Source organism: Oryx dammah, unplaced genomic scaffold, assembly GCF_014754425.2.
Source record: "Oryx dammah isolate SB20612 unplaced genomic scaffold, SCBI_Odam_1.1 HiC_scaffold_10, whole genome shotgun sequence".
Taxonomy (NCBI): Eukaryota; Metazoa; Chordata; class Mammalia; order Artiodactyla; family Bovidae; genus Oryx; species Oryx dammah.
In genome coordinates, this window is record NW_024070194.1 from 11,119,641 (window position 1) to 11,190,299 (window position 70,659).

Genomic DNA, 70,659 nt, shown 5'->3' on the forward strand with positions numbered 1-70,659 from the left:
GGCAGGAGGAGAAGGGGGCGACAGAGAATGAGATGGTTGAATGGCATCACCAAATCAATGGACATGAGTTTGAGTAAACTCTGGGAGATGGTGAAGGACAGGGAAGCCTGGTGTGCTGCAGTCCATGGGGTCACAAAAGAGTCAGATGTGACTTAGCGACTGAACAACAATGGATTTTAATTCATTTATTCCTATGAGCTGGCAATAGTAGTCTCTTCTTTTGGCAGATGAGGACACTGAGACACAGGCCTCCCCCAGGTCACACTGCTAGTAAATAGCAAAGCAGGGAGTCAAACCTGGGCTGTCTAGTTCTAGAGTCTATGCTCTTGATCACTACACTGGTTATCTACTTTGTGAAGTGGTTGTAGGATTAAATAAATTGATATTTGTAAACCTCTGAGAACAATCCCTGGCACGTGATAAGCTCTTCATTACTTGTTGCTATTGTATTATTATTATTACTCTTCAGCTGCTCTCACGCTTATGCTTTCAGGTCTGGGAAGCTGCACTGCACACAGCACATACTCTCAAATGGCTAATTAATCTCATTTTAGGAAAAAGAAGCTAGTGTTCTCGGAAGTTCTTTGTCTCAAGAGAATTTAGAAAGCTGGCTCTGAGGGGTAACAAATGAATGGGTGGAAGAGTCTCTGGGGAAGGAGGAGTATGGGGGTCATATTCCCGGATTTTCATCCCAGCTCCATTTTCCGAAGGGGAAGAGGGATTTTTGTCCTTATTTAGCTTACATCCGAAGAGTCATGGCGTTGGTGCGTGATGGGAACATTTTATCTGCCAACTTAATATGGATAATTTTATTGTAACGAGAGCTTAAAGAGCAACAGGTTACATTCTGACACAGGAGATTCCTGCCTTTACCTTTCTTTGTCTGCTTCCAGGACACACATCACTTAAAATGTGTGGTTTCCTGTCAGTCTGGAGGTTCCTGCTTTTGTCTGTCCATGGAACCCCGCTGTTTACAAGATGCGCGATTTCCTGCCACTTGGCCCCTGCCCCCGTTTCTCTGCACTTACCTACCTGCTGTAACACTGGCACCTTGAGTTGCCAGTTGACCAATACATTTACTGAATGAAAAAAACATGTACAACCTAAAAGTTGAGAATCACAATTTATTCAGAGGACTTACTGAGGACTTAAGACTGACATACAGACTCTCGGATAGCTCCGGGGGGACTGTTCTGAAGAAGTAAGGGAGGAGCCAAGAAATCGTTCGTTTTTTGTTTTTGGCCACTCTTCATGGCTTGAGGAATCTTATTTCTCCACCGAAGATTGAAGCAGGGCCATGGCAGTGAAAGTGCCAAGTTCTAACCACTGGACTGCCAGGGAATTTCCTATACAGGAGTTTTTATAAAACAAAAAATAAAAACAAGGGGTCAGAACATCAAATGATTATTGCTAATTAAAGAAAACATCTCAAGTTAATGAATTTAGCACTTTTCTACGTACAGCAAGATCCTAGGGTCTAGGTGTATTGAAATTATTCATCTGATTTGCTCCTTAACTATCTAGGGCCAGTATCCTATTTTTCTCCACCCTGAATCTTCTCAGGGTACACTGTCAGGGGCGGCTGCAGTGGCTGACGGCCACAACATCCTCTGTTTACTGAAGTGACTCAGGTGACTTTCTTTGTCTACACCAGAGCCTAAGTAGCCTGGAGTCAGTGAGCAGGGAGGTCACTCTGGTACCAGATGGAATCTGGTTATCTGCACAAGTGTGTCTACTCCAGTTATCATCATGCCAACAGACACCCCTGGAGAGAGGACTCCGAGTGTCCTGGGTGCAGCCACAGCTGGGAGTGGTCCCTGGGCCCAGGACTGATAACATACAGATTACACTCTACCAGGAAACGTTTTCTGCACATGCCTCTTTGGACAGGGAGGCTTCAGTCATTTGGTCATTTCACAATCTGCCTCACCTCAGGCTCCAGACCCAGAGCTTGCCCCTGCTTGGGAAGACAGCATCAAAACTACTTACTAAATGCTCCAGGTACAGCATCAGGCTAGACACAAATCAAACACTGATTGATAACAAGTCAGTGATAAGTGGGCTTCCCTGGTGGCTTAGATGGTAAAGAATCTGCCTGCAGTGCAGGAGAGCTGGGTTTGATCTCTGAGTCAGAAAGAGCCTCTGAAAACTCACTCCAGTATTCTTGCCTGAAGAATTCCATGGCTGGAGGAACCTGGCGGGCTACAGTCCACAGGGTCACAAATGGTAAGTAGGATCACAGTCCCTTTGCCAGCCGTCTCCCGTACATCTATTATAAGGTGAGGTAAGGTGAAGTCGCTCAGTCGTGTCCGACTCTTTGCGACCCCATGGACTGTAACCTACTAGGCTTCTCCGTCCATGGGATTCTCCAGGCGATCCTACGGACTATTCAGGGAGCACCTCCTTATCACCTTGTCCTCCCACCCATACTTCTTCTGCCCATGATTTTACTGCTCTTGTAAGATCAGGGAATAGCAACCCACTCCATTATCCTTGCCTGGAAAATTCCATGGATAGAGGAGCCTGGTGAGCTATAGTCCACGGGGTCACAAAGAGTCAGACATAACTGAGCAACTTCACTAAGATCAGGGACAACCCCACATTCACATTTTTTTTTGGCTGCACAGCAAAGCATGCCTGTGTGATCTTAGTTCCCGGACCAGGGATCAAATGTGCACCCTCTGCAGTGGAAGCTCAGTCTTAACCAATGGCCACTGGGGAAGTTCCTGCATTCACTTTTTTAGCTTCAGAGGTTGACCATAATGTTTGGCTCTTGGCAGGTACTCACAGAAGGGCTTTTACACATTCTTAATTGAATGAATGAATGAAATATTAAAGCTAACATTTGGGCTGGAGAGTTGTTAGCAAGGCACAGAACAGAATTGGGAGAACTTGGAATGTTAGAGTTTGAATTGTGTCTTATAAGGACCATCAAAAGAGATTTGAAACAAAGGTATGGTTTTCAGATGAATTAGATTCTGCTCACAGAATTCCCTGACCGTGTCCAGTGGATAGGACTCTGTGCTCTCAAGGCCAAGGATCAGTGTTCAATCCCTGGTCAGGAAAGTAAGATCTCGAAAGCCTTGCGGTATGGCTAAAAAAGAAAAAAAAAGCTTCTGCCTCACCCCCAAGGGTATCACTGTAGATCACGGCAACAGGTGGCCAGAGGCATGAGAGGTCCAGGACCAGCACTGGAAATGGGAAACTTTCCCATTTCAAGGCAGGGAGGCAATTCAATTATCTGATTCAACAAATCAGACTTCAACAGTGAAATTTCCCCATCCGCTTTTCAAATTATTGAGATTTTATGGATAACTATTTGCAAAGCATCTATATTTGAGAATATAGATGCCCGCCAGTCCTCTAGCAAAGGACTGGCAAAATATTCAGGTCAGAAAATAATAGCTAGATTTTACTGGCGAAGCCACCATGGGCCAGGCAACATAGTAAAGGGTTTGCATTCATTCTGCATTTAATACTCACTTCTCACTATGAGAAGCAGGTATCAATCAACAGGTCCCCATTTTAAAGATGAGGAAATCGAGGCACACAGATGTTAAGCTGCCATGATCACACAGCTTGATGCAGATAACTTGAAGCAAAGCACCCATACTTTGAAATGCAAATTTGAAGAGTAGAGTTTGTGAAAATATGACAAAATGATTGGGCTAGGCTACACCAGGGGCTAGTCATCTGGAGACCATCCATCTTCTCCAGAAACTCACCAGCTGACAGGGAAGACAATGAGTAAACAGAAAATTAGATCTCTAAGGGTGAAAATAAAGGCAAAGGTTGTGGGTACCAAACGAACATGTCACTGAAGACTCTTCAAAGTTGGGTGATTTAGGAATTTGCAAGGTGGTCTGAAGGAACAGCCAGTGCATGTTAGGGACAGAACTATTAGGAAGTACTCAGGGACTGACCAGAGTTGAAGATATTTTTGACTCTTCTCTCACCTCACTTATCTGATCTACCTGCAAATCCTATTGGCTTTCCCCTTCTACTTCACCTTCAAAATATATGAAATGGCAAAGCACATGAAAAGATGCTCAATACTATTTCATTAAGGAAATGCAAATTAAAACTACAATGAGATTTACACACCTATTAGAATTGCTGACTGAGAAGACTAATCACGCCAAATGTTGATGAAAATGGGGAGTCATCAGACATCTCAAATACTGCTGGTGGAATATGAAATTGTACAATCACTTTAGAAACAGCTCAGGAGTTTCTTAAAAATATACACACCTGTTAATGCCATATGGAGCCAAGAAAAGTGAATGCACAGGTCCACACAGAGCCTTTTACACAGTTTTATTTGTAATAGCCCAAACTGGAGGCAACCTCAACATCCACCAACAGGTAACTGGGTAAACAAATTACAGATATAAAACAAATATATCCACTCTGACAACAAATAGAGATTACTTATTCAATATCAATCTCAAAATAACTATGCTGAAAGAAGATAAAGAGTACACACTGTCTGATTCCATTTACACACAATTCTAGAAACTGCAAACCAATCAGTAGTGACAGAATCAATCTAACGTAACAACGGTTGCAGAAAAGGGATAACAAAGGACACGAATAAGTTTCGGGGGAGTGATGGATATGTTCCTTCGGCATGACTCTAGTGGTCCCTCTTCAATCACTGGGAGAAGTGTGGAGTCACGACCACAGAACATAGCAATCAATCCTGCCTGGGTTTGTCCAGGTTCATGCCAGCCCTAGCTGTGTCCTCATTTATGCAACTGCAAAAGGTGAGAATTTGTTATTTTTAAAAAACTTTTTGTATTGGGGTATAGCTGATCAGCAAACAATGTTGGGGCAGTTTCAGGTTAACAGCTAATGGACTCACCCACACATATACAGGCATCCATTCTCCCCCAAACTCCCCTCCCATCCAAGCTGCTACATAACATTGAGCTGAGTTCCAAGTGCTATACAGTAGGTCCAAACGATGAGAATTTGGTCTCTTAGAAAGCATCTACTGCACATCTCTTGGATGCCTGATGAGGAGGATGAGATTGAGACGAGTGCCAGGACCTGGGCTGCTTTTATACACACACGAAGTCCAGCCCACACCTCTTGATCTCTTACCCTGCGCCTTCTGGGGCATCAGCTTTCGCAAACACTTAGTTCTTCCTTTTGTAACGTGGCCACTTGCAGTTCAGCGATCAAGCAGGAAGAAGTCACGGACTACGGAGCTAGAGCACACAGTCAGGGAGGGAACGGACGACGAACACCAAGGCCTAGTCCAGAGGCACCGGCTAGCCCTGCCAGGCTCCGGGGCCGCACTTGCGGGCAACATCGTTCTTCTCTGAGAAGACAGGGAAAATCAGGCCTTGGAGTCCACCTGGCAGTCCCTGGCCTCCCCGAGTGACAGGGAACTAGAAACCTGACTGGTCTTGAAGCACGCCACCTAGTAAACAAAGGCGGAAGTCGCCGCCAGGCAGCGTAAACCTCGCAGCCGGCGCCTGAGCTTCCGCCCGCCCACTTTCAGGCGCGCGCCCCAGTTCCGGCGCCACGCGAGGCATGGCGGGAGTCGCGCTGCCTGACGTCACTAAAGGGCGCGGGCTCTCAGGGTCGGCTGGGAGTCCCGTACTGCGTTGTGGGTCTCTCGCATCTTTTCCCCGCTTCCCGTTGTCGCCCGCCGATCCTCCGGTCCTGCCCCTTCCAGAGCCGTGCTCGCTGGGAGCCTGCTGTTTCAGATCGTGGGAGGACGATGACAGAAATGCTCAAGAGAGAGCAGGAGCAAGACAGGTGCATGGCCGGCCCCCGACGCCGTGGCGGTCACGGCCGGGAGCCCGGTTGACCTGCTTTTGTGGCTCAGCAAGCAGCCCTGAACGAGCCCCTAACGCTGCAAATTTCCTTCGTGCTGTTTGCCACCGTTTGCCACGTAAGAGATTAATTCCTTTCACCGTTTACATTGTGAGCTACAGGAACACAGCCGTAGGATGAAACGTTAGTAGGCTTCAGTTCAGTTCAGTCGCTCAGTCGTGTCCGACTCTTTGCGACCCCATGAATCGCAGCACGCCAGGCCTCCCTGTCCGTCACCAACTCCCAGAGTTTACCTAAACTCACGTCTATCGAGTCGGTGATGCCATCCAGCTGTCCCATCCTCTGTCGTCCCCTTCTCCTCCTGCCCCCAATCCCTCCCAGCATCAGAGTCTGTTCCAATGAGTCAACTCTTCACATGAGGTGGCCAAAGTATTGGAGTTTCAGCTTCAACATCAGTCCTTCCAATGAACACTCAGGACTGATCTCCTTTAGGATGGACTGGTTGGATCTCCTTGCAGTCCAAGGGACTCTCAAGAGTCTTCTCCAACACCACTGTTCGAAAGCATCAATTCTTCGGCACTCAGCTTTCTTCACAGTCCAACTTTCACATCCATACATGACCACAGGAAAAACCATAACCTTGACTAGACGGACTTTTGTTAGCAAAGTAATATCTCTGCTTTTTAATATGCTATCTAGATTGGTCATAACTTTCCTTCCAAGGAGTTAGTGTCTTTTAATTTCATGGCTTCAGTCACCATCTGCAGTGATTTTGGAGCCCCCAAAAATAAAGTCTGACACTGCTTCCACTGTTTCCCCATCTATTTTCCATGAAGTGATGGGACCAGATGCCATGATCTTTGTTTTCTGAATGTTGAGCTTTAAGCCAACTTTTTCACTCTCCTCTTTCACTTTCATCGAGGCTTTTTAGTTCCTCATTTTCTGCCATAAGGGTGGTGTCATCTGCATGTTAAAATTTGGTATGAGCAAGATTTATTATTCTTTTCAAAGTGTATATACTTCTTCCTGTCTCTTGAAGGCAGCGGAAGAAATTAATAGCCTTGGTTGCAGAAAGGGGAACTGAATGGCTGAAGAGGTTGAAACTCTCTCCAGCATCCTTCAGTTTCATTGAGGCATAAGTAGTGTTCTAGGACTTTTTACTGAAGAGTTTAAAAAGCTGTCTTACTTGATTTTATAAGTAAACAGTAACTTAGCAAAAGCCGCATAGTAGATCTATGATCTGTCATGCTGCTGCTGCTGCTGCTTAGTCGCTTCAGTCGTGTCCGACTCTGTGCGACCCCAGAGACGGCAGCCCACCAGGCTCCCCCATCCCTGGGATTCTCCTGGCAAGAACACTGGAGTGGGTTGCCATTTCCTTCTCCAATGCATGAAAGTGAAAAGTCAAAGCGAAGTCACTCAGTCGTGTCCGACTCTTAGCGACCCTGTAGACTGTAGCCTACCAGGCTCCTCCGTCCATGGGATTTTTCAGGCAAGAGTACTGGAGTGGGGTGCCATTGCCATCTCTTGATCTGTCATAAGATAGCACAAATTTTAATTTTCCGCCTTGCTCTTTGGGAGGGAGAGAACTTTTGTCACCCATGGGTAACTCTATGTTAAGTCCTTTTTGTTTTGACACAAACGTTTCTCTTATCAGAGATGTATTTGAGTTCACTAAATAAAATCTCCAACAATTTTTTATTGTTGTTGCTCTTACCTACTAGGCCAAGTTCCATCACTTTTTTGTGGTTGCTTTGTTGTTTTGTTTTTTAAGTGTGAAACTGAAACAACATTTATTCAAGTTAACTTTTTCATCCCAAATGCCCTATGTGCCAGAAAATAGTTTGTGTAAGTAAGTGAACAGCAATGGGGATAAAGGGCTCATGTTTGCTGGGTCATATGGTAGCCTCTTGAGAAACCTAGATGCAGGTCAAGAAGCAACAGTTATAACTGGACATGGAACAACAGACTGGTTCCAAATAGGAAAAGGAGTACGCCAAGTCTATATTGTCACCCTGCTTATTTAACTTATATACAGAGTACATCATGAGATGCTGGACTGGAAGAAACACAAGCTGGAATCAAGATTGCTGGGAGAAAGATCAATAACCTCAGATATGCAGATGATACCACCCTTATGGCAGAAAGTGAAGAGGAACTAAAAAGCCTCTTGATGAAAGTGAAAGAGGAGAGTGAAGAAGTTGGCTTAAAGCTCAACATTCAGAAAATGAAGATCATGGCATCTGGTCCCATCACTTCATGGAAAATAGATGGGGAAACAGTGGAAGCAGTGTCAGACTTTATTTTTTGGACTCCAAAATCACTGCAGACGGTGACTGAAGCCATGAAATTAAGACACTAACTCCTTGGAAGGAAAGTTATGACCAACCTAGATAGCATATTAAAAAGCAGAGATATTACTTTGCTAACAAAAGTCCATCTAGTCAAGGTTATGGTTTTTCCTGTGGTCATGTATGGATGTGAGAGTTGGACTGTGAAGAAAGCTGAGCACTGAAGAATTGATGCTTTCGAACAGTGGTGTTGGAGAAGACTCTTGAGAGTCCCTTGGACTGCAAGGAGATCCAACCAGTCCATCCTAAAGGAGATCAGTCCTGAGTGTTCATTGGAAGGACTGATGTTGAAGCTGAAACTCCAATATTTTGGCCACCTCATGTGAAGAGTTGACTCATTGGAAAGACTCTGATGCTGGGAGGGATTGGGGGAAGAGGAGAATGGGACGACAGAGGATGAGATGGCTGGATGGCATCACCAACTCGATGGACATGAATTTGGATAAACTCTGGGAGTTGGTGATGGACAGGGAGGCCTGGCATGCTGCAATTCATGGGGTCACAAAGAGTTGGACACGACTGAGCGACTGAACTGAACTGAACCGACAGTAGTTTTATTCCTAATTTTTAAATGTATCTCCATACTGTTTTCCACAGTGGCTATAACAGTTTGCATTCACATCAACAGTGCAAGGGAGTTCCCTTTTCTCCACATCCTTTCCAGCATTTGTAGATTTTTTTGATGGTGGCCATTCTAACTGCTGTGAAGATAGTACCTCATTGTAGCTTTGATTTGCTTTTTCTCTAATGAGCCTCTTTTTATGTTTAAGAGCTCATGTTTCAGTTTAAAAACACCCCTACTCATACTCATTCTCTTAACCAGTTGATTAAATTTAATTTCATTAATAGGGGACTTGACATTATACATAGCATCACCTGTGAAATAGTCTCACCAAAAAAGTTTCGTTCAAAGCTAGCCTCTGTGCCTAACTTCCAGCTTGCAGGAGATAAAGGGACAATAGACACTATGATGAAACCATCAGATTTCTAGAATGTATGACACCTAGTTTAGTCTCTTCAAAAATTCAATGTGGGGGCAACCCTGATGGTCCAGTGCTTAAGACTCTGCACTTCTACTGATTGGGGAAGTTCCGTACGCTGTTAGGCATAACCAAAAAAAAAGAAATCAATGTCACTTTTAGAAAAAGGGAAAGATAAAGGAACACAAAGAGGTAAGGAGAGATTTTAAGAGACTAGAGACAATAAAATCCAATATGTGAAATTTGACTGGATCCTAGCTTGAAAAGATATAAAACACATTTTGGGGACAAATGGGGAACATTTGAATAAGTATTAAATACTCAGTTCAGTCAGTTGAGTTCAGTCGCTCAGTCGTGTCCGAATCCTTGTGACCCCATGGACTGCAGCACGCCAGGCCTCCCTGTCCATCGCCAATTCCCAGAGTTTACTCAAACTCACGTCCATTGAGTCAGTGATGCCATCCAGCCATCTTATTCTCTGTCGTCCCTTTTTCTCCTACCTTCAATCTTTCCCAGCATCAGGGTCTTTCCAAATGAGTCAGTTGTTCATTTTAGGTAGCCAAAGTATTGGTTTCAGCTTTAGCATCAGTCCTTCCAATGAATATTCAGGACTGATATCCTTTAGGATGGACTGGTTGGATGTTCATCTGAGTAAGTACTAAATACTAGATATGATAATGGTATACTGTAGTTACACAGTGATGTATATTAAGGGGTAAAGTGTTAGACTGAAATTTAATTTCAGATGTTCAGTAAGAAAAATTATACACACATACATTTAGTATATATGGCAATATGTTAACTTTAGAAAAGTAGGTTTATTGTACTTCTCTTTGCACTTTTCTGTTTCAAATTTTTCATAAGAAGTTGAGGAAAAGCAAAAATTATTGCCACAAGTCATCCGTAGATTCAGGGGAAAAGCCAGCTCATGGCAAGACAGGCCGTGCCCCTTCCAAGGAAACTTCTTGAGTCAGGAGTGTGATGGGAGAAGCTCCAGGTTAGCAGGCAGGCAGGTAGTCACTGTTCCTCTGCCCCTTGGTCTACAAGGAAAATGAACTTGGATTAGATCCAAAAAGTTCCTTCTGAAACTGTAGATAGGAGCATATAGGTACAAAGCAGTGGTTACGAGAGAGAAAGGGCCAGGGGCAGCGGGGGAAACGCTGTGGGAAATACAGAAGTAGAAATGCACACACGAAACTTACACACCAAGGTCACCTCAAAAAGTGAAATTGGAGTTATCTGTTGCTGCATAACAGATCACTCCAAGTCAGTGGCTTAAACTGCTGTTTTATTATGTTTATAGATTGTGTGGGTCAGGAATTCAGAAAGGTCAGAGCAGGGACAGTTTGCTCCCTAGCGTCTGGGACTTCAGCTAGGACAACTAGAAGGCTCGGGTGACTTCATGTCGGGGGCAGGAAGCATTTGGAGGCCTCTTCACTCATGAGTTTAGCAGGTGATGCTCATATGGGCTGGCTGTTGGCCAGAACGTCTATTCGTGGCCTATCCACATAGCCATCCAGGTAACCTCATGCTTCTTGCCTGGAAGCTTGTGGCTCTAAAGATGAGTGTCCCAAGAGAACCAGGCAGAAGCTGTCTAGCCTTTTATGACCTAGCCTCAGAAGTCACAGTATCACTTCCATAGTGCCAGATTCAGAGGCATGGATCACAGACCTCCCCTCTCAGTGGCAGGAGCACCAGACCCAGAGTGTAAGAGCACATGGGTTGGGAGGTAATTTTTGAGCACATTTTTGGAATTCCAAATATATTTCCACAACACTCGATGCTGTTCCAAAGCTGCTTGTCCCCAGCAGGCCCCCAGATTCTGCCCTTTCATCAAAGTGGTCTCCCCCGTCCCCAACACAGTGCTCTGACTGGGTCACTCGAGGAAGCCCTGCACAAGGGCTTGAGTGTGTGAGAGAATGGAAGCCCACAAACACAGCTTTAACATGAATAAATAAATCTTTTGAAATTCAGGATGTGACTTGAGTCTTTCATCCCAAGGTTTTAAATTAAAAATTTTTTAAAGTTCATTCCTTGACAGCATATTCTGGCTTCAGTGATCAACTCCATGTGAAAAACTAAGGTATTGAGACTGGACATCTTTTCCAAGCCTCATTTAGGGACTTCTAGCTATTGACTGGTTATTTACCACTTCCATGAATTGCCATTGTCTCAGTTGGTTCTTAGAGTCCAAACAAGCTCACCCTTTAGAATCCCCATCTTCCATTAGCTTCACCACTGTTCCAGGCAATGAGGCTCAAGATGTTGCCAACCTGACCTTCAACACCCAGACCAAATCTATTTCAGAATGCCAGCTTTCTTATATCATCATCTTAGGAATCTGTTTTTTTGGCTGTACCACAAAGGCCTGTGGGATCTTAGCTTACTGACCAGGGATCAAACCTGTGCCTGCTGCATTCAAAGTGCCGAGTCTTAATCACTGGACTGCCGGGGAAGTCCCTACAACAGCATCTTAAATCCCTGCCCTTGTTATTTCCTCTTGGAGTTATATAACGCCCCCTAAGGGGCTTCCTTCCACGCTTCCTACCTTTACAGAACCCATCAGCTAAGCTACTCCCATTGAACCACATCCCTTACAAACATGGTGGTGGGTGGATCTGCAATCTTTGTCTTTCAGGCTTTCCCTAAAGCTGGTTCCTAGTTTATCCAGTACATTGTGCATTTCCATATTGACTGTCATGCTCAAGCAAGTACAATCTCTCCCATTGTCCTTGGGACAGATGATCACCTTTGTCCTACATTCTAACCTAAAATGATAAAACAGTGGTTCAGGAGCTCAGAGGAGGGGGACAAACTGTGGGCTAAGACAACCGCTTCCAAATGGTTGAGCCTGTGGGCAGCGGGGAGGTGAAGGAGCGAGTGATCTATGTAAGGAGGACACCTACCAACTACTTTACCTTCCACTAGTGCCACCTGGGAGGCCTAGTCATAGGTATAGTGGGGCAAACAGACTGTGGGTTAAGTTTATTTTCTATCCTTTTGAACTAGAAAAGCTGTAGAGTACTTGTAAGTTTGAGAATTATTTATGCTTTTGATAAAATTACATCTAGAACTGGAAAGATTTCAATGAAAGACTGATGCATCAATTATCAAAGTAGAGATTCAAACATTTAATTTAAAAAATGGAACATATCTTACATAAGAAATGTCGTCCCTCTCTGAGCACTACACAAGATGCACAGACCTTCCCACAGGTCAGAGAGGAAAGACTGCACAGACAGTTTTCATAAACAACAGGGATACTTCAAGAAGTCTCTGAAGCATCGGGAGGCAGAAAATGCTGCAAGGGGCTTGGTCCTCAGGCTGTCCTGGAAGGCCGCGTGTCGGTGTCACGCTCCTGGAGGAGGGAGTAAGGCAGAAAGCTAGTGTTTCAGTTCAAAACCTAGACCGTGAACTCTTGCTGGTTTTGGACTTTGATGAGCGATTCTGATTGGGACACGGGTAATCTCTGGCTTTAAGGCTACATCCAGGCCAAGGATCAAGTTTTCATGACCATATAGGGCTCTGACCACAACCCACCACCCACCATGATGAGTGGGGAGCAAATACAGTTGAAGGTACTGATGGAAACACCACACCAGACTTCTTACCTTGGCCCTGGGGGCCTGACCCTGCCTTGCCACCAGCCTAAGTATTGCTGGGAATTTACTTGCTCCCCCTAACCCGCCCCACGTGTCAGTGCTGAGCAGGTTATCAACACCTTGCCTCTGAGGTGCCTTCCTGGCACCTATCTGAAGAGCACCGTAAATGCCCGTATATTCTTGCCTTGCCCACTGCATGGAGCTCAGACAGCAGGGACTGCATTCACTGCCATAAGCCTGATATCCAGCACCATGCTAGCGCACATGAGGCCTCCAGTATGAAGACTGAGCAGGGCCAGTGCCCACCAGCAGTGGCTCAGATCCTAATCAGTCTTTCTATTCAGCATCTAGAATCTGTTTGTGTGTGGAAAATGGACTCTTCATACTGTTTTATAGCCCTCTCCCCCCATCCCACTGCTGTATCATGAATGTCTTCCCAAGTGCTTGAACATCCTACTCAACATTCTTAACCTTATGCATGTACCCAGGTATTAACTAGTTCCCTACCGATGGTTTTCTTCTATGAAAACAATGCTTCACTGAGCATTCTGACTGGTAAATCTACACGTATTCAGAATTATATCTTTTTTTTTTTTTTAATTTTTTGGCTGTGTGGTGTGGTACTTGGGATGTTAGTTCCCCAACCAGGTATTGAACCTGTGCCCCCTGCACTGGAAGTGTGGCGTCTTAACCACTGAACTGCCAGGAAGTCCCAGGATTGTATTATTAAGACAAATTCTGCGGATTAAAATTGCTGGGTCAGAGGTATCCATGTATTTCAGGGCTTCTGAATATCTTAAAAAAATATCTCCATAAAAATGGAACCAGCTTATTCTCCAATCAGTAGTATATCAATGAATATCCATTTACCAGCAGTGGTCGGGCATTTAATTTTAGAAATCCTGTCCAGGGACAGATAAGATGAAGGCCTGGCATAATAAATTTTAAGTCCTTAGTCCAGGGCAAAATGATTTCTGTCCTCACATCCTGCTGCTCTGTCCTCAGCTAAGTTCTCGTCTGCTACATAGGCAAGACTGCTGTTCCTCAAACGAGCCAAGCAGAGTCCCTGGGACATTCATCTCCCAGGTATCTCCATGGGCAGCCCCTGAACACCTTCAAGTCCTGGCTCCCATGCCAGCTCTGGACTGTGTGTGGCCCACCATGACCACCCCTGAATCTTGCCACATTCAGTACACTGAGGACCCTGCTCTGTTTTTATACCACGTCTCATCTCCTGGCATCCTCTGTGATTTAATACTTAAGACACTACGTTGTTTGTTTACTGTCTGTCTCCCCCAGCTAGAATACACATTCCAAAAGCGCAGGAATCGTCATCTGTTTTGTCCACCTAGTAGACAGCGGAATACCGACAGAATGAACGAATGGCATAGAACGAGAGAAGTCCAGTTTATGGACGATATCCCCACTTGACCACTTGAGTGGGCCTCCTGGGCTCTGTACCTGGTTCAACTTCTTGAACTCCACCACCTGGAAGAAGATGTGCTCAAGGATGTGTCTGGCATCTTGCCGGTCCTTTGGGAGTTTACTGGTGACTCCAAGGATGTCGCCACACTTCCTGACATAGAATTCCAGGTCTTCTTCAGTACCTGAGCGCGGATGGGGTGGTTAGATTCCCCCTTGATTCTGCCCTGCCCCAAGTACAGACTTACTGTGGTCTGGGTATCCCTGTAGGGTTCCTACATCTCTCAAGATCTCTCACCTCTCCCTTGAGTAATGTGACCAAAGCACTCAAACAGTGATAGACTGTAGAGATCTCTGATGTGACGTTTTTGTAAATTCGTAGGCCAGAAGTGCGACACTCCTAGACAGAATAAAGCGGCACCGGTTCTGGCTCACTATTCCCAGATCCGGCATTTCTACGTTACAAAGAGGAGGAGCACCCAGCAGGAAATGAAGTTACCATGCTCTGGATGCTGCAGGGACCATTATGAGAAGGATATATGGGTATTTTAAAGAGCACTTATTATAGCAATCTTATAAAAAAAGGAATGAAAGAAAAAAATCACCCATAATTCTCTGAAACGATTTCAGGCTGTATATCAAGAATGGACAGTCATTACTTCTTTCTTTTTCCCCTCTGACTTGCATTTTTAAAGCTATGGTACAAATGATATCTCACTCTAACCCCCACCAATACTATCTAGGATAAATACTGCTATGTATGCCTGCATATCTACATGTGTAAAAAAAACCCCTCCATGTGTAAGGATCAGACTACAATAGTTCTGTAAGTTGCCTTTATCATTTAATGGTATAACATGGACATTCCATGTCAAAGCCTATGCTCATCTTTCAACAGTTTGTTTCTTTTTTTTTTTTTAACAAGTCTTCCTACTGATAGGCTGTTAGACTGTTGTCAATTTTTTGAATGATACAATTAATAGCTCTATAGCTGTACCTTTTTTGTTTTTCATTTCTACAAGAAATTCTGAAGATAGACTGCTAGAATCAGAAATGCTGGGTCAAAGCATCTAATCCTTCACAGGTCTATTATTCCTACAGGGTACTTACTGGGTCTTACTAATATCTGATTGCCCAGCACCTACCACAATATCTGGAACGGAACAGAAATGCAATGTCTGACATTGAACTATGTTCATTTTTGCATACTCCTTTCTGGTCTCTGAGCATATACAGATGTTTGCATAGTTGAGATCCTACCACAAGTGCAGTTTTATATTTTGCTTTCTTCATTTAGGAATCTCCAATTCACTCAGTGTCACCCCCCGGGCTTTGTGAAGCTCTTTTATAATGACTATGTTTTATCCCACTGACTGAATATGGCATCCTTTACTACCATTCCCCTATGACTGAACACTAAGGCTATTCCTAACTGTATTTTATTTATTAAATAAACAATGTAGTAGCCTCATCTGTATGCCTTCATTTGTCTCCCTAGGTTAGATTCCCAGGAGGGGGGTCACTGCCTCAAAATGGACAGTTACTTTTATGTCTCTGAGCACACGTGTGCAAGCCCACGTGCTGTGCAGGAGGCAGGGTACGTCAGGAGGAGCCCTGGGCTGACAGTCAGGAGCACCGCTCACTAAGCAGCTGTGTAGCCCGGGGCCTTTCCTCACCCATGGGTCAGGGTGGGCACACTGGACTCTCTAGGATCCCTTGCAGTCTGAAGTCTCTGTAATTCTCTTGACCCTAACTGAATCTTCTTAGTTAAGTGCTCCTATGACCACTGGCCACGATTTGCTATGTCGCAGCCAAGGTCAGGATTCATCCTGGGGTCACTCAACAGGTCAGAGATAAAGATGCACAGGAATTAAAGCTGAGATTCTGGCCTCCTCTTGGCACCGCCCTCTAACTCACTGAGCTAACTGGCTCTTACAGTCAACATCATTTACATGAGATAAACAAAACTGTCATTTTACATACTCCCATTCCTATTTTCTTCTCCCTAAACAAACTGTAAACTTCTCTCATGGCAAATCTCAGAAATTCACAATTTAGTAAAACTCACAAAAGAAAAAAAAAATTTGACCAAACTCACACTTATTGGTAATCTGAGCAAGCCGGGCCTTCTCAGAGGAGAACGTCTCATCTAAGTCAAACAGCTCCAGCGGAGGAGGTGGTAATTCCCTGAAACTAGGAGGGAAAACCTAAAAGGCAATGAGGTCTTTTATGAAAGAGCGTATCCAGAGCCATAACTAACAGGAATGAGACACAAGGAAAACGAGAGGATGAAACGCCCAGCGCCTGTCACCCCTCCGCCCTAACCCATGAGGCTGTAGCAAGCAAGACGGCGGCCCACTGGAAACAACCCAGCAGAACCAGCTCCAACCACCCCACCGAACTGACCAGGCTGGGGTCCCAGAGCCCATTAACTTGTTCAAGGACACAAAGCTTGGCGCTTCTCAGGCTTTTCTGTTGACCTTTTGACTGTTTCTCATCTAATCGTCACAGAAATTGGGGGAACGGATGTAGATTAATATAGAAAGTGCTGAACTTAGAGCCGGAGTTTACAGGTATGAACCAGCAGTGTGCTGCTAAATGCTGAGCTGTCACTTAAAACAAGAGGCCTGATCTGTAGCATTTGTCATTTTCTGTTCTATAAACACCTCCACCATGGCCGATTTTCAAGCTACCAAGCTGTATCCAGTTAACTGCCTTGTAACATTCCAGAATGTAGGAGGATAAGACAAATTTTTAAAATATTCATTCATTCATTCATTCATTTATTTATCTGCACTGGGTGTTAGTTGTGGGATCTTTATTTGCAGCATGTGAGATCTAGTTCCCTGACCAGGAATCAAACCTGGGCCCCCTGCATTGGGAGCATGGAGTCTTAACCTCTAGACCACCAGGGAAAGTCCAGCATAAGACAGTTCCAAAGGCAAGTGGAGCTCATGTTGAACTAGAATGTTGAAAAATACCATGGGGTTGGCCCCTGGGCTATGAGAACTGTGCTGTGAATCTCAGTGCCTGCTGCCTGGAAAGCTCAAAGCTTTCTAGCACAAACCTCTTCCTCCTCTTCACCCAGCAATTCTCATATATGCCCTCCAACCCAACAGGATGGGAAATGTTTAATAGCCAGGGAGGTCCTCGCCCTTGATTCCTCAGTTGAGAACCACATCAAATGGAAGTCCCTGCAGAATATTAACAGGCTTGGTCTCTGTGCATATTTAGAGCCAGAGATACGTGACCCCATGAGGAGGCCTGTTCTACAAGAGGCCCGCTGGCAAGGGAAGGGCAGACATCGAGGCTCTGCAGCCAGACGCTCCACGCCCACCCACTCACTGCTGGCTGAAGGGCTGGCAGCGGCGTCTCAAACTGAGGCTGTATGAGCTGCAGAGGTTCATGTTTCACGTTGAGCTGTTCATAAGCCCTGTGTAGAGAAGAAGATAAAAATGTGGGAATCAGGATGAGACACCAAGGCAAAGCACATCTAATTGATCACACGGTGCTCTTTTCCACAGAATCAGGCAGCGTAGCATCTTGGCAAAGAAAATTAAAATCACACAAATGGAATGAGCCTTTCAGACATCTCCATTGTAGTAGACAGTGCAACTTTATTGAGAATTGAGAGGGAAAGTTCTGTCAAGTTTCCTATCAGGCTTCTCCTGAATAGGCTTCTAATTTTTACCCACCAGACACTGTGAACTCTGCAACTCATTGTGTTTCCTTGTTTTCACCCTTAAGAGACAGGAGTCAAACCGGAAGTCTGAACAGAGCCGCAGGATATGCACTTCTGCGTGTTCATTCACTCCATAAACATTTACTGAACACCTACTGTGTGCTAGACAGTTTTATCTGCCAAGAGTCCAGCAGCAGGGGAAAAAAAGAGACCAAGGCAGGCCCTCATGGGACTGACATTCGAGCGGAAGAGAGACACCCAATAAACAAAAGCTATGATGCTGGGGATTAATAAGCATTAGGAAGAAAAGCAGGTCAGGAGAGAGGGACAGAGACAGGGCAGGGGTGGGAGTGTAGCTGGTCAGAGCCGCCTAAGTGGAGGCAGGGGCGGGGCGTGCGGCCGCCCTCAGTGGTGCCCTGGGCAAAGGTCAGGAAGGGGAAGGGGGTAGGGGGCGAGACATTTTCAGAGAACGGCAGGGCAGCCAGCGAGGCTGCAGTGCGCAGAGCAGGAGGAAGGGGTTTATGGAGTCGCGTGCTGACCTTCCCTCGACCCCTGCCCCGAGATCATTTTTTTTTTACTGCACTTCCCCTTTCCCTCCCTTCTCGTGAACATTCAGTTGACCTTTTGCATCACGTACAGGCTGCCAACTGGCTGACCTCCTCTGGAAATGAGGCAAATTAAAATATACTCAACCAACTAAAACTGTATGCTCGTGCGTGGCCTTTCAAAATTCATCTAAACAAGCAAATGCCAACAAGTGTGGACAAAGTTCATGCCTGTTTCTCTGCACGGGTGCTTGCTGAATGGACACCGATCTGCGACTGCAGAAAGGAGCTTATCTGAGCTTACTGCTGTCACCTCCTCTACTAGTCCCGGGTGTTCGGGGAGCCTCTTTCCTAGCAGTGAGCAGAAGAGCCCCACGGAGAGAAGAGAAATAAGGATTCTCGAGCATCTACCGCATACCATGCACTGTGCCTGGCCCTGGGTGAGGCACTGATTTCCCTGAATCCTCAATCCTGGGCAGTGGGTGTAATCTCATAGGAAGAGGAAACAGAGATAGAGAGAAGAAGTAGCTTCCCAAGGTCACAAGATTAAGAAGCCTCGGAGGCAAGATTAGAACTCAGATCTGGCTAATCAGAACCCTGCTAATCAGAAGCCCCATGACTGTCTACCCAGAAGGCAAAATGAAAGGCAGCTCTAAGATAAAAAGTCCTACTATCCACACACAAAGAACCCTGCTACCAGTCCTTGCCTTGGTCATAAGCTAAGCTAAGTTACTTCAGTCGTGTCAGACTCTGTGCGACCCCATAGACGGCAGCCCACCAGGCTCCCCCGTCCCTGGGATTCTCCAGGCAAGAACACTGGAGTGGGTTGCCGTTTCCTTCTCCATGAAAATATTCCATAAATGAATTTTAGTAACTCTTAAACATTCCACAAAATTTCCTAAGAACCTCTGAGAGTATAATACCTGGCAATCCCCTCTAAAACAGAAATTCACCTATCTGCTACATTACTGCTGATGATCTGAAATGTACATGGTCATCCTAGCCATGATATTCTGTTTTCTGTCCCCAGACAGAGCTGACTACTGAAGCCCTGTACTACTAATAAAACAAGTTCCACTAAGTCTTCCCTTTCTCCACTAAGCTCACCACCTGCCCAAATCTTCCTCCTACGATGAGCCAACATGTACCAGTCGGGGTGGGCTTGGGGGGGCGGGTGTGACTGGTGGAGAAGTTCATCTTAAAACCAAGCAAAACCTAATTCAGAAAGATGATCAGGACTTCCCTAGTGGTCCAGTGTCTGAGACTCCAAGCTCCTCATGCAGGGGGCCCAGATTCCATCCTGGTGACTGAAAGATCGCACAGGCCTGCAACTAAAGATCTGTGTGCCACAACTAAGACCTGGTACCACCAAAAACATTTTCTAAAAAAGAGAAAGATGATCAGTGTGGGAAAAGGGGAAGAATAAATGCCACTACTATACACAAATCTGTGAAATGGGGCTGCTCCATATTCCAGAATACTCTGGTCTGACCTTTGGCACTGCATTTTCACCACCCTCGTCTCACTCCCCACCCCACCATGAACAGTGAGGGCAGGCAGGCCCTTACCTCACTTAGGCCCTTATCTCTTAGGCAGGCCCTTATCTCTTACCTCATACCCCACAGGCATTAATAAAGACCAGAAGGACATAGGTGAATGGATAAAGAAGCTGTGGTACATATATACAATGGAATACTACTCAGCTACAAAAAGGAACGCATGTGAATCCATTCTAATGAGGTGGGTGAAACTAGAGCCTATTATATAGAGTGAAGTAAGCCAGAAAGAGAAAGAGAAAGATTGTATACTAACGCATATATATGGAATCCACAGAGACGGCACTGTTGGATTTATTTTCAGGGCAGCAATGGAGAAACAGACAAGAGAACAGACCTATGGACGTGGTGGGAGAGGAGGGAGAAGGGGAGATGTATGGACAGAGTAACACAGACATTTATATCCCCATATGTAAAACAGATAGCCAATGGGAGTTTGCTGTATGACTCAGGGAACTCAAACAGGGGCTTGTGACAGGCTGAAGGGTGGGATGGGGAGGGAGGGTACATGGGTGTACCTATAGCTGATTCTTGTTGACGTATGACAGAAAACCACAAAATTCTGTAAGGCAATCATCCTTCAATTAAAATTTTTTTAAAAAGAAAGGAATAATCTAAAACAAAGACCAGAAGGACAAATGAAGTCACCTCAGAGCGATACCCACAGTTGACTTAAACATTTAACAACTAATAGAACTGTTACTCAAAAATAGAAGCTGCCTTCAAAAGCTGTTATGTGCAAATGAAAATAATGTACGTGCTCCATAGGAACGCCTGCCCTCTGCTGTGGTATGAAAGACAAACAGTGAAAAGAGCCGTCCAGGCCTCTGAAACACCCACCACCTGACCCTGCAGACAAGAAAACTGCAAACGGTTCCAGTGAACCCCTCACGCCACACTGAAGGGTGGTTATGACAGCCCAGTCCTCCCCACATCGGGAGAAAAGCAGGTCAAACCTGCAGAAGCCGGCTGGACTGCAAGCAGCTAGTGAAGCAGGCTGACAAACTTCTTCAGAGAGAAGCCCTGAGTGAGAGAGCAAACACTGGTCAAAACCAAGCCAGTGAAGAGCCAGATGTGCAGCCAGAATGTCTGGCCCGGCAGTCAGGTGCGGGGAGGCAAGGGGTGCCAGAGAGGCCTGGGCAGCTCTGGGGACGCTGGTGCTGGGTGTTGGTGCTGCTCTTTGTATTAGTTTTGGTCGCACCGCATGGCGTGTGGGATCTTAGTTCCCGACCAGGGATTGAACCCATGCCCTCTGCAGTGGAAGTGCAGTCTTAACCACTGGATGACTGTTTTGCTTTTTGAGAAACAATCTAATCTCCTATGCTAACAAATCCCCAGATAATTTCTTCCTGGGTTCAGCGTTAAGATTGGCTGGATTCAGATTCAGGCCCCACTGAAAACTAGCTGTGTGACCTTAGACAAACCTCTTAACTTCTCTGTGCCTCAGTGTCCTCAACAGTGTACAACAAGAAGAATGAACCACATTCTGATTTTACATGATAAAGCAATGTACATAGGAAACTTAACATGATACTTATTAGAAGTCAAGGCTAAATGCAGTTCAAACAGCAACTAAGGATAAACTTGCTTGCCTGGACACACCCTGCCTTTGCTCATAGTGACCTCCCTGCAGAAGGCTCTCTTCCAGCACCCCCAACCCTCTCCTGAAATCCTCTCACCCCGTAAAATGCAGCATCCAGCAGAGGGCCAAGCAGACCCAGGTCACCAAGAAATGTTTTTGGAAATCATCAACAGCTGGCTCAAAGAGCCCCTCTTTCTTAAAGCCTTCCTGGCAACCCCAGTCACAATGGAATTCTCTTTCCTCATTGCGCCACGGCCTCTAGTTTTACATTTCATACTTTGCCTTAGATTGATAACCTTGCATCACAGCTTCTGTCCGTCTCCTCCATAAAACCCTACACTTTAGGTACAATGCTCAGCACAGTCAGAGCTTTAGGAGTACTTGCTGACCTTGTACATAAGTACAGGGGACAGGACATTAGACAGGCATCTGTAGCTATGCCTTCAGCCTTTGGTTTATTATTAGAGAATGTATTGATAGATCCTGTGCCAGGCCCAAGATGCTCAAAAATGTTAGTCCCTGCCTCTATCCTTAGGGATCCAACATAGAAGGCAAAAAACAACAACACAGCAGGCAATGATTTGGGGTCCAGCACTGCCCTGAGGGTCACTCGGGCCTGGCTTGAAATCCCTGCTCCCAACGTGGGAGCATCCTTCCCCAAGAAACCTCAGACTCCTCGACCAAAAATGAGGCAGGTAACTCAGAGGACCACTGAAAGCATTAAAAGAAGGCATAACACGGCGTGCTTACAGGGTGACTAACCATCTTGATTCACTGAGCAGGTCCCTGGGACATGGGGCTCTCTATGCAGCAAAGTCTCGGGCAACCAGGCCAAGCTGGTTCCTCTAAATGCCTGATACAGAGCCTGGAACACAGCAGAGGCTGATAACTGCAGGCAGTTTCCTTTGCATCAAGTACCCACCCCAATCCCCCAGCTGTCCTGGCTGACCTCATCACAGGTCTGAGAACACGTTTTGTACACCACACTTATTGTGACCCTATCTCCTGTCCCCAGGCTCGTGTTTGCAGACCGAATACTCAGAATGGAGTGCACAGCAGTGGAGAGCCGCAGTACTGACTTGATGACCTTCGGGAGGGAGGTAGTATCCAGCTGGTAAAGGGACAGGTCGAAGAGGCTGGTGAAGTCCCGCGGGTTCTCATCGCCCTCCTGGAGACACACTCGCAGCCGCTCGGACAGAGCGGCCGTGTCAGGCAGCATCATGTAGTCAGAAATCTGAAAGTGACAAGACGGTTCCTTTCAGCAGAGCAGGGGCTAGGATTTACTGTCTGGTCTCCAGCGCCTCAGGTCTGAATCTGCAGTATTTCTCTTCTCTTGCTAAGACATCTCTCTGATTACGCTTACTGACAGCCAACCCTTAAACATGCCCATTTCTGTGGAAAGAAGGACCAAGGTCACCCGGGTAACCCCAGCGCTGGAGAAATCCATGGTGCAGGCTGGTGCGCACACAGCTGGCCACGGCTGGAGAAACGCGTGACCCTGCTGGTGGCTCTCCTCCTTTCTGTGATCTGGAGGGCTGTCATCAACCCAATGCTCAAGTTCATTCCCTGTTCCCGTTCTCCTAGGCAGTTCTGTCTGCCACTTCAACCAACTAAAATGATTTTCCCTTTCTTAATTTTAGCTGGTGACCTTATTTTCTAGTTCAGAGAGAAATCAGAAGCAACCATAAAAGAAAATCCAAGTCTATCCTCTCTCCAGCCACCAGCATCTGGGCTGTATCCTCTGCTTTCCCGCCTGTCCTATGTATGAACCACGTGTGACCCCGGCACAGACAACCCCTCCCTGGACACTAGACCCTAATTCTTCTCGCCTAGCTGAGGACATGCCTGCAACCCTGCTGAGAACCTTGAATGACGACACCTTAGTTACAGTAGAAGACCAGGAAAACCTATGTCCCTCAATAGGTATAACACAGTCAGTACACTGCAGTACAAACAATGGACAATACAGCCTCCAAAAAACAATTCAAAGAAAGCTTTTTATGAACAATATGGAAAGATCTCCCAGACACAATATTTAAAAAGTGAGGTGCTAGGCAGTATATATACATACCATACATATAGCACCATCTGGGTAAAACAAGGGGGAAGGAGAGTACACACACACACCTGTTTGCTTATCTCTGTATAAACTATCTCTGGAATAACATATGAGCAACTGCTAAGATTGTTGTCACTGGGGAGGAGAACCAGGTGGCTGGGCAAAGGCAGAAGGGAGAGGCTTCAGTGTGCCTGCTCTTGAATTCGAAATGATGGGAAGACGTTACCTAGCCAGGCAATAAATTTAAGTTTAAATGAATGCATGCTGGCAACCAGAAGTTTGTGTGTTCTAATTTCCCTTTGAACTGCGTTTAACCTGGACTTCTAACAAGGCTAACTTGGTAACAGTTTGAAAAACTGATCTCTGAACTCACTCACAACAAACGGCTTCACATTCTCCACTGCCAGCGCTTGGGGAGATGTGTCTGAGCTTGATTTGATGACAGTGAGACTCTAAGTCAAACAAGAGCACTTTTTTCTATACCCCAAGCATCATAAACAACTTTTTAGACCAGAAACAAGGGAGAAGCATCAATAAATACACGTCCTTCCTGGCCTGATCTGGCTGATGCAGAGGCTTCAACCCTCTAGCAGGACACGTACGAGCGCACGGGGCGGGGAGGAGTGCGGGCCAAGCCGCCCCAAAGGTCACTCAGTTGTGCCCCACTCTGCAGCCCCATGGACCGCAGCCTGCCAGGCTCCTCTGGCCATGGGATTCTCAGGCAAGAATACTGGAGTGGGGTGCTGTGCCCTCTTCCAGGGGATCTTCCCAGGGCGTGTTTCTTATGGCTGCGAGTTCTCTACCACCAGCGCCACCTGGAAGATTTTCAGTATTTCTCACTGTGTCACGTTACTGCATTCAGTGTCTTACTTTTCAAAGCCTTACAAAACAAAGGACACTTTCCACCAGGTCTCCCACCTGGAAGGTATGTGAAACTGCACCGTTTTAGAGCTAGGAAGGCCTTAACAACACTCCCCTCCTCTGGCTTTGTAACCTCTGACGCTTTGCTTTGGAACCAGCCCAGTGTCTCACACGATGGAGAGAGAACAGAGCAGCAGAAAAGGCACAGGCTCTGGAATCAGCCTGAAGTGGGCACTAACAGTGGCTTAACCAGGTGTTAGTCGCTCAGTCGTGTCTGACCCTGTGACTCCATGGACTGTAGCCCACCGGGCTCCTCTGTCCATCAGATTCTCCAGGCAAGAATACTGGAGTGGGTAGCCATTCCCTTCTCCAGCGGATCTTCCCAACCCAGGAACAATGGCTTGGCCAGGGATTAATCTAAGTGGGAATCTTGAAGAATTTACTTACTTCCGTTTCCTCGGTTAGAAAACAGGAATGACAGAAACTGAGCAAGAGCAAGGTGGCCACACAGAACTGGAGCAGACACAGCACCTCTTAGCACCACTTCCCTCGGCACACAACACTCTAACTAGGGCTGGCGGCTGCCAGACGCATCATCCACTCAGAGCTGGGTCCTCTGAAACCCGAAAAGCCCATTCCTGGTTGTACCCCAATTCTTTGGTTTTGGGGCTTACATCACTTTTCAGGAGAAATTTAAGCACAACAGCCCCACACTTCATGTTTCCATGTGAAGGGATATTTTAGACGTGAGGCTCTCATGTTTCCAAACCTGAGTCAGCCCGACGTCTCCCAGCTGAGTCAGCCCGACGTTTCCCAGCCAAGTCAGTCCTCAGTCGAGGGCACAGGCCGTCGGTGATGGTCTCTGGCTACCTTGTGCTGCCTGCCAAGTCACTTCAGTCGTGTCCGACCCTGTGCGACCCCATAGACGGCAGCCCACCAGGCTCCCCCGTCCCTGGGACTCTCCAGGCAAGAACACTGGAGTGGGATGCCATTTCCTTCTCCAATGCATGAAAGAGAAAAGTCAAAGTGAAGTCGCTCAGTCGTGTCCAACTCTTAGTGACCCCGTGGACTACAGCCCACCAGGCTCCCCCATCCATGGGATTTTCCAGGCAAGAGTACTGGAGTGGGGTGCCATTGCCTTCTCCGGCTACCTTGTGCTACCTATAGCCAAAAAATCATTTTCCTGACAGGTCAGCAGTTAGGAAACACAGAGGTAAATGAAGAAGGAGTAGACTTTTGAGTCAGGAACCCTGGGTTTGCTTCCAGGCTCTGTAACTGCTGGCTCTTTGGGCATATTACAGTCTTGCAGAATTTCAGTTTCATTGATAAAAAGAGAATAAGACCATCTACTTCCCAGGGCTGTAGTGCGGTTTCAACAGAATGATTTATGTGGAAGTATATGATCTATACGGCCTGGTATTAATATATAACAAATACAAGAGTTTTTTTAAAAAGTCTTGATAGATGTAAAGCCCTTTTATACACTTTAGTTTAACAAGTAAATTTATGTTGATTCACTTATTATTATGATTCTCATAATTACCCTGTGAAAAAGGTACTAGCAGCCCCAAAACTAATGAGAAAATGAAGATGAGAAAAGGTTGGAAATAACCTGCTTAAGGTTTCAAGGCTCATGGTGGAGCGGGACCAAGAATGTAGTTACTGGTTCCCAGTCCAGTGCTGGTCGTTTATTTATTTTTTTAATATTTATTTGGCTCCACTGGGTCTTAGTTCCACACGAGGAAACTTCTTTTGCGGCATGTGGGATCTAGTTCCCCGACCATGGACTGAACCCAGGCCCCCTGCAATGGGAGCACAGAGTCTTAGCTACCAGACTACGAGGGAAGTCCCTCCAGTGCAGGTCTTTCCACTCTCCCATGTCTGATGAAGTATTATCATAATGCCTTTAGGATTGTTCTTCCTAAAGGCAACCAAATTGGAGTTTAAAACTTAAATTCTGATGATCTTTGTTCCTTTATGAAAAAGTACTTTTATATCCTTCATAGTTTTGAAGATGTATTTCTCTACAGATACTGATTCTGAAAGTTTCAGCCAGAGAGCATATGTTAAGTTCCAGTTACTACATATACAGACAGAGGCTCCCACCCCACTGAATTCTATGACTAATAATTTACTGATTTTTTTTTTTAACAGCATAGGCTTCGTCTTGCCAAAAAGCATCATTTCTTGCTATCTGTCTTACAGATAAGGTAAGAAATAGGTATGTTTTTGGAACTGTTCGAAGTGGTGCTGAGAAGCTGGACCCATTTTTCATTTCGAAGTTTTTAAGTAGTCTACAACCTCCTACCTCTGGGTCCTCGGCATCAATCTGGTTTAGGTGGATGTCTTCTGTTGTGAGCCACCGGAAAACAACATCCTAAATTTAAAGAAATAAACACAGAATTACACACTGTGTATTTGAGAAAGCTGTAGGCAGGACTAGAGAATTTAACAATCAAGGAAAATGATGACAGGAAAGAGACTATACAGCAGTGACTTGAAAAAGGGCAGTCACCCCTGTCTTGGTGAAATCATATAAAAACTTAAGTCTTTCTCAATCTAGTGCCATTTTTATTCTTAGAAACTTACCATTTATCTTAGGGCACTCAAGCCTTTAACCACAAGCCCAAATCTATTAAAACGTGTTCACAGTTCTGAAACAATCCCCGTGTAATGTGCTGATGACAGTCTGGACTTAAAAAGTAGAATACAGCAAGATGCCCCCAGAATGTGACCAAAGACGATGGGACTACATGTGGATTCCATAGAAACAAGATCTTCAATCAATCTCTCAACACAACAACAATCCTTAAGGCTGAAGGAACATCTTTCATTAATGAGAAAGTTCAGAGGGACCTTCTCCCTCTGGTGAGTGAGTCACCAGCATCACGCCAAAGTCCAGCTCTGACCAGCACCCTGCCATGCTTCCCAGGACATTCCCTTCACACCTGCCAAGCCTCTCCTTCATTCTCCACCTCAGTCAGCAGCCAGCCCCATCACAGTCTCCTTCATTCACGTCCTTGTCCCTCCTTGCTCATATGTTTCCCTCTCCCTTCCCTCTTCCACACCCAAAGACCTGACTATGCCCAAAGCTGCTGGACACTCTACAAGGGCTTGCCATGGCTTTTCAAAGAGAGTTTGAGTTCCAAGGCTCTACGCACAAGGCCCTGGCTGGCCTTGCTCCTCCCTGCTTCCCCAGGGAGGCTCCCAGCCCAGGTGGCAAGTTTAGAGACACGCACCGCATCCCTCTGCACTCACCTCTCTCACCTCTCACAGTCTCTCTCAATGTCCTGCACACTTCTGCAGAGCAGAGACTATGCCTGACTCACCTTTGTGTCCTTAGTGCCTGGAATATAATGGGCTCTGAAGAGCTGGTTTTAAATGAATAAATGAACTCAGCAGTACATTTTTTAAATGACATGAAAATCATATACAGTATTCATTAGTATGACAACAGAAAAGAGCTTACCATGATTTTGCTGTTTTCTTCTTTATCCAAATATTGGTCACTGAACATGTGACATGAGCCAAGCACTGCCAGTTTCCCACCTTGGTTCTGCTGATGACAAAGCAGGGTCAGCGATTCAGATCCCCAAATGGACCACGTGCATCCTAGTCACCAAACACTTATCATCACAACATGTGAGCAAATGTCTTCTACACTAACGTGTCAATTTACATGGGTATTTTAATGGTCTAGAAATGTCAATTATGACAACAATTATATTCCAACCTGCCTCTCAATATAGACATCACTTCCGTACCCTTCTATCTGACTTTAACAAAAAGTAATGTAAATTTGTTCAACAGTATTTCCCCAGTGTTAGTGAAATTATAAATGAAAATCATAATCTTAAAGGGAAATAAAAAAGACAAATTGAAAAACAATCTGTAAAGATTTAGACATTTTATGAGTACCAAAAAAAGTGTTTAAGAGACAGAAAACTAACCCACAAGCATGAAAAATTCACAAAAGAAATGACTAGCTAATAATAAAAAACTTTCAGATTAGTAATTTTTAAAAAAACAAAGTGTTTCTCCTGATAAGATTAATAAGTGAGAAAAAGTGACTCTAAGCCGTTGGTCAGGCTTCAGTGAGTCTCTGACATGGTGCTGAAACTGCCAACAAAAGCAGCATGAAATATAGCAGACGCTCTGCACACCTTTACACTAATAAACACAAAAGACTAGAAATAAATCCAAACACTCACCCAGAAATACGGTTAAAACAATGGAACCTCCCAGTTGTTAAGTTATATATTAGAAAGCATTTTCACTAACTTGGGAAAATGCTTCTGCCATAACATCAGGTTAAAAAAAAAAAAAGTATACCATCAATTGTAGACAGTTTAAAGCCTGTGAGGCAAATAAAAATGCAGCACCGGCGGAAGCGGGAGAAAATGACCACAATGTCCACCTGGCCCGCCTCCGAACAGCGCGAGAGGCGGCATGTTTCCCTCCATCTCTGTGTGTATCTTGTGGCTGCGCTCGGCCTTCCGTGTGGCATGGGAGCGCTGGATCAGGCGGGCTTCATCGCCCCATAGCATGTGGGATCTTAGTTCCCTCACCAGGGATCAAACCCGCATCCCTTGCACTGGAGGGCAGATCCTTAACCACTGAACCACCAGGGAAATCCTTCCATAGCTGTAGTTTAAAATACCGAGTATATATTATTTTGTCATAAGAAAAAAAGAGTACAGAATTAAAAATACAAAATGAAATCAGACTTTCTAGCAAAGTCATATACAGGGAAGACACAGTTGTAATGGTACTGAAAAAGAATGACACCTAAGCCACAGATGTTGGGAGACAAATACACAAATTTTGTAAATAAAACAAAATTTGCAAAACAAACTCTAAAAGGTCCCACATGAAAAGAAAATGCTCCATAGGAAAAATGATTTCTACACCATAACCACTGCAAACAGATTGGTTACTGAGAATAGGAAATTAATTGGGTGGAATTCTACAGAAAGAATGGGGAAATGACTGGATAAACTGGATTGTGATTTGAATCCCCACAGGCTAAGTAAATACATAAACCTCTATTCACAGATTTATCTTTTCCTTAATATACAGTTGACCTTTGAATGAACATGGGTTTCAACTGCATGGTTTCACTTACAAGTGAACTTTTTCAACAGTAGATACTACTGTACAACGCAGCCCATGGTCGACTGAATTCACAGAACCAGACTGCACAGATGGAGGCCTGGCTCTATCACACACAACTTTCCACCAAGCAATCGGCGCCTCTGACCCCCACACTGTTCATGGGTTCACTGTATTTTCTTTTTCCTACTTCATTTATTTCAAATAGACTGTAGATTGTTCTTTAATGCTTTTATTCTGTCCTGATAGATTATACCATTGTCTTCAGTGGCCTTTTCCAGCATCTGTCTATAACTTGTTCCAATTAAACAGGCATATGTTTACTCAAGGACCATTTGCTCCCTCAGTGTTAATGAAGACCTAGAAAGTCTTCTGATGAGCCCAGTGCTGGCCTGACCGTGCCCATGGGTCCGGGTGGAGCTCCTGCCTGGAACCACTGCCTCATCTCACCAACAAGAGTGACAGGCAGCAACCTCTCTGAAAGACTGTGTTTACAAGGCAGGACTGAAAGCCTATTAGGAGGAGAATATGGGCTTTAAATAGCTAGGCAATGAACAGATGATAATCCCATGAGTTCCAGAGGAAATGCCACACTTAGCACAGAACGGTATACCCACCAGATACTCCATACAAGTCCACTGATTAAGCCAGGTAACATCTCTGTGCCTGGTTAAAAAAAATCAAAGCTCTGGTATTACATATAATACCAGAGGCTCCTTAAGATGGTGTCTCATGACTTTTGTGTCTCTGAACAGACATTTCATGTAAACTGGTCATTTCCGCATCTTGAAACATTTAATAACACTTTAATTCTAAAACAATATTTCTCTCTGCTTAGGAGAGACTGCCATAACAGCTATACCAATTTTGTCTAAATATCATCTTTCAAGCACAGTATAGACATTTATTTACTTCCTAATAAAATGATGTCAGAAATTTTAAGTATGAGAAGGAGAAGTAATACCTAGGTCCCATAAAGAAAAATAGGATCCTGCTAAACTACAGACATGTGGGTCTCTGGACAAAAACTGGGAGGTCACTGGTAAATTCCACGTCTTGGCAGACAGATGAAGGTGGGTTCAACAGACATGAATTAAAAGGCAGTGGATACATGGGGTGATGATGACGACGACAATGCCCTCTCGAGCCACCTGAACCCGTAACTTGCAGGTACCCTAGGATGAGAACGGAACAACTAGTCTCCTGGAATGTTTTCCTGGGATGCACTAAAATACAAGCAGCACAATTCTGTGGTGTAGTTTGCGAAATCAGCCTTCCTCTGAGTGGATTCTCCTGCACTGAGGGTGAGAGCTGCGAGTCAGAGGCAGCTGTGCTACAGGCAGTCTCATGCTGCACTGGAAGAGCTCTGGACTCATAGTAAGAGCTAGGCTTAGGTCTTGGCTCCATCACTGACCACTGTTTCCCCATAAATAAAATGTAATTCAGTGAAATTCTCCTTCACAGGACTATTGTGAAGACCAGTGAGAAAATACAGGCATTTCCTGGTAGACCAGAGTTAGTCTACTGCAGGGGCATGGGTTCAATCCCTGGTTGGGGAGCTCAGATCCCGCATAGCGGTGCAGCACTGCCACCACGACCCCCCCCTGCCCCCGCCGTGCCCCCAAAAAGAGACAGATAATACATGAAACCCCTATAGAAGCAGTAAAGTAGTGTTCACAATTTCAGTAACAAAAATTACATATGCACCCATATCTAAGAAAGGCTGTACCTTCGAGTGATAGAAAGCCAGGATAGGTCTGTTAAGCGGGAAACAGACAGAGCCTGTGGACAGAACAGCCACGGCGGGTTTCGTGACGCTCAACGTGGCACCAAAAGGATAGACAAAGGTGAGAGCCCTGAAAGAAAGAAACATTCAAGGTGTTTAATAAAAAAGTTTTTGAAGATAATCTCAGTGTTTCTTGAGAAAGTGATGATCAAAATCTTCTATAAGCTTTAGTTAATTAACTCAAAATCAGTATAACTCTAAGTTTAATGAAGCATTTTAAGAAATGTGAATATAAATGAAAAATGTACAACTGTATGCATAAACAATTACAACAGAAAGAAATAAAGTAGTCCCTATGGAAGAAGTGGAAGAAGAGGAGGCTTCATCTAAGAAGTGAACCAGAACTGCACATGAGCCTGCTCTGGGGAACCATGTCTCAGACACAGTTTTCTCCCCTCATAAACCTGACTGGTGTTAGCGCCAGGGACCAATGTCTGCCACTGGAGGGGTGTGGAGCAGCTGAGGGCTTATACGAATACAGGCGTATATTTATCCCACACTGGACACTTCTACACAGACCAGTCTTGGAGTACCCCCTCTACTCTACACTGTTCTAGCAAAGACTATGAGTACCCAGAGTGAATCAGTAGTTGGGCAATGTACTCCTGGAAAAGGTGTGGGAGTGAGGGGCTAAGGGTGGGGTGCACACCTGGGTGAGGCCAGGCCCTGAAGGAGGAGGTAGGGCTTCAAGTGAAAGAAAAATGGAGGGATTTCCCTGGTGGTCCAGAGGTTAAAATTCTGCGCTTCCAATTCAGGGTGCGGGTTCCATCCCTGGTTGGGGAACTAGGATCTTGCATGCTACGTGGCCAAGAAAACAAAAGGAGCTTCACAGCCACAAAAGAAAAAGGAGCTCTCCAAAGTATTTATTTGAGAGAAGTGTTCTCAGAATGGAGAGAAACGGGAATCTTAAAAGCAAAGCATACAATTAGAAACTGGGGCAGGAGGTGGGAGGAACGGGCAGAGGGAATACCCAGGAAGAGCTGCCTATGAAGATTTTAACTTTTCTTTCCTTTAGACCATTCTTTTTAGCTTAAGTTTTCAACTATTTCCGTCTTGTGTCACTTTTCCCTGTTCCTTCAGTAAGTCTCATCTACAGCTATGACTTCTGTGTCTCATCGTGGTTGAGAAGAGGTACCTGCCCCACGTTGCCCATTCTCTTCCTTCTACCCCTACCCTAACAGTATCCCAGTAAGGGGGCTGCAGCCCAGCATTTCCAGAGCAGGAGCGGAAGGAAGTAAGCAGTTGCCAAGGAGGAAGAAAAGGGAGAAACAGTTGTGTATACGTCAGGGCCCATCCTTTCCCACAGTTTCCCAAGTGCACTCAAGGGAGATAATTCTTAAGAAAGCAAAGAGAATGGTCGCTTATAAGATGAAAACTGTCAAGCTATTTATATGCCTCTATTTCTTTTATTATTACTAAGAAATCAATCAGACTGACATTTTGATGAGACTTTAAGTGTTAAAACTAAACACCAACCCCCAAAACTAATATAGGACTTCTCCTAACATGTGTGAATGAGTAAGATTAACAGGGAAAGTGTATTTCTGGAAGAGGAAGCAGATATGTAAAGGTCCTAAGGTGAGAGAGAGCTTAGCATACTTAAGGAATTCAAGCAAAGTCAGCGTGACTACAGCAGAGTAAGAGAAGGAAAAAGGGAAGGGATAAAATACCCGGGGCTAAAGGACAGCCTGAGGCTCCAACAGCTATGAGATTTCAAAGCACGAAGCAGGGCTGCTTATCCACACCTCAGAGCCTCTCAAGACACAGCTCTGCTTCCGAGGTAACCCAGGAAAGGAACAACCTGCCATCTGCCCTTCACTACGACGACTGACGAAGTGAGACTGGGACAGCAGGTAAGATGCATGCCTCACACCTCACGAGCACGCCCACAGGTGTGCCTCGCTGGGGTTTCCCAACAGCTCTCTCAGATTCATATCGTACCTGTTACGCAAATATAGCAACTGACGCTAAGAGTTACTTTGCCCTGGGCCACCCTGCAAGGAAGGCATGAAATTGGAAACTTCTAAATCCAAGTCCACAGTTCTTTCACTTCTTTACCAAGAATCAGATTGTGATTCTTAAATGTCCAAAAATGTTAACTTACATGTTGCTACTTATTTTTACCCTTTATGACTTTACTGTGGTTTCATACTAAGAAAGGTTTTTTTTTCCTCTAAGATTATAAAACATTCACTTACAGTTTCTTTCAGTACTGCTGTGGTCTGATTTTTAATATTTAAAAATTAAACCCATCTGAAATATATTTTGAAATGTGGCATGAAAATAGAAATGCTTTTTCAAGTGAAAAACATTTTAGCCAAAATTATACCATTCATTCCCCAATAATCTGAAATGTCACTTTTACTATAAAATAACCCTTATCTTCCATATATTTTGGGTCTAATTTTTTATTTTTCACTAGTTTGGAATTAGTATCACAGTATTTTAACTACTAGAGGTTTGTAATATGCATTAATGATATAAAAACATTCAACTTTTATGGTGCAAAATATGCCAAAGTAACATAATAAACTGGGAAAAATGCTTACAACACATGGAGGTCTTGTAAATGAACATCAACATAAAAACAGACCAAAAGCAGTGAATAGGAAATTCACAGGATAAACACAACCAGTCAATAAACTTTAAAAGCCATCCTATTCATAATCAAAGCACTACAACTGAAAATAAAGTGGTATCATCTCTCAGTAGAATATTCTGTGCTGGCAAGAGAGGAAAGGGGCATGTTCGTAGGGACCGTAAACGCTACACGTGCCTGGAGGGTGACTTGGCGATGCATCACATTTGGCAATGCATCAGCTGGAAGATCTGTGACCCCGAAATTTGAATGCCAAGAATCTGGCCTACTAAGATACTAGCATAAGTGCTCAAACACGGTACCTACAAAGATGTTCGCTTTGTGCTTTGTTATTTATGACAATTAATATAAAACGGTGGAGAACAGGGAAGCCTGGCATGCTGCAGTCCATGGGGTCACAAAGAGTTGGACACGACTTGGCGGCTGAAGAACATCATCAAACTGTGTATAATAAAAATAAGGAAAAGAAGTTAAGAGTCTGCCTCGGAGCAGACTGCCTAGCACCGAAACTCAGTTCCGACACTAGTCAAGAGAGCCTGGGCAACTACACCGTCTGTTAACTCGTCAATAACCTTAGAGGCTGCTGTGAAGATTAACTGAAGTAATAATACATGCCATGCCTACGACACAGTAAGTGCTCATTAAATGTTAGGTGGCATTTTTAATGCAAAATATTATAAAATTACTTAAATGTCCAGTAAGAGGAGACTGGTTAGATCAGGATACATCCAACTTAATCTAGTCATTATTAAAAGGATAAAGTACCTATCCCTATTTTTATATATGAAAAAAAAATTTTTAATCTAAATGTTTAGAAGGATTATCTTTGGGGAGAAGGGCATGGGTTTAGAGTGGAGGACTTCTATTTTCTTCCTTTTGAACTGATCAAACTGGTTTTTTGATGAGAACTACTTTTGTAATCAAGAACAAAAACGTTTTCATTTTGAAAAAGGAAACTCTTCAAATGACAACTCTGCCCTCTTCAGGTGGCCTCGGGGAACACACTCACTGGGCGTTGTTTCCACTGCTCTCCTCATCAAGAATCCCAGGCACCGCCTTCCCTGCAGCTCTGCTAATCTCCCTTGAAGAAAAACGAATTAAAATCTAGTAAACAACAACAAAATTTAGGGATTTCACACTCCATTCATCAATATAACTTTTAATCAGTTACAAGAACTGTGCAGTCAAAATGCAATTCTTAAAAAAATTAAAGGTACTCCTACACACTTCTATACCTTCTGGGAAGTTTGCAAAAGTTAATATGAAAATGTAAGAGTTAGTTGCTCTTTTTTGAGTCCTGAGAAAAGGGCTCAAATATGTGTTAGACCCACATTCTCGCCTTGTATTCTAGACTCTGAATCTTTAGACCCTACGTACCTGGAAAGTTGAAGTGTGGAATTAATTGTTCTGGATATGGGGACCAGAGGGTCCTTGATGTTGCCCCTCATGCACTCAGTTCCTGCTTTCTCAAAGCTCTTACGGTTTAGGATTCAATGGATGAGGAAAAAACGAGTTTCATCTTTGGTTCCGGGGTGAATATGACCCAGGGCCTTCGATGCCCTCTGCCACAGTGACCAGTTCGTGATGAGCCCGTGGCCTAGGTCAGCTCAAAGAGACCACACCTCAGGTCTACTTTTGCTAAGCAGGTTGGAACCAAGGCCTGCACTCTTGCCCTAGCTCATGTAGCATGAAGATACCAATTGGGGAACTGTTAGAAGGATTCGGTCCACACACACAGGAGAGCAGAGCCAAGAGAGCTGCCAAGAAAGGGGACTGGAGTCCTGATGACGTCATGAGTCTTTCTCGCGGTCCATATCCAAAGCCCACCCCAACTTCTCAGCTTTTCAATTACATGAATCAATAAAATCTCCCTGTTGCTTAATCCCATTTGAACAGAGTTTTCTGTTACTTGAAATTGAATATATTCTGTCAAAAGGTGACGTGAAGTCAGGTTTCAAAATATGGGAGTAATATTATTTGATGGATGAGAGGTGATATAATACAATAAACTATCATTTAATAAAATAAAACAAAAAGGCAAGAAAGGAAAAGGGCTGGAGAAAACAATGTGTGAGAAGATGGAAGGGAAGAGTCACAGAGGAAAGAGGAGAGTCATTGGCAAAGTCATTTCCACTTTTGATATGCTTACCTATTCAAGACTCCATTGGAAACTAGAGCTTCTTTAGGATGGAAATACTTATAATACACATTTCTAACCACAGCATCTTTAGGGAGAAAAGAGAAGGTGGTGCATCTTAGAAGTAAGTTTGATATTACAGACACGTATAAATTTTGACCTGAAAGGAATCCTGGAACTGTATTCCAATCACTCTCATTTCATACATGGAAGAAGCTAAGCACCAAAAAAGTGAGACTGCCGGGGAAGTCAGAATGCAGGGCCATGCACCCTCACAGCCAAGGGCTTTCTCCATTGTACTATTAGCCCAGAGGACTATGATATAAATAATAAATAGGAAGTTACTGCCTCTAATAAAACAGTAATAATAATTACCATTATTAACCATGATTCCATATTCTTCTAGGAGAAAGTTAATGTTGGTATCAAATCTGGATTCCCCACCCTCTCCTAGCATCACAAGGATGTCTCCACCACCATCAAGGTATTTCTTTAGGATTTCAAACTACACAAAGAAAAAAAAAAAAACAATCTATAAATTTAAGCCAAAGACCTTTGTCAAAAACACTGTGCATAAGATCTTAACTAGCTGAAAAAGAAACACTTCCAATCTGTAAAGGCACTTAAAGTTTATATTAAGAAAACATAAAACTTACTATCTATGTATCAACGGGATTTCCATATTTGTCATTAGCATAAAGCTCCAAAATACTCAAACTGAAACGACATTTTCACAGTTGACTATCTGGACAGCAAAAGTGGAAAACTACTAGCTAAAGGAAGATCACAAGTCACTGTCATATAGATCCCATATTGTTTATCCGTTCAACTGTTGGTGGACGCCTGGGTTGCTTCTGCCTTTTGGCTGCCGGGAACAGTGCTCTCGATGAACGTGGGCGTACAAACACCTCTTTGAGACCCTGCTTTCAATTCTCTGCATGTATCCCAGAAGTGGGATTGCTGAATCACAGAATTCTGTTTGTCATTTTTTTAGGAACCACCACCCCGTCTTCCATAGTGGCCGTACCACTTCACCTCTCCACCAATGCTACACAAGGGGTCCAATTTCTTTACATCTTCACTTGTCATTTATGTTTGGGTTTCACATTTCTCATTCTTTGTCTAGCCATGAAACAGTTTAAAATAGCTTAAAGAAATAGTTTAATTTTAAATGGAATTTCCTATTTTTAAAGCAAAAATATGGCAAAGAGGTGTGGCTGATACTGAACTTGCCTGCACTGTGTGTCTGGCACTTTTCATGCAAAAGCTCAGCCACACCATAGCCACACCATACCATAGCTGTTGTGCTGCATGAATCATCGCAACAACTCCACGATGAAGACAGAGATGAAGTGACCCCCTTGAGGCCTCATAGGTAAGTGGTGAAGAGGAATTTAGGTTCAAGATTTCAGAGCCCATTCTCCTAGCTATTTCACTACCAGTCTTCTTTACGAATATTTCTTACCTCAGCTGCAGTAAATTTTTCCCTCGGCCCAGCTGTAATCCATAGTTTCACCCCAGTGAGCTTCTCAGGTGTGATTTCATCTTTTAAGCTAGAAATATGATTTTAAAAGCAAGTGTCAGATCCATGATTTACACCAATTCATGAGTTATTTTAGCAGCTAAACTGTATGGAATCAGAGGCTACAGAGGCCCAGAGATGAAGGATTTAGAGGTACCTAGTCTAGCTTCTCTCTCAAAAGTGAGACTCCTCTCTAATAGGCCTGCCCCAGAGTCATCAGCCTCTGTTCAAATATACCTATAAGCCAAGATTATAGGTATATTATATTAGATTAGACCACACTAGAGCATAAAGAAGTCCCCCAACTACTAATTCAATCAGCTCTACCATTAGCTCACATGACTACATATCCTTACCCATTAAGAAAAACCATACACACACACTCAGAGATATTTTTGGTTTTTTCTTTCCCTAAACTGAAGTACTGACCTGAGTTAAAATATGGAGAAAGCCTTTAACCTCTGAAAAACGCATATATGTATAATTAGAATACGTTTTTGACTTGTAATTTGGGGGGACAACTTAATAATATGCTAATTGCCAATTTTCAAGAAAGATGGTTTAATAATTCTGAACAATGTTTAGTGGAACCCCTCCCACCTCAAAAGCCATTCTTATATAAGATGGATACTTCCCAGTATTACCAGCAAGCTGTTTTTACTGCTTAGAAGGGAAAACAATGTACTCGGTCACCTCTGAATTTTCCAATGACTGCGAAGTCTTTTCTGCATAGATTTATAGCCGTTGCTGGTGGTGAAGACTTCCTTTTTGTATGCATTGAAAAGAATGGTGCTCCGAAGCTCTTTTTCCATGGTCACCTCCTTATGGGAAAAAGAAGGGACAGAAAAAGGGAAACAATAAACAATATTCCAAAAGAAAGATCCTAAAAGGAATAAATGTCTATTTCCCATAATTCATTAAGAAAAGGAGTACAGCTGCAACCTACCTACAATTCCCAAAGTCTGAAAGTGAAATAAATAATCATGGCTGCAGAAACCCAAAGCAAAAACCCTGGGTTTCCTACCAGCTCACTCTCATGGCCCTGCCCTGCCATCACCCTGCCACATGGGGAACCATGTTTCCAACCTGATTCCTCACCCTTAACTACTGTTAAACGTGGGGTATAGTTTTCTAAATTCTTTTTACACATACAGTTACGTACAATTTTATTTACAAAATAGAACCATATGCATTATTCTGTAACACACTTCTTTTATCTAACCGGCCTCTTTCACATCTTTCCATGTCACTATATACCACTTTTTTTTTAAAGTGCTGCACAGTATTCCATTTTATGGATGTACCAAAATGTATGGCATCAGTCATATACCAATGGACATCTGTTTTTTTCCCCAGTTTTTTGCTAGTAAAACAGTACTAAGAACATCATTGAACATGACATTTTGGCGCACTTTGCATATCTTCAGAATAAATTTCTGTTGAATGGCTAAGTAAATTATTTCTAAATTGCCCTACAAAAAACTATTAATTTTTACTTTCACTAATACATTTCTGTTTCCACACCACTCTTTTTAACTTTTTCATCTTTGCAAATAAGATAGGCAAAAAAAAAAAACTTATTGTTTTAATCTGCACTCTGAAATTAGTAAGAAGACCATCTTTCACTGTGTGTATTAGCCACTTGTATTTCTTCTGATTTTCTGGTTCACATACGTGGATCATTTTTCTATTAGGTTTAATACTTTTTAGTTGATCATGAAACAAATATTTTCAGAAGTTTGTTTTTAGACTTAGTTACTGGTAGTTTTTTTGGTTTAGCTTGGATAAATTTTGCAGGCTATAGGGACAGTTTTAAATTTAATAGAATCAAAAGTATTAACATTATCCTTTTTGGCTTCTGAATTGCACGCTGCATTTAGAAGAGTTTTTGCCATGCTAAGGTTATAAATACATCTCACAATGCTTTCTTCTAGTACTTTTATGATGTTATAATTTGTAAGATTTAAACTTTAGTCCATTTGGAATTTATTTTCATGTTTAAAATTACTTTTGTTATTGTTTTAATTACTAAAAAGCTGCCTGACACTATCTTTTCAATGCTGATTTAAAATACCACCTTGCCTATATAATAAATCCCTAAAAATTGAATTTCATTATATATTCTATATAATCTTATCTGCCTGTAAGTTCCTGCTCAGTCTCATTTATTTTAATTACTATAGTTTTATAATAGGTATGTTATAATATTTGGTGCTGCTGATAAAAGCTAGTCCCTCTATTACTCAGAATTTTTAGAATTTTCCTGGCTAGTCCCACATCTTCATTCTTCAAGCTGAACTTTGATTTTGACAGGTTAAAAAAAAAATCCCCCCATGATCTTTTCATGTTCTATTTATCCACGCCCATGCTTATTTTCAGTGTGTACAAACATTATATCCTGCCTTCTGATTACCTTAGTGGTTGCATGGCTGCCATAATAAATTCAATATTAATAAGCATCTTTTCTATTTCTGGGCTAGTGCAATTTACATATTTCTGCTTCTGTCCCTATTTTTGTCCTAGAACAAATTCCTAAGAGCAGGATTCCTGGGAAAAGGGGATGGGACTAGGATGTTACGGTTTCATCTCAATGCTCCTTCCCACTTAGTAGGATGATCAAAAAACCTTCCAGCAGGAGGCGAGTCAGATTTGAGCCCCGTCTGAGGTCTGCGCTCCTTGTTTACTTTACCCTGCTGCTGCTGCTAAGTCGCTTCAGTCGTGTCCGAGTGCGACCCCATAGACGGCAGCCCACCAGGCTCCCCTGTCCCTGGGATACTCCAGGCAAGAACACTGGAGTGGGTTGCCATTTTCTTCTCCAATGCATGAAAGTGAAAAGTGAAAGTGAAGTCGCTCAGTCGTGTCCGACTCTTTGCGACCCCATGGACTGCAGCCTACCAGGCTCCTCCGCCCATGGGATTTTCCAGGCAAGAGTACTGGACCCTAGTGGACCTCAATTTTCCGTAGCATATGCCCAGCATCCTCGAGGACACCTGGCCGAGGCCCTCGCCAACTCCCAGGCCGCCTCAGCGCCCTGGCCGGCCCACCGTAGCAGGAATCCGCCTTACCTGAGGCCTGGTGACCACCGTCTACAACCGCCGCCGCCCAGCACCGCGCGGCCAGGTAACGGCAGCTTAGCAACGGCGGTCGGGAAACTGCCCGCTGGGAAGGCGTGGCCCTAGCTCCGGAGCGACGTGCCTACGACGGACCGGAAGACGCCGCTACGACTAACACTTCTAGGAGGCAGAGTCCGGATGGGCAGGGGTGGGGCTTATGTGGGACTGTACCATTATTTTGGATAGCGGGTAAATCCAGACAGAACGTGGATTAACTTCAGGCCAAAGACAAACTCATTGAATTTTCTCCTTTAATATCTAGTTTCAATAAGGGCTTATAAAATGACTAAGATCATGGCATCTGGTTCCATCACTTCATGGCAAATAGATGGGGAAACAGTAGAAACAATCACAGACTTTATTTGGGGGGGCTCCAAAATCACTGCAGATGGTGACTGCAGCCATGAAATTAAAAGACGCTTGCTCCTTGGAAGGAAAATTATGACCAACCACATATTAAAAAGCAGAGACATCACTTTGCCAACAAAGGTCCGTCTAGTCAAAGCTATGGTTTTTCCAGTGGTCACGTATGGATGTGAGTGAAAGTTAGACCATAAAGGAAGCTGAGCGCCGAAGAATTGATGCTTTTGAACTGTGGTGATGAAAAAGACTCTTTGAGAGTCCCTTGGACTGCAAGGAGATCCAACCAGTCAATCCTAAAGGAAATGAGTCCTGAATGTTCACTGGAAGGACTGATGCTGAAGCTGAAACTCCAATACGTTGGCCACCTGATGCAAAGAACTCAGTTCAGTTCAGTTCAGTCGCTCAGTCGTGTCCGGCTATTTGCGACCCCATGAATCGCAGCACGCCAGGCCTCCCTGTTCATCACCATCTCCCGGACTTCACTCAGACTCATGTCCATCGAGTCCGTGATGCCATCCAGCCATCTCATCCTCGGTCGTCCTTTTCTCCTCCTGCCCCCAATCCCTCCCAGCATCAGGGTCTTTTCCAATGAGTCAACTCTTCACATGAGGTGGCCAAAGTACTGGAGTTTCAGCTTTAGCATCATTCCTTCCAAAGAAATCCCAAGGTTGATTTCCTTCAGAATGGACTGGTTGGATCTCGTTGCAGTCCAAGGGACTCTCAAGAGTCTTCTCCAACACCACACTTCAAAAGCATCAATTCTTCGGCGCTCAGCCTTCTTCACAGTCCAACTCTCACATCCATACATGACCACAGGAAAAACCATAGCCTTGACTAGATGGACCTTTGTGGGCAAAGTAATGTCTCTGCTTTTGAATATACTATCTAGGTTGGTCATAACTTTCCTTCCAAGGAGTAAGCGTCTTTTAATTTCATGGCTGCAGTCACCATCTGCAGCGATTTTGGAGCCCAAAAAAATAAAGTCTGACACTGTTTCCACTGTTTCCCCATCTATTTCCCATGAAGTGATGGGACTGGATGCCATGATCTTCGTTTTCTGAATGTTGAGATTTAAGCCAACTTTTTCACTCTCCTCTTTCACTTTCATCAAGAGGTTTTTTAGCTCCTCTTCACTTTCTGCCATAAGGGTGGTGTCATCTGCATATCTGAGGTTATTGATCTTTCTCCCGGCAATCTTGATTCCAGCTTGTGTTTCTTCCAGTCCAGCGTTTCTCATGATGTACTCTGCATAGAAGTTAAATAAGCAGGGTGACAATATACAGCCTTGACATACTCCTTTTCCTATTTGGAACCAGTCTGTTGTTCCATGTCCAGTTCTAACTGTTGCTTCCTGACCTGCATACAGATTTCTCAAGAGGCAGGTTAGGTGGTCTGATATTCCCATCTCTTTCAGAATTTTCCACAGTTTATTGTGATCCACACATCAAAGGCTTTGGCATAGTCAATAAAGCAGAAATAGATGTTTTTCTGGAACTCTCTTGCTTTTTCCATGATTCAGCGGATGTTGGCAATTTGATCTCTTGTTCCTCTGCCTTTTCTAAAACCAGCTTGAACATCAGGGAGTTCACGGTTCACGTATTGCTGAAGCCTGGTTTGGAGAATTTTGAGCATTACTTTACTAGCATGTGAGATGAGTGCAATTGTGCAGTAGTTTGAGCATTCTTTGGCATTGCCTTTCTTTGGGATTGGAATGAAAACTGACCTTTTCCAGTCCTGTGGCCACTGCTGAGTTTTCCAAATTGGCTGGCATATTGAGTGCAGCACTTTCACAGCATCATCTTTCAGGATTTCAAATAGCTCAACTGGAATTCCATCACCTCCACTAGCTTTGTTCATAGTGATGCTTTCTAAGGCCCACTTGACTTCACATTCCAAGATGTCTGGCTCTAGGTGAGTGATCACATCATCATGATTATCTGGGTCGTGAAGATCTTTTTTGTACAGTTCTTCCGTGTATTCTTGCCACCTCTTCTTAATATCTTCTGCTTCTGTTAGGTCCAGACCATTTCTGTCCTTTATCGAGCCCATCTTTGCATGAAATGTTCCCTTGGTATCTCTAATTTTCTTGAAGAGATCTCTAGTTTTTCCCATTCTGGTGTTTTCCTTGATTTCTTTGCATTGATCGCTGAAGAAGTCTTTCTTATCTCTTCTTGCTATTCTTTGGAACTCTGCATTCAGATGCTTATATCTTTCCTTTTCTCCTTTGCTTTTTGCCTCTCTCCTTTTTACAGCTATTTGTAAGTCCTCCCGAGACAGCCATTTTGCTTTTTTGCATTTCTTTTCCATGGGGATGGTCTTGATCCCTGTCTCCTGTACAATGTCATGAACCTCTGTCCATAGTTCATCAGGCACTCTATCTATCAGATCTAGGCCCTTAAATCTATTTCTCACTTCCACTGTATAATCATAAGGGATTTGATTTAGGTCATACCTGAATGGTCTAGCCGTTTTCCCTACTTTCTTCAATTTGAGTCTGAATTTGGTAATAAGGGGTTCATGATCTGAGCCACAGTCAGCTCCTGGTCTTGTTTTTGTTGACTGTATAGAGCTTCTCCATCTTTGGCTGCAAAGAATATAATTAATCTGATTTTGGTGTTGACCATCTGGTGATGTCCATGTGTAGAGTCTTCTCTTGTGTTGTTGGAAGAGGGTGTTTGCTATGACCAGTGCGTTCTCTTGGCTAAAACTCTATTAGTCTTTGCCCTGCTTCATTCCACATTCCAAGGCCAAATTTGCCTGTTACTCCAGGAGTTTGACTTCCTACTTTTGCATTCCAGTCCCCTATAATGAAAAGGACATCTTTTTTGGGTGTTAGTTCTAAAAGGTCTTGTAGGTTTTCATAAAACCATTCAACTTCAGCTTCTTCAGCATTACTGGTTGGGGCATAGACTTGGATAACTGTGATATTGAATGGTTTGCCTTGGAGACGAACAGAGATCATTCTGTCATTTTTTAGATTGCATCCAAGTACTGCATTTCGGACTCTTTTGTTGACCATGATGGCTACTCCATTTCTTCTGAGGGATTCCTGCCCACAGTAGTAGATATAATGGCCATCTGAGTTAAATTCACCCATTCCAGTCCATTTTAGTTCGCTGATTCCTAGAATGTCGATGTTCACCCTTGCCATCTCTTGTTTGACCACTTCCAATTTGCCTTGATTCGTGGACCTGACATTCCAGGTTCCTATGCAATATTGCTCTTTACAGCATCAGACCTTGCTTCTATCACCAGTCACATCCACAACTGGGCATTGTTTTTGCTTTGGCTCCATCCCTTCATTCTTTCTGGAGTTACTTCTCCACTGATCTCCAGTAGCATATTGGGCACCTAATGACCTGGGGAGTTGCAAAGAACTGACTCGTTTGAAAAGACCCTGATGTTGGGAAAGATCGAAAGAGGACGACAGAGGATGAGATGGTTGGATGGCATCACCGATTCAATGGACACGAGTCTGAGTAAACTTCGAGAGTTGGTGATGGACAGGGAGGCCTGGCGTGCTGCAGTCCCTGGGGTTGCAGAGTCGGACACGACTGAGCGACTGAACTGAACTGAAAAATGAGAGACCCCCGCCCTCCCACCAAGGGCCGAAACTTCGCTCCACCCGGAGGGACGAGTCTAGTGGAGTCTTCCGGCTGGGAGTGCGGAAAGCTTAGCCCAGATCCCAAGGGCGCAGGCGCAGAGCGGCGGCCCGCCGGAGGGCGGAGGTTTGCTCTAGCAATCTTCAGTAAGGGCCACGGTACTGGGAACGCGGGACTGGAAGGTCGGTGCTGTTTTATAGGAGAGTTTCGGCCTCCTGGGAGACCGGAGAGGACATCCAGGTGCAGGGCGGTCAGGTTTAATGGTGAGGACGGGAATACGACTTAGTTCTTTCTGTTTGATAAGCCCCGCGTTTATGAGCGCCACAGTGCCAGGCTCAGGATGGGGCGGTGATTCTTTAGGGACGTTGGACCTTGTCAATCCAACCAAAAAAATAAAAATATAGGGCTTCTCTAGTGATCCATTGGTTAAGAATCCTCCTTCCAAGGGAGGGGAGCTAAGTTCGCACATGCCAGGCAGCAACTGAGCCTGCAAGCCGCAATGAAAGATCCCCATCGGCGGAAACTAAGACCCTCTGCAGCCAGAACAAATTTAAAAATAAAAAATATAGACCGTTTTGAGGGAGCTGTGAGGGGCTGAAGCTAGGTAGACAGGCATCCTCGTTGAGCAGAGAAGAGAAAAAAGAATAGATCATTAAGGCCAGGGCTGGAGAAGAGCTTTTGAGTAGAAGGAATTGCGTTTGGAAAGAGCCGTGGCGAAAATGAGAAACTAGAGGCCGGTAACCACAAACGGGCCAGGCTTCTCCCCAGGGGAGCATTTAGTGGCTGCCTTGAGGGAGCATGGATGCGTGTGTAATGCACCTGTCTCGCTGGCTCAAACTGATGAATGCAGAGACTTAAAAGATTTTTGTTACAGTCTTCAGCAGGTACAGAGTTTTAGGGTTTTAAAACACACACACACACACACACAGACACACACACACACAGACACACACACAGACACACACACACAGACACACACACACACAGACACAGATACACACAGACACACACACACACAGACACACACAGACACACACACACACAGACACACACAAACACACACTCTTGCCTTTTCACAGCTACTGTCCCTGCAAAGTTAAAGAGTAGAGAAGAGGGTGCTTGTGATTTCTCTTCCCGAGGATGCTGTCTTTTGGTACAAAATTGCGTAAATCCTGTTTGCAGTCAGTGTTTGCTAGAAAACCAAAAAAATACCTGCCCAAAGAACTGCACCCACTACTGGAGACTGTAGAGAGAGCAAGGGCCTGAGAATCAGCTGCTACCAAGTTCAGTTCCTGGCTGTGCCTTGTACAGCTAGGTGACCTTGGGCAAGTCGCTTACTACCTCTGAGTGAGTGTTTATCTGTAAAGTGAGATTAATAATTTCTAAATGCTGATGTAATGCATATGGTAGATAATGCATATGAAGCTCTGAATGTGCTCAATAAACAGGTGTGAACAAATCTGATATTAAACAGATACTCATTTTTAATGAATATTCATAATTTTTCATTTTTATTTTCTCTCCTGTGAACATTTTGTGATTTTACAGTCTTAGAACAGATAGAACCTTTGTGTGTTTCACAACTCATAGCAAGTTGTGTACTTTGACGGTACTATTTCCATTTCTGATGATTAGCACTCTCGCTTTTTGCTCTGGGAAGTTGGGGGAATTTTGGCCTCTCTCTCATCACGTTCCACACTTGTCTCTTAGCAGACACTATTAAGATGGAAATCAAATCAGAATGTTTCTTTCAGAATTCTCAGCACATGTCAAAGGGTAACTAGCTCTCCTTGACCCAGATTTGATCCCCAGTAGGTCATTGTGGTGTCATCAATGTGTTTTCCATGGTCTTCCAGCTTCATCCTCCATAATTCCTGGGGCAGGGCGCTGGGCAAACAAAAATGTAAGGCAAAGACTGGGACTGAGTTAAAAGGAAAAGCCAATAAAATCACTAGCACACACTGATGCTGAAAAGAATGAAAATTCTCCTCTTGTCCCCGGCTAACAAGACCACCCTGAAGCAGGTGATGAACTATGGTGAAAAAATTTCTTCACCAAAATAAGGCAGTATAAAATCCATCAAACAAGTGCAGGGCGTCCTGGACTCATGTGTGTTACATGCTCACATTTTGTCCGATCAGAATTGCTTTTAGAAATGGCTAATCACTAGGCCTCTACAGACCCTGCCTGGGCTCCCTATGGCCCTAGACTTGACAAGCATACAGAGGTATATGAGATAGAGATGTGTAGAAAGTGTTAGGTGCTTCGTCCTGCCTGACTCTCTGCAACCCCATGGACTGTACCCGCTAGGCTCCTCTGTCCATGGAATTCTCCAGGCAAGAATACTGGAGTGGGTAGCCGTTCCCTTCTCCAGGGGATCTTCCCAAACCAGGGATCAAACCCAGATCTGCATTGCAGGCGGATTCTTTTCCATCTGAGACAGAAAAGGGAACAGAGAATTAACTTGGCATCCAGGCTCAAACCATGAGCATCCAATTGAATGCCTCCTCTTGGAAGACCCCGTTTCCCATTACCTGGCTTCTTCCAGCCAGTTCCTGGCTTGGCTCTGCTTAGGGATTTTGACAGTTACTCTGCTTGCACCTCAGAGAAGGCAAAGGCAACCCACTCCAGTACTCTTGCCTGGAAAATCCCATGGGTGGAGGAGCCTGGTAGGCTGCAGTCCATGGGGTCGCAAAGAGTCGGACACGACTGAGCGACTTCACTTTCACTTTTCACTTTCATGCATTGGAGAAGGAAATGGCAGCCCACTCCAGTGTTCTTGCCTGGAGAATCCCAGGGACGAGGGAGCCTGGTGGGCTGCCGTCTATGGGGTTGCACAGAGTCGGACACGACTGAAGCGAGTTAGCAGAAGCAGCAGCTGCTGCTTGGACCTACAGCCAGAGTGAGAGGCAGACCAGCACAAAGGTTACATGTGAGAGCCCCAAAGTCAGTTTATATGGCTCCAAGTCCCAGCTCTGGCCCTTGTTATCTCTGTGACCTCTAGGAAAGGTACAGCTTCTCTTGTTTCTTCATGGGTAAAAAGGAGATTCCTACCTTAGGGTCATTTGGATGAAAACTGGTAACAGACATGAAAAAGTCTAGCACAGAAACTGGATCAGAGTAGGCAGGTGTTCTGAAGCTGACTTTGACCAGTTAACTCTATTGACCACAGGATTTTTGCAGAAACTAACACCTGTGGCTGGTGATTTGTTTTGTAACTGATACTGATACATCTCCTGTTAATAACATGTAGGTGACAAAAGATATACTAACACGTCTCTGGTCAAAAATGGGTTAAGCAAAAAAAGGAGTGATTAACAGTATCAGAAGCTCTCAAAATCATTGGGAAAACTAGAGAGGGAGAACCCAGGATTCCCAGGGATGACACTGCAGCACGGATGTGATAAGGAAACCGGTGCTGCCAATAAGAGCATCGTTGCCACTTCTACACCAGGAACTCAGTTTTGTGGGTTTTGTTATCACAGCAACCACATGAAAGAGAGCTCCCAGTTTCTTCCTTGAGCCAAAAATCTGATAACAGGTGCATCCTGAGGCCACATGCCTGGCCCGAGCTCCAGGGGAGGCTGGGAAAGTTAGTGTCTAGCATTTTCAGCTACAGCTAACTGGAGGAAGTGAATTGCCTCCCATCATGGCTCATAAAATAGGAGATTCCCTGACTATAGGCCGGGGTTAAGATGCCAGGCAGACAAACCTAATAAATGTGCGATACCACCCACCCAAAGAAAGACATCATTGACATAGGAAAAAAAGTGGATGTTGGGTGATACCTTATAGGGTTGTTACACCTTGGTCATTTTACACATTGAGATCAAAATCCAAACACCAAGCGATCCCCTGGTTAAGAGGTGCTGGTTGCCTACCCAACATCTTCCCTTCTCCCTTAGTGTCAGAACCCCTGCGTTATTGTGGGGAGTCATGTGCCCGGTTAACTGGACATATATCCCATCCTCCAATGCAGGTAAGGTGGCTGGCTAGTGAGATGCAAGTAGAAGTCATTGGGTGGGGCTTCTCAGGAAGCTCTGTAAAGGTGCCCTTTTGCTCTTTCCTCCTCCTTTTCCTGGGCAGGACCCAGAAACAGTGGCTAGAGCTCCAGTACCATCTTAGGATAATATAATAATTCTAATAGTAGAAGCCACTTGCCAAGAATGACAGAGCGGAAATACAGAAAGCCTCTGATGACCTGTGGCACCAGCCCTGGATCACCTAACGCCATCCTTCATTTAGGTGCTGGGTGGGGGGCGGGGAGGCGGGGCGGGCGGAAATCTTATTTAAGCCATTGTTACTTTGGGCTTCTGTGACTAACAGCTGAAGGTAATTCCTTACAGATTTCAAGCTGGCTTTGGTGGCTTCATGGGAGCTTCTCTTCTAGCAATCCAAGATGGCATCATCCTCCGGCGCATAGGAGAATCCCAGGAAGGCACTCGAGGCCCCAGAGCTGCTCGCCATGGTGTCAGGAGTGCAGCCAATGGACTTTGACACAGCTTCCTGAGTGAACTCTGGGTCAAAGTGTTTCAAGTCAGCAGGTCCTGCCTGTGAATATAAGCCAATGATGAGAACGGAACACTGGGTCAGAGCTGCCGAAGGAGCCCAGAGCCCTGAGAGAGCTGTTAGATCTTCCCTCTGAGTGCCCCAGGGTCATCCTTCTTTAACTGTCATTTTTTCATGCATTTACACTAGTCATTATATTCCACAAGGTCCATTAACCATTTACCAATTCCCTCTACCTGCCTGGCCCCCTGCCTGCTCTACATCAACCCTCCATATGCTGCTGGTAGATTGTGACATGAACAAAGTATGAATCCAGAACCTAAAAAATGTGCACAACAGATTCAGAGAACAAATGAGTGGTTACCAGAGAGGAGAGGGGCGGGAGGAAGGGCAAAACAGGTGAAGGGGATTAAGACGTACAAACCACTAGGTATAAAATAAGTTACAAGGATGTAATGAACAGCACAGGGCACATGGTGAATAGTTTATAATAACTCGGTATGGAGTATAATACGTACAAATATCGAGTTACTATGCTGTACACCTGAAACTAAAATAATACTGTAAGTCAACTAACTGTGGTTGTGGTGGTGGTTTAGTCGCTAAGTTGTGTCCAACTCTTGTGACCCCATGGACTGTAGCCCGCCAGGCTCCTCTGTCCATGGGATACTCCAGACAAGAATACTGGAGTGGGTTGCCATTTCCTTCTCCAGAGGATCTTCCCAAATGCAGGCAGATTCTTTACCAACCAAGCCATGAGGGAAGCCCCAACTAACTATACCTCAACAATAAAAAAAGAAAATATATTCACATTCTTTGACTTGGTCATTCCCCATCTGGAATCCATCTTGAAATAATGAGAACTCTGGACAATTTGCAGCAACGTGGGTAGACCTAGAGATTGTCATACCGAGTGAAGTCAGAAAGACAAGTATACGATACCACTTATATGTGGAATCTAAAATATAGAAATGAACTTATTTACAAAACAGAAATCACAGACATAGAAAACAAACTCCTGGTTACCAGGGGGAACAGGGAGGGATAAATTAGGAGACTGGGATTGACATATACACACTATTATATGAAAGATAACTAATAAGAAAGTGAAAGTGAAGTTGCTCAGTCGTGTCCGACTCTCTGCGACCCCATGGACAACAGGCTCCTCCATCCGTGGGATTTTCTAGGCAACAGTACTGGAGTGGGTTGCCATTTCCTTCTCCAGGGATTCTTCGCGACCCAGGGATTGAACCCAGGTCTCCCGCATTGTAGACAGACACTTTACTGTCTGAGAAGTCCAACTAATAAGAACCTACTGTATAGCCCAGGGGACTTTATTCAGTGCTCTGTAATGACCTATATGGGAGTGGAGTCTAGAAGAGAGTGGATCTATGTATATGTATGACTGTTTCACTTTACAGCAGAAACTAGCCTAACATTGTAAATCAACTATACTCCAATTAAAAATTTAATTAAAAAATAACTGGACAAAGACATGAACTTAAAGATATTCATTAATCCATTATGATAAAGAAAAAGTGGTAATCACCTAAAGTTCACCATTAGGAACATGGTGGAATAAATTATGTTACCAACATAGGGTTGAAATATATAGCCACTTAAAATCATAGTCTCATGTGACTTAGGAAAATGATGACATAGTTTTAGCAAAAACAGGGAGGAGGCGAGATCTATCTATATACATGAATTATGATCTGTGTTGGGGGAGATGATATCTGTATCTGTGTATGAACTATGACCTACATAAAAAACAGAAAGAAAGATCTGAAAGAAACATGCCAGTGATGCGTGCTTTCTCTTGGGTGGTGAGGTAATACGCTTTTTCTCCTTAATGCTTTAAATTTATTTTATTTCTTGGTCGTGCTGTGCAGCACGCAGGATCTTAAGTTCCCTGACCAGGGATCAGACCTGTGCCTGCTGCAGCGGAAGCTCAAAGTCTTAACCAGTGGACTGCCAAGGAAGTCCCTCTCCATGACGATTTAAATGTCTCTGTTTTACACATTTTTTACAATAAATACATGTCATTTTTATTACCAGGAAGAAAGCTAAACATAAGGAAAAAAATGGTCATAGGACTCGGCTCTGTCTGGGTGTGCTCCATGACACAGAACACTTTAAAAGCTGTTAAGTGCTTTGCGATGAGGGTTATTGGTATTGAAAGTAAAGGGAGGCAACCTGGCTCCTCATACAGAGCTGAACTGGCAGTCAGGACTTCCGGGTTCTGGACCCAATTCTGCCTCTGGCTTACAGGGTAGGCTTGAACAAATCACTGAGCTTCTTGGGCTCTCGGTTCTCCCATCTGTAGGAAGAGCCCAGGCCAGGATACCCTCCCCAGGTACCCTCCAAGCTTCCACCAATCCTGGGAACCCAGAAGCCAGAACGTGATGGCCTCTTACCACATTTGGGTTGAAGGGTGGAGTCAGCCTCTTGTGGTACAAGTCATCCCAGTTTATGGGGCTGAAGAATACATGGCCCTTTATCTCAAGCTGTGGGAAGAAGGTGATCAGTAGCAGTCCTCTCCATTGGCACTCCCACCCCACCCCACATGCCTCAGAGATCCAACTCTATTGGCAACCAGTTTTCCAGCCCTAAAATCTTTACTAGGAAGGTAACTTGCCATTATGGCTGGTTTCCTGGAACAAAGGAGTGTCTGCAATAAGACCTCGCCCCTTAGCCGTTATCTCAAGCCCAGATCTTTTCCATGTAGCATCTGTTTATTCCACAGCTATGTATTGAGCACCTACCCTGTACCATACTAGGCTGTAGAGGTTTGTCAGTGAACAAGACATCAGAAACTGCTGTTGGAGGGTCCTGGGGAATCTTACTGCACTCTCTCAGTGCATCCTGACTTCCAGAATTCTTTTTTTTTTTTAAATACACTCTTTTCAAAAAAGTCTTTATTGAATTTATTACAATATTACTTCTGTTTTATGTTTTGGTTTTTTTGGCTGCAAGGCATGTGGGATGTCAGCTCCCCAGCCAGAGACTGAGCTCACATTCCCTGCATTGGTAGAGGAAGTCCCAACCATTGGGCCACCAGGGAGATCCCTCTTTCAGAATTCTAGACAGAGAAATAGACCAAATCAACTCACTTAAGGAAGATTTGAGAAGTAAAGCCCCAAGAAAAGCTGCAGTTTCGTAAAGATCCAGAATTAAGGATTCAGCCTTGGGCATGATTCATCGCTTCTTTCCTAATCCAAACTAATGTTGACAAAAACTTCACCTTTTCCAGCAGAGCCCTCCCTCTCTATGTCTCTCAAAGAATGATGATTCTCTGTGTATCTGAATCCCCTGGCGAATTGTTAACAAGCCAGATCCAAACTATTTTTAGAAGAATACCCACAAAACTGGTAACACTTGTTGCCTCAAAATTTTAAAAACTAGGCAGCTGAAGGGACTTTTTCTGAATATCCTTTGAATCTTGATCTATGGGAAAGTATATCTTATTTTAAAAATCACATTTTTTTAAGATGCAAATTTCCTCTGGGAAGGAGGGACCTGTCTTCATGAAAGCCTTTTCTTTAAACTGTCCAGGGATGGGTAGGCAAAAGCCTTAAATGTTAAACTTCATGGTATCTGGCATATAGGATAGTTTGTACACTTAAAAAGCACTTTCTACACAGCAGGCACTAGCCTAAGTGTTTGCTTATGTTATTTGACCTTCATAAGAGCTACAAACTGGGTGCTGTTATTATAGATGGGAAGAAGAAAGCAGGGGCTTCCCAGGGGGCTCAAAGAGTAAAGAATCTGCCTGCCAAGAAGGAGACGTGAGAGATCCTCTGGAGAAGGGAATGGCAACCCACTCCAGTATTCTTGCTTGGGAAATTCCACAGACAGAGGAGCCTGGCAGGCTACATTCTCTGGGGTTGCAAAAGACTTGAATGTGACTTATCAACTAAACAACAGCAAAGAGAGGTTAAGCCATTTATCCTGTACCTACCAGTCCACTCTGAAGGAGATCAGCCCTGGGATTTCTTTGGAAGGAATGATGCTAAAGCTGAAACTCCAATACTTTGGCCACCTCATGAGAATAGTTGACTCATTGGAAAAGACTCTGATGCTGGGAGGGATTGGGGGCAGGAGGAGAAGGGGATGACAGAGGATGAGATGGCTGGATGGCACTACTGACTCGATGGACGTGAGTCTGAGTGAATTCCAGGAGTTGGTGATGGACATGGAGGCCTGGCGTGCTGCAATTCATGGAGTCACAAAGAGTTGGACACGACTGAGCGACCGAACTGAACTGAACTGAACTGAGTGCTTGGTGGAGAAAGGATCTGAATCCAGGCAGTCTGTCTCACAGTTCATGCAATTGCAACTATTACGCTAGAACAAACTTCTATGGAGAAAAGTACAGTGATCTTATAAATCCAAATGACCTTTTGTTGAGTAGAGAATGTATGATTATTTTTAAAATTTTGCTCTAATTTTTTTTAAAAAAGCCATGAACTTATTTGGAGAACAGACTGTGAATTCTTCATCTCTCTATTCAGATGTCCAGCCTGGGTCCTGGCAAGGGGGAAGTGCTCAGATATTTGTGAAAAGCAATTTAGTTTCTCTCTGTACAGAAGCCAGAGGAATTTGTCAAAACTTAACCTGGCGCCTCTACTCTCCTGCTCAGCATATACTGATTAATCAATCATCTAATTATCTCTCTCTGCCTTGCTCCTCCTGCAGGACTTTTGCACACACTGTGCCCTGTGTCTGGGTTGCCTCCTCCCAGTTCTTTCCCATCTTTCAAATCTCAGCTCAATTGTCACCTCCTCATAGAGGACCTCCCTGACCACGCCAGTGTGAATTTCCCCCATTATTGTCTCTCTCTGCTCATTGTTCATGTCTTTCTGAAACAGGCTGGAACCTGGGACCCTTTACCGGAGTGTTTGCACTTGCACTTAGACAAACACTCAGAGAAACGTCTCATCCAGCAACAGAATACAAAGAAACTACAAGGGATGAAGAAGAACTGCACGCATGTGCAGTTGACACAAATTAGAAGCCGTAAGATACAAAAAAGCCAAAAACTAACTGCCCCTTCTGGGGTGCTGGGAGAAAAAGCAGGGTACCGTGCATAAACCCTGCACACACCACCGCCAAGGGGGTGGGCAGACCCCCTAAGCCGCTTTTCCTGCCTGACCCCCAGATCTGCCCTTACCCTCACCTCATATAATGAATCAGTCCGCCCTCCTTGGAGAGCCAACAAGGGCACGTATTACTTATTTCTGCTCCCTCATCCTACCGCACAAGTCCCGATCAAGCCTTGCCTGAATTCTTATCTGGCCTCTTAGCATAGTCACACTCTGTAATAATTTATGTTTGTTTGTCTGCCTTTACCTCATAAACTTAAGGGCAGAGACCCAGTCTAACAAATCCCTAGCATTTAGCTCAAAGCCCAGAACATAGTAGGTGCTCCATAAATATTGGTTGATTAGAAGTGTTAGATTGAAGGAAATAAACAGCAGCAGCTGTGAATCTCTGAACAGGTGAATTAGCAGTGCCTGGCTCTAGGGAACTGCTGGATGCGAGACACTGCTTCTGGGCTGCCTCAGCAGGAGGCTGAGAGCCCAGCGCTCTGCTGGCAAGTCACCTACAAAGTCTGTTTTGGAGCCCAGCCGCTGCCTCTGGTCTTTGTGGAGCAGGGCTTGCAGGAGGTCGCAGGCGGCCACCGTCCGGCCCCCAGGAATCCGTAGAGGCTGGTGCAGAATGTTCTCATACATCTGGGATACGTCTTGGCTGTAGAAGGGTGGCTGGTGAGAGAGAGGCAGAGAGATGGGAGGATCATCCATGCTAAAGTGGGCACAGTTCTCAGAGACACTTGGAGCAAAGCGGGGATGCAGCTGGAAGGATTCAGCCAGACTGTGTCTTGTGCCATGGCTTACGTGGCAGAGTGGAGAGAGACAGAGGCCTCTGGGCGTCCAGCACAGTGGAGAGGCCGCTGGGAAGGCTGAGAAGTCTCTCCCCTCCAGCGTGAGGCTTGTGGACCTCTCCTGATGCCCCCTCTATCCCACGTCTCTTAATCAAGCTCGTGCACCAACTTTGCACTTTCCAAAGTTAACAGTTTCTCATCATCATTTTATTCCAGCCTCATATGATGGTTATGAGACATGTTGTCATTTTTTCAGATGAGAAGTGCAGGCAGTCTAGGATTGGATCCAGGGGCTAGTTCTACCACCTCCCAGGACTGTGACCTCTTTGAGCCTCAGTTTCCCTCTTAGGGGCTTCCCTTGTAGCTCAGTCGGTAAAGAATTTGCCTGCAGTGCAGGAGACCCGGGTTGAATCCCTGGGTTGGGAAGATCCCCTGGAGAAGGAAATGGCAACCCACTCCAGTATCCTTGCCTGGAAAATCTCATGGACAGAGGAACGTGGTGGATTGCAGTCCATGGGGTCGCAAAGAGTCGGGCACGACTGAGCAACTAACACACACAAAATAAGAACAACCCCATTTCCTGCAGTGCCCGCGTCCAAAGGCTGTTTTGAGGCACCAAAGGAGTAACACATGAGAAAGTATATTATAAAGTGTGGAACTGACTTTATTGAAAAAAAATATACTTTATCCTTGTATCCATGTTTGCATCACCCTTTTTGAGCTTGTAGAGAAGAGGTGGCTCATTCAACACCTTGAGGAGCCTGAGGAGGCCACACAAGGGAGAGAGCCACCCCCCATCTCTTCCAGAATCAGCTCTACCCCACTCACCAGGCCGTGTAGCATCTCATAGAGCACTGCTCCCAAGCACCACCAATCCACTGCCCGATCGTAAGGCTCCTTACGGAGCACTTCTGGAGCCAAGTACTGTTGAGAGAAAACACACTTATTTGAAAGACACTCAGCTTCCATCTCCCCATTTGTAAGCAAGGCACTTGGAGGAAAAGATCACCAGAAGCTGATTCTTCTGTGATATTTACTTAGCTGTGCATGTGTTCATTCAGCATCAGTTCACCAAAGACCTGCTTTGTGCAGGACCCTTTGCCAGTGTGCTGAGGACGTAGAGGAAATCTGGCTGGACCGCCCTGTACAGATGTATATGTTGTGTGCCACACAAAAGCACCAGCCAAAGGGGTAAAGGGGGTTGCAAGCCTGACTGTGATCAACTCACCAAACCATAACCCTAGTACAAGACTATCTGGCAACTTGTGTGCCTGTGTGCTAAGTTGCTTCAGTCATGTCTGACTCTTTGCGACCCTGTGGACTGTAGCCCGCCAGGCTCCTCTGTTCATGGGATTCTCCAGGCAAGAATACTGGAGTGGGTTACCATGCCCTCCTCCAGGAGATCTTCCTGACCCAGGGATCAAACCACATCTCTTATGTCTCCTGCATTGGCAGGCAGGTTCTTTACCACTAGCTGCACTTAGGAATCCCCATCCAGAAACTCACATATGTTTAAAGGGAAAACTTGGGGCTTCCCTGGTGATCCAGTGATTAAGAATTCACCTGCCAGTGCAGAGGACACAGGTTCAATCTCTGGTCCAGGAACTAAGATCCTACATGCCTCAGGGCAACTAAGACTGTATGCCACAATTACTGAGCCCATGTGCCCTAGGGCCAGGGCTCTGCAACAAGAGAAATCACCCCAATGAGAAGCCCAAGCACCACAACGAAGAGTAGCCCCTGCTTGCTGCAACTAGAGAAAGCCCATGCACAGTAATGAGCAGCAGCCACAAATAAAATAAAAGACAAAATAAATAAACGCGAAATGTTTTCTAATTAGTCTGCCCAAAGGGAGTGCCTTTAATTTGCTCAAAAGCATCCAAGTGATGTCTTGGAACTAGGAAAGCCCTGGGGATACTCACAGGGCAGTTGGAAGACTCACCGATGAAGTATAAGTCAGTGTGGCCCGTATTTGCACAGGTAACCTTAGTAACGGAGGGATGGAAAGGAGTCAGGAAAGAGGAGGTGGCATTTGAGCTCCTACTGACAGCTGAATACATGCTATGTATCTGCACCTCGCACAAGTAGAGAACCTTAGGCAGAATTGTGCTTCCTGCACACCCAAGGGCTTGGGAACCTCTTAGGCTGGGGTCTCTACCACCAAGGAAAGAGGCCTCAGCAACAGAGCAAGCCATGCTGAGAGACTGCATGGGTGTGGAGAGGGGCAGGGAGTTATCCAGACCTAGTCCCATGAAATTAAAAGATGCTTACTCCTTCGAAGGAAAGTCATGACCAACCTAGACACCATATTAAAAAGCAGAGACATCACTTTGCCAACAAAGGTCCGTCTAGTCAAGGCTATGGTTTTTCCAGTGGTCATGTATGGATGTGAGAGCTGGACTATAAAGAAAGCTGAGCGCCAAAGAAATGATGCTTTTGAACTGTGGTGTTGGAGAAGACTCCTGAGAGTCCCTTGGACTGCAAGGAGATCTAACCGGTCCATCCTAAAGGAGATCAGTCCTGGGTGTTCATTGGAAGGACTGATGTTGAAGGTGAAACTCCAATACTTTGGCCACCTGACGTGAAGAGATGACTCATTTGAAAAGACCCTGATGCTGGGAAAGATTGAGGGCAGGAGGAGAAGGGGACGACAGAGGATGAGATGGTTGGATGGCATCACTGACTCAATGGACATGAGTTTGGGTGGACTCCGGGAGTTGGTGATGGACAGGGAGGCCTGGCATGCTGCAGTTCATGGGGTTGCAGAGTCAGACACAACTGAGCGACTGAATTGAACTGAACTGAACTGAGTCCCACTGAATGTGTGATTCCAAGCAGGTCGTTGAACCTCCAAGAATTTTGGTCTCCTTATCCCACATAATGGAACTGCAGAATCTCTCCCTAAGGGCTGTGTTAAGGACACAGGCGAGGAAGTATCTTGATGGTCCAGTGGCTAAGAGTTCTCCTTCCAATGCAGAGGACACGGGTTCGATCCCTGGTGGGGGAACTAAGATCCTACATGCTGCAGGGCAACTGAGCCTGCACGCTGCTGCAAAAGAAGCCCCCTCACTGCAACTAGACAAAGCCCATATGCTGCAACAAAGAAGCAGCACAGCCACACACACATAAAAAAGACACCTGCTAATATATGTGTTGGCCCTTAAACAACTGTGAACAACAGAGCAACTGTGGTCTATCTCTTGTCTGTGCTCCCCGGCACCATGGCAGTGCCTGAGTCATGGAAGAGATGACCTCTTAGAGCCCCATGTCTCCTACATGATCCATCTGCTCCTGGCAGTAGCCAAGGAAGGGATGATTGGGCTGGCAGGGCTTTGGGAGGCCAGCTCTGTCCCGCGAACACCCTCCCAGACCCAAACACAGAAAACTACTCCTGGTTAGAGAGGTTATCTGTCCACTGGCTCTCCTAAAACCAGACAGAGGAGGCTCAGCTCTGAGACCCAGATGCTTAAGCATATGGAAAAAAAAACAAAAGCTAAAGTCTTGGGCCATGCCAGCTGAGAGGACTCGCCAGCCCTGCAGCCTCAGACCCCCACCCCCCACCCAGACATCTGTCCAAGCAGCTGGAAACCCCTTTGGGATCAAGGTCCAAGGTTCAATGCTGGTATAAGTTTAAGGAATGGCTTTTAACCCCAAAGTTGCAGGGAGGCCTTGGCAGGACAAAGAGACAAGTATGAATGATTGCTGAGATTCACAAATTTTAACCCCCCAGGCTCTTAGTGGCTGGAAGAAGGAGGGAGATCGGTATCTTTACACTTGATCTTAACTGTCAGGTCAGGCCAGTGCCTCCTATTGCACATGGACTTCACCCTGCAGGGCAGTGCTATCTAAGACAGTAACTACTAGCCATGTGTGACTACCAAACATTTGAAATGTGGCTGAGCTAAGCTGAGAGGGACAGTAAGTGTAAAACACACACCGGATCAAAGACTTAGAAAAAATTAAAAAAAGTATTTCAACAATTTTATATTGACTGTATATTGACATGGTACTATTTTGTATTGCTTTGTTTAGTCGCTAAGTCATGTCTGACATTTTTTTTTCACATGCTGCTTTTTTTTTTTTTTGGCTGCATTGGGTCTTAGTTCCCTAAGGGATCTAGTTCCCTAACCAGGGATCAAACCCATGCCCACAGTTTTGGGAGCCCAGAGTCTTAGCCACTGGACCACTAGGGAAGTCTAGCATGCTGGGTTTTTTTGTGTGTGTGTATGTGTGGTGTTTTTTTTAAATCATCAAAGATTACAATTGTACAATATTGAGAAGTAAAGAACAAAATACAATTATTGGAGGACAATTGCTCTACAATATTGTGTCTGACTCTTGCTATCCCATGGACTGTAGCCCACCAGGCTCCTCTGTCCATGGGATTTTCCAGGCAAGAATACTGGAGTGGGTTTCCATTTCCTCCTCCAGGGCATCTTCCTGACCCAGGGTTTGAACCCGCGTCTCCTGCATTGGCAGGTGGATTCTTTACCAATAAGCCCCCTGGGAAACCCACTATTTTGTATATGTTGGGTTAAATAAAATACATCATTAAAATTGATTTCATCTGTTTCTTTTTGAGTGTGGATTGCTGGAAATTTTAAAACTGCATATATGGTTTGCATTTCTGTTCCTATTTCTGTTAGACAGCACTGTTGCAGGGGTTCTCAAGCCAGGTCCCAGAAGCCCCCAGAGCTGGTCCGCCCATGACACAGATGAGGAAACCAAGGCTCTGTGTGCAGTCAGCTCAGGGGAAGTGCTTGGGGGAAGGAATGAGCCCCTCTGCTGTAACCTGGGGGCTCTAGTCAGGCGCCGTGGCCTCACCCACTTCCTGCCTCCGCCCTCCCAGGAGGTTCAGCTTACCTCAGGGGTACCACAGAATGTGGATGTGGTCTCCTCGGGCTCCACACCCTCCTTGCAGAGGCCGAAGTCTGTCAGCACCACGTGTCCCTGTGGAGGAGGGAGGGCAGGTGTGGGAGGTGATCTGAGCCAAAGGGATGACCAGGTCTAACCCTAAAGCCCAGATGCCACACCCGGGGCACGGCCGTGGGGTCTGTGTCCCTGGCACAAGCCCGAGCTGGAGGCTCCACTCACTCCGTGCTTCTAACCTGGACGCCAACAACAGCACGCAGGTGGGGAGATGGCATCGCACTGTCTGCCCCCAGCTCATCACAGACTCACGTCCACACCCAGCAGTTCCAGAATGTCCCTGCTGGGGGGGCCTGGTGGCAGCAGCCCCCTTAACAGAGGACAGGGGACCGGGAGAGCAAACACACTTAGTGGCTGGGTGAGAGGGTAGCTGGTGGAGGTCGTGACGTGAGTGGATACTGCCAGGCTCTGCCCAGGTCCCCTCTTTAGGAGCTGTCCTGCCAGTCCTCCATGCTGGACCATTGCCCTCATCCAAAGTCATGCCCCTCTCAAGGGGCAATCCTCATCTGATGACTGGCCAGTACAGTGGTGCAGACGCCTGCATCCTTGCCTCGGTTTGGAAGAGTTCTAGACAGCCATCCCAGCTGGGGTGCACGCCACCCCTGGAAGACCAGCTGAGGTCTCACTTGCAACCGCAGAGCAGGTGTGTGCAGTGCAGGAGTGCTGCTTCTTCTGCCCAAACCTGCCCCTCACCCCTTAAATGTGAAGCTCTTGAGAGTGTTCCCTAGTAACCTTTTGCACCCTACACTCCATTTCAGAGTCTATTTCCAGGGAACTCAGTCCAAGACATGGAAGGACTGCAAAATCCTTGAGCCTCTGTGTAACAGTACCCCTGCCCCACCACAGGCCTCATATACACACTCATGAACACACGAGTACATGTGCACCCATGAACACACAACAAACAGTTACAGGCATGTACACTTGCACACATACACCTGAATGCGTCCCTAGCCATATGCTCGCATGCACAATGCGTGCACATACACGTATACTCATGGGCACTCAGCACACATGTGCAACTATGTGTGCGCATGCACACACACACACACACACACACACCAACCTGGCAGTCCAAGAGAATGTTTTCCGGTTTCAGGTCCCTGCAGACATTGAAAGAAAAGGGCGCTGTGATGTCGAAGCCACGCTGGCCCTCCTCCTCAGGCAGAGGAAGGATCAAGTTCACTGGGATTTCATTGGGATCTAGGGATCCACACACCCCCGGCTGTTGGGGCGGAAGGGCCAGGCCTGGCTCTGAGCCACAGGCAGGCCTCACCTGTAAATGATGTTGAGGGAGTGCAGGTAGCCAATGGCGCTGGCCACCTCGGCGGCGTAGAACCGGGCCCGGGGCTCCAGGAACCGGCGCTCCCGCTGCAGGTGGAAGAAGAGCTGGAGGGGGAGGAGGCATGTGAGCGGGTTCCTGGGGGGCTCCAGCTCCTCAGATGCAGGGTTGGAGGCAGATGGGCAAGTCACCCCCTCTCTAAGCTGCAACGCCCTCATACAAGGAAGGGCATGCCGGCCCCCGCCCTACAGAGCTGGCAAAGTGTCAGCAGGAAAGGGGAATTAACAAGAATGGAGCCCCTACTGTGTGCCAGGCTCCAGCCGCACCCTAATACATCTCTTGCTCACTTGCTTGCTAGCTAAGTTGCTTCAGTCATGTCTGACTCTGTGTGACCCCATAGACGGCAGCCCACCAGGCTCCGTCGTCCCTGGGATTCTCCAGGCAAGAACACTGGAGTGGGTTGCCATTTTCTTCTCCAATGCATGAAAGTGAAAAGTGAAAGTGAAGTCGTTCAGTCATGTCCAACTCTTCGTGACCCCACAGACCGCAGCCTACCAGGCTCCTCCGTCCATGGGATTTTCCAGGCAAGAGTACTGGAGTGGGGTGCCATTGCCTTCTCCGAATACATCTCTACTTTTCTTTTATCCTCCTGACTACCTTCCAGGTTTCAAGTAGGAGGCCAGTTTCATGGAAAAGGAAACTGGAAGTGTCAGAGCAGCCAGGTGACTTGCCCAAGGTCATGGACTATAATTGGCAGAGCTGTGATTTTAACCTGGGTGGGTCAGACATGTGCTTTTCCTCTAACCCACATGATAAAATGATTATGATGGTCAAACTGAGCCCAGGTTAGACCTGCCCCTGGGCCAGTTGCTTCGGTCTATTTTACTGGCAAAGAAAAGTCCTTCACACCTCCACCAGGGAATTTAGGGATGGAGGACACAAAACTTCCCTCTTGGCATCAGGCTAAAGAGCGTGAGGTCACATAGGTTAAATCTAGGGTCACTCAGAGGGGCCATCTTGCTCAGAGAGACAGAGGAGGGAGCCCAGCATTTCCCAGCTGTGCTTCTGGGTCACCAGGTGGCCCCAGATCACAACCACAAGGACTGCTCTACTCCCATGCAGTGGTCTCTGGTGTAAAATGGGTAAAATTAGAACTACTGACCACAGAGCTCCTCTAACTTTGCCCTTCCCCAGGTCCACTGAAGGGATTCTGGACAGCTTTGCGTGGGAGTCAAGAAATGAAAATGGCTGGGAGTCAGACAGACCTGCCTTCAAATCCTGGCTCTGCCAAGTGCATGCAGGGTAGCCTTGAGCCAGTGAGTTACCTCCCTGAGCCTCGGTCTTTTCAGCTGCAAAATGGGTCTGTGGGAAGGATGAGGGGAGATCATTCCAGAACCTGGTGCACCATGGGCACTTGGGATGGAGAGCTCCGGGTCACCCACCTCTCCCCCGTTGACATAGTCCAGCACGAAGTAGAGCTTCTCGGGTGTCTGGAAGGAGTAGCGCAGGCCCACGAGGAAGGGGTGGCGCACGTTCTTCAGGAGCACGCTGCGCTCTGCCATGACGTGGCTCTGCTGCGGAGTTACGCACACACACACACATGCATGCACACACACATGCGTGCGCGCGCGCACACACACACACACACACACACACACACACACGGGTCACGTTACCACCCATGCGCCCACCCTGCTCAAATTCCCACCATGGCTCCTCACTGCCCTCAGAGCCAAGCCCAGGGGGCTTGCCTAGCATTCAGGGCTCTGCGTGGTCCGCCTCATCCCCTCGCCAGTGCAGCTGGGTGCAGCTCCAGCCCTGGGTCCAAATTCCCTGCCCCCCTCACCCAGTGAAAGTGTTAGTTGCTCAGTCTTGTCCAATTCTTTCACCAAACCCCATGGACTGTAGCCCCCTCGGGCGCCTCTGTCCATGGAATTCTCCAGGCAAGAATACCAGAGTGGGTTGCCATTCCCTTCTCCAGGGGATATTCCCAACCCAGGGATTGAACCCGGGCTCCTATGGTGCAGGCAGATTCTTTACCCTCTGAGCCACCAGGGAAGCCTCAACAAAGCTGCAAGATGACTGAAGGGATGAGTTCCAAGGACGAGCTCTCAGAGAAAAGAAGGCAGGCACTGTGCACATCCAGGCCTCTGCTCCTGATCCCCTGCCGGGACGCCCTCTTTTCAGATCATCAAAAGCCTATGTTCAAGGCCGCCTCCTTCAGCAAGACCTGACCCGTGAGCTCCTTTTTAACCTTAGTTCCCTCTACTGAGTCCTCTGACTTGACATTCCATCCTTCCTCGGGGCCTGCTCTGTCCTTCTTATGGAGTTGGTGTTAAAGAGACTCAAGTCAGTGGAAGCATCTAGAACTCCCGGAAGGCTGTGGCCTGAAGGGCCTTTGGCGAGCCTGAAGTGTGACCCCCACATTGCGCAGGTGGGGAGGCTGGCACTGACAGGGCTGAAGACTGGTTCACCATGGAGCCCTGGATCTTCAGGGGAAGGCAGAGGGCCGGGATGTGGCCACCTGCAGGCCCTGCAGGCCCTCCAGGCGAGGCGGTTAGCCTGCCTTCCTGGAGAGGGGCCAGCATCCCACCCAGCCCCCCTGCACTCGATCACCTCTATGCTCAGAGTTGGACCCATCATTGGAAGCCACCTGAGGCTGGGGGTCAAGAGGCAGGAGAGGAGATGCCTGGGCCCAAGCCCTGGTACCTCTTTCTTCTTTAAGATGGACTTTTTCTGCAGCACCTTCACTGCGTAGAACATCCCGTCGGACTTGTGCTTGGCCAGTAGGACCTGAGCAGGAGGACAAATGCAGAACCTGCGGGTGACTACTCCTCTGGGCTTTGGGTTTCTTGATGGTGGTGCAGACCTCCAGTTCCAGCCGTGTGCCCACGATTCTGCAGGTTGTAAACTCCCACTTTGCACACGCGAGTGACAGCAGGGGGTGGAAGGGGCTGGAAAGGGGGGAAACCCAGGTCTCCTATGCTCACAGGTCACTCACCTTCCCATAATTTCCTTTGCCAATGACTTTGAGGAAGTCAAAGTCCGTGGGCCGGGCACTGGGGCAAGAGGAAGGAACACGGGTCAGCATTTGCCAGCTTGGGAAACAGGGTACATTAGTTCAAATCAGGGCTTCTCTTTAACTTTGAAGCTGGAGAAGGCCATGTTTTTCCAGCCAAGAGGGTCTTCTCAGACTGGCCTCTGCCTCTGGGGATCTCACAATGGAGTAAACAACAGGCAACAAGCAGAAAAAAACAAACACAACTGCATAGAAGGCAAGGACTCCGGCCTCCAAAGACAGAGAAGCACCTGGAGGGTGGGGGGCTGCTAATAATGCAGGCTTTGGGGGGATATTCCAGCCACAGGGCTCAGCATGAGAAGAGGCTGGAGAATTAGTGGGAGACAAAGCTGGGGGCTGGTCCTGGGCTCAGATGGCAGAGGGTCTTGATGCTGAATCAGAGAACCTGGGTTGTATTCCCAAGGCGAGGGGAGCCAGGGAAGAAAGGGATTGAGAGACTGGAACTCACTTTGGGTTGGCAGAAGGCCCCAGGTTGATATTCCCATTGGCCCTCGGGGGCTAAAGATATTTAAAGAAAGAGGTGATTAAGATCAGAGGGTCCCGACTCCTTGGCCTCCTCCCTTCCCCCTGGCCCAAGCCCTGCTCCCTTTTCCAACATCTCTGCTAGCCTGCCTGCCTTCTTTCCTGTGTCCCTTTCTCTCTTCCTTCTTTCCATTCATCTACCAACCCACCCAACAATCCACATCTCACCTGCTTCTCACGATAGCCTTGGGAGGCCGCTGGCTGTTGTACCAAATGGGAAGGTGAGAAAACCGAGACCCAGAGAAGAGTCGTCAGAATACTTAGAGGCAGCCCCGCCGGCACAAGAATACAGGTGACCTCGGGGCCAATCCCACAACTTTTCCACCTCACTTACTTCTTGAAGCTCTTGCCCAAGTGTCTTTTCTCTTTACCCTGCAAATGGCCTGATTCCATGAGCTCACAGTGATCCCAGTGGGCGCCCCAGTCCTGGGACCATTCACCTGGCTGATGAGGACCTCCCTGGGTTTCCTTGGCCTTGGGAGGAAGGGAGCCCCCTGGTGGTGACTGGGAGAACCAGGACCCACCTACCTGCGGACTGGGGGTCCCAGCTGGGCTCGAGTCCATGCTGTAGCAATGATCAGGCACACTCTGGGGACGCAAGGAGGAGCAAGATGAGGGAGGTGCTGCTGGGGAATTAGTGTCGCCTGTCTAGGGTGCTCCGTCCTCCCCTGCCTGGCTCCCTGCACCTGCTCTAGGCCAGCAATGCCTGCCTGGGACAAGAAATGATGTCCTCTGGGCCCAGCCTCTCCAGTCAGACATCTCAGGAGGGAAGGAGGGAGAACGGTCAGGGGTGGCCCTTCCCAGGCTGAGTCTTTTCAAGCACTGGAAAGGCCAAGGCTGGAAGGACTCTTGCAAGGCATAAAGTCTGGACTCTTCCTCCCATTTCAGAGGTGGGGAGCCTGAGGCCTCAAAAGGGACTTGCCTAGGGTCCCACAGCTTGTGAGGGGCAAACTGAGCTCCCCTGGACCCCATACAGGCATGTTGCCACCCTGGATAGCTAGAGAGAGCTCTGGGTTGGGAGCTGTGTTGACTATCATGTCTCAGCCACAAGGACTTCCGCCTAATGTCCCTGGAGGGTCAGCTGCCCTGGGGACCTTGGGCCAGAATCATGAACAGACCCACAAGCAAGCGAGCTAAGACACTTCAGTCGTGTCCAGCTCTTTGTGACCCTATGGACTGTATGTAGCCCTCCAGGCTCCTCTGTCCATGGAACTCTCCAGGCAAGAAGACTGGAGTGGGTTGCCTTGCCCTCCTCCAGGGGATCCTCCTGACCCGGGGATCGAACTCGCATCTCTCACATCTCCTGCATTGGCAGGCAGGTTCTTTACCACTAATGCCAGCTGGGAAGCCCCTGGTTGTGTCTGTTTGAGATGAAACAATGGAGAGTATGAATAGCGGTCTGTGCGGCCAGGAGCAGGTGGAGGACGCTTACACGTCCAGGCCCTGGCTTGGCAGGCCCAGGACCCCACAGCCCCACCCTAGACTGGAAAGTCAAGAGCAGAAACTGAGATTGCTCTTGGGGGCTGCTGGGGACTGCGCCTCCTGAGATAAGAGCTTTGGTCTGCGGTGGGGCCCGGGGTGCCGTAGAGACCACCCATCTTTACAAGGGGGCTTTGGGGCAACCACCCCCTGGTCTTCTCGGGAGCTGAGAAAGTGACCACAGGGGAAGCGAGGGAATTTTCCCTGTCCAGGCTGCTCCGGGAGGCCCAGCCGCATGGAGCCTTGAGAGGGTGAGCCGCAGAGCCAAATACGGAGCGCAGCCTGCCTTCAGCCAGTGCCCCGAGTCCGCACTCCTGCAGCTCACACCCCTCCTGGCCAGGCCCTGACAGCCCCTCTGCCAGGCCCTTGCCTCCCCCGCCCCACGTACCTGCACAGCCTGCAGAGAGGCCGCTGGGAGAAGCTGCGGTGGGAGCCGGAGGGTGGACAGTGGACAAGAAGCCCTCTCTGTTCTCCCAACAAGGGCCGAAGTGTCTGTGCCTGGCGCTGGCCCGGCCCCGGCACCCAGCTTGGAACTCCAGGCCGCGACGAGGGAGCTGTTGATGTCACGCGGGAGCCAGCAGGGCTTAAGAAGGGACCGAAGTCCTCTGTTCCCTCGGGGACATCGCCTCCCCCTGGGGGGTGTGGGTAGAAGGGCATGAGCAACAGCTGCAGGAGAGCCGGGGCGATGCTGGGGCTTGTTGGAATGCACATGAGTGTGTGGGGTGCGGGTGTGTGTGCAGGCGTTTCATGCAGAGATGTGTGTCTGTCTATCTGGTGTATCAGTGTGTCCCTGTGTGTCAAGGTATTTGTGCATCAGTGTGATTGTGTGATTTTGTTGGTGCGTCTGTACATTGGTGACTGGTCTGTGTGTCGATGTGCTTCAGTGAGTCTCTGTGTAGTGTCGTGTGTGGACACGGCAGTGTGTACCTCTATACATGTTACCATGTTGTGTGCATGTATGTGTCTATGAATACATATGTGTGATAGTGGTCTTTGTGGATCTGTGATCATATTGGTGTTTATCAGTGAATCGGTATGTGTGGGTGAGTCTGTGTGTGTGTGTGTGTGTGTGTGTGTAGGGGGCCTGTCTGGGAGGAGACATGTTCCCTGGGGCCTACCCAGGCCCGCTGCAGACCATCTGGGGCTGAAGATGAAGTTCAGAGACCTGGGAGCACTTTGGCTCCCAAGAACCTGCAGGTGCTTCAGGGCCTGGGTGTCTGGTTCAGTCAGCCTGGCCTTGGTTTTTGCTGAACGCTTGGACTTTGGGGTCCTTCCCCATGGCCCTCCAGGTTCTGACTGCTGTCTCCAGAGCAGGACTGGGACCTGGCACTCTTTTTCTGCAGTGCTGCAATCCTTGCACCTGGACACACCTCTCCTCTAGCAGCAAAATACAAAGAAACTGTATGGGGCTAAAAATAACTGTGTGCCTGGGCAGATGGGGCAAATTTCTGAACCCAAAGAATACAAAGAGACGAAAAACTACAACTGCCACTTTTGAGAAGCCTGGAGTAAAAGCAGGGTACTGTGCATGCCTCCTTCACTCAATACCACTTAAGGGTGGGGGCAAGATACCTAAAGCTACTCTTTCAGCACGACCCTTGGACACACCCCTGTGCTGTGCTTAGTCGCCCTGTTACATCCGATTCTTTGCAACTCCATGGACTGTAGCCTACCAGGCTCCTCTGTTCATGGGGATTCTCCAGGCAAGAATATTGGAGTGGGTTGCCGTGCCCTCCTCCAGGGGATCTTCCCAACCCAGGGATCAAATCCAGGTTTCTCGCATTGCAGGCAGATTCTTTACTGTCTGAGCCACCAGGGAAGCCCAAGAATACTGCAGTGGGTAGCCCATCCCTTCTTCAGGGGATCTGGCCAGCCCAGGAATCGAGTTGGGGTCTCCTGTATTGAAGGCGTATTCTTTACCAGCTGAGCTACCATGAAAGCCCAGGAGACACCCCTACTCTCACCCATACAAGGAACAAGCTTGTCTCTCACTTGGAGTGAGCAAGCAAGAGGATCTATTGTTTGTTCTTGCTCCCCCTGCTGCAACAGGGGCCCCTGTCTGAATTTCTTGCCTGGTCTCTGGTCAATTTCTATTCGTTGTGAAGGTCAAGAACCCTGGTCGGTATCACCAGGAAGCAGGGTCCCAGTGGCACCCTGGTGCATGATGGCCTGGTGCAATAATCAGTTACTCACAGGGTATCTTCCTCTCTCCAGGAGGTTATACGGGGTGTTCTGGGGAATGAAGGAGTTGACAGGGCCTGACACGGCCCCTGCTCTTCTGGAACTTTTTGTGTGGCTACCACATGCCACACTCAGACCTCTGTAATTCACCACAGTGTGGGGATCTGTGGAGCTGGGGCCAAGGGGGCTCATCAGAAAGGGACCTGAGCCCAGTGGCCTTGGGGTGGAGGGTCTTCTGTGGGCTTTGATGTAGGTGGGGGGAGTCATCCAAGAAAAACCCAAGTGAACAGTAGCAGAGCCTTTCATTTTTTAAGAAAATGGAAATGTTGAACCAACACACAGATGGGCAGGATATTATGTTGACAAAATATAATGCCCAGAACAAGGTCATTTCTTTTCAATGACAAGACCCTGATGCAGCCTTCATTTAGGAGCACTGCTTAGAACAGGAAAACAATAGTGAAAATAACAGTAACCTCAAGGTCCAAGCGTAGGGCACATCAGAATACTCGCTGACCATAACAGTTCCCTCTCTGGGACTTACATCCTGAGAGACCGTCCCATTTCCATGTTCCCTTTGCAGATAAACTCCTTGGAATCGTTGGCTGGACTCAGTTCCTACTCCTTCCTCCTTTCCTCTCTTGGAGCTGTTCCAGAGAGGCTGTTATCCCAACAGGCCCCCAAAAGAATAGACCAGTAACTTCCACGTGCCAGAGCCAGTGATGAATTCTTTGTTCTCAAGTCATTCAGTGTCCTGAGGATATGACCCCCTTTTCCCACTTGGTGTTAGGATCTGCTGGTTTTCCTCCTACTTCACCAACTGCTTTTTCTCCATCTTTTCCACTGCATTCCCTCTTTTTAACCCTGAAACACTGGCCCGGCCTTTCTCTATACTTGTTCCCCAGTTGACAGCAACCAGTTTAACGGATTTAAGTGTCGACTAAACTCCACAATTCCCAAACTCATCTTTCTAGTTCTGATACACTCCTGATTCTGGATTCTCTGACACTTCACCAGTTACAGGCCTAGAGGCACCTCACTCTTAACATGTCCAAAATAAAAGTCCTGACTTTCATTCTTTCCACCCTCCACAGCCTGCTCCTCTACTGACGTCTATCTCCGTAACGGTACTTCCGCCTACTCAAAGGTTCGAACCAGCAACTAGAAATTCATCCCAGAAACTTTGCACCTTCCCCCTGAATCCACCACTACACCATAAAATCACCTTAGACTTTACCTTCAAAATCCCACATATATGTGGGATCTAGAAAAATGGTACAGATGAGCCTATTTGCAGGGCAGGAATAGAGACACAGATGTAGAAAATGGACGTGTGGACACAGTGGGGGAAGGGGAAGGTGAGATGAATTGGAAGATTGGGATTGACATATATACACTACCATGTGTAAAACAGAAAACTAGTGGGCACGGGCTACAAAAAAGCACAGGAAGCTCAGCTTTGCGGCTCTGTGATGACTCAGATGGGTGGGATAGGGGTAGGTAGGAGGGAGGTCCAAGAGGGAGGGGGTGTATGTACGCATATGGCTGATTCACTTCATCATACAGCAGAAACTAACCCAACACTGCAAAGCAAATGTATGCTAAACAAACAAATAAACCAAATATATCCAGACGCCACTGCTGCACCCACCTGGCCCTGAGCCACCATCATTATCGCACTCACTTTCCCACTGTGTTCCTATTTCTAACTTGACCCTCTACAATCTTTCTTCACCAAAAACCAGAGTGACTCTTTAAACCTGGACGTCAGATCATGTGACTTTGTTGCTCAAAAACTCCAGTGTACTTGCCACCAAACTTAGGATTAAAATCCAGTCTTTACCGCAGTCTACGAGATTCCACGTGACCTGGCTCCCATCTCTCTCTCTCCTCCTTGGTCTCCAGGAGCTCCCTTTCACTATGCTCCAGCCTGGCTTCTTTGCTGTCCCTCAGACACACGGAGCACCCTCTGACCTCCTGCCCCTTGCCCTTACATTTCCCTGTGCTTAGGATACCCTTCCTCCAGACATCCGCATGATCACCTTCCACTCATATCACAGAGGTCTCTGTTCAAACATCACCTCCCAGAGGCCCTTTCCAGGACCGATTGTCCTGGTTAGGGGTTTCCCAGGATGT

The 70,659-nt window shown here is 46.2% G+C and overlaps 2 protein-coding genes and 1 long non-coding RNA gene across 14 annotated transcripts in view; all 3 read right to left on the reverse strand.

Moving 5' to 3' along the window:
• Positions 1–1,109: 1,109 nt before the first annotated feature.
• LOC120869225 lies at positions 1,110–5,519 on the reverse strand. 2 transcript variants are annotated; one of them, XR_005722490.1, is made up of 3 exons: positions 5,107–5,519; positions 4,105–4,181; positions 1,110–1,346 (listed from the first exon to the last, which is right to left on the reverse strand). It is a non-coding gene; the product is annotated as an uncharacterized LOC120869225 (long non-coding RNA). The 2 variants fall into 2 exon arrangements; XR_005722489.1 differs by lacking the exons at positions 1,110–1,346; positions 4,105–4,181 and adding an exon at positions 4,268–4,757.
• Positions 5,520–12,222: 6,703 nt separating this feature from the next.
• IFT52 (intraflagellar transport 52) lies at positions 12,223–40,807 on the reverse strand. 6 transcript variants are annotated; one of them, XR_005722492.1, is made up of 14 exons: positions 40,646–40,800; positions 38,274–38,401; positions 37,524–37,611; positions 36,434–36,563; positions 36,071–36,146; positions 34,931–35,002; positions 31,266–31,392; positions 27,894–27,980; positions 26,733–26,801; positions 22,584–22,738; positions 17,477–17,572; positions 16,238–16,346; positions 14,179–14,324; positions 12,223–12,473 (listed from the first exon to the last, which is right to left on the reverse strand). XR_005722492.1 is itself a non-coding variant. In XM_040248351.1 (14 exons), the coding sequence occupies exons 2-14, from the start codon at positions 38,390–38,392 to the stop codon at positions 12,435–12,437; spliced, it is 1,305 nt and encodes a 434-aa protein (XP_040104285.1). In that variant the 5' UTR covers positions 38,393–38,401; positions 40,646–40,807; the 3' UTR covers positions 12,223–12,434. The 6 variants fall into 6 exon arrangements, 4 of the variants coding, with proteins under 4 accessions (XP_040104285.1, XP_040104286.1, XP_040104288.1 ...); XM_040248351.1 differs by having other exon boundaries at positions 17,485–17,572; positions 40,646–40,807; XR_005722491.1 differs by having other exon boundaries at positions 16,238–17,572; positions 22,267–22,738.
• A 5,317-nt stretch (positions 40,808–46,124) lies between these two features.
• Positions 46,125–70,659, reverse strand: part of SGK2 (serum/glucocorticoid regulated kinase 2) — a 26,605-nt gene continuing 2,070 nt past the window's right edge. The window contains exons 2-15 of one of the 6 annotated variants that reach the window (XM_040248358.1): positions 66,731–66,974; positions 65,392–65,451; positions 64,790–64,839; positions 64,264–64,321; positions 63,972–64,055; positions 62,705–62,833; positions 61,257–61,369; positions 61,047–61,083; positions 59,915–60,001; positions 55,880–55,975; positions 54,777–54,932; positions 51,585–51,674; positions 49,003–49,209; positions 46,125–46,545 (exon numbers count right to left, since the gene is read on the reverse strand). In XM_040248358.1, coding sequence (XP_040104292.1) covers positions 49,045–49,209; positions 51,585–51,674; positions 54,777–54,932; positions 55,880–55,975; positions 59,915–60,001; positions 61,047–61,083; positions 61,257–61,369; positions 62,705–62,833; positions 63,972–64,055; positions 64,264–64,321; positions 64,790–64,839; positions 65,392–65,427 — 1,101 coding nt within the window. In that variant the 5' untranslated portion in view covers positions 65,428–65,451; positions 66,731–66,974 and the 3' untranslated portion in view covers positions 46,125–46,545; positions 49,003–49,044. Of the gene's footprint in view, positions 46,546–49,002; positions 49,210–49,978; positions 50,062–51,584; positions 51,675–54,776; positions 54,933–55,879; positions 55,976–59,914; positions 60,002–61,046; positions 61,084–61,256; positions 61,370–62,704; positions 62,837–63,971; positions 64,056–64,263; positions 64,322–64,789; positions 64,840–65,391; positions 65,490–66,730; positions 66,975–70,659 lie in introns of those variants that run through there. The other 5 variants (XM_040248356.1, XM_040248361.1, XM_040248357.1 and 2 more) reach the window with 5 other exon arrangements.

Coding starts and splice junctions, on each gene's coding strand:
- IFT52 (XM_040248351.1), bottom strand. CDS start 38,392: ATGGAAAAAGAGCTTCGGAGCACCATTCTTTTCAATGCATACAAAAAG. Junction 36,564..37,523: donor AAAAATTTACTGCAGCTGAG/GTAAGAAATATT, acceptor TTCTTTGTGTAG/TTTGAAATCCTAAAGAAATA. Junction 17,573..22,583: donor TCCCTCCCGAAGGTCATCAA/GTCAGTACTGCG, acceptor TTCTCTACACAG/GGCTTATGAACAGCTCAACG.